The following is a 70184-nucleotide window of genomic DNA, read 5'->3' on the forward strand; positions in this document are numbered from 1 at the left end:
GACCGAGAACGCTTTTCAAACACACTTGTTCCTGTCAGGGGAGGGGGCTGCAGCCAGGCCCAAGTTGAAGGCCCCCTGCTGCTTCTCATCAGTATGCTGCCCCCCAAGGGGCGTAGCAACCCTGATGCTCGGGGGCACTCCTTGGCCATCGGCGTCCCACGGAGCCCAGCTCATTTTAATTTTACTTTGCAGGGAAAGAGGCTTCCAGATGGTACACGGGTACTGGGTCCCACCTGTGGACCACACGCCACAGGAGTCATGGAGAAGGGAGAAGAGCCACATCTCTGCCCAGGGGACAGATGATGGGGCATGCCTGTAATCCCAGTCCTTGGGAGGCTGAGGCAGGAGGATCGCGGGCTTGAGCCCAGCCTCAGCAACTTAGTGAGATACTGTTTCAAAACAGAAAGAATAAAATAGGGCTGGGGGTGTGGCTCCAAGGGACAGTGGCCCTGAGTTCAATCTCTGATATAGCAGAGAGAGAGAGAGAGAGAGAGAGAGAGAGAGAGAGAGAGAGAGAGAGAGGAGAGGGGCGGGGGGGAGCACGCGCTATGTTTCTCACATCATGGCGGCTGAAATCAAGACAGAGCACAGGGAGAGGAGGAGCCCTTTATCTAACCCCCAAGACCGCACCAGGGAACACCTCCTCCAGCCACACCCTGCCAGCCTACCAGGTACCACCCGGGAGAATCCATTAAAACGGATTGAATCCACTTCTGGGATTACAGCCCTTGTTACTCAGCTATATCAACCCTAAATATTAATAAATGAGCTCTTTGGGGCCTTTTATATCTACAACACCAGGAGAGAGGCTGGGCGTAAGAGAGGATATTCTCATAACTAAACTGATGGTGTCGGAGAAAGACCAAAGACAAGATACTCACTCCCTGAGCCCAGTCGATGGCACCCACCTGCGACGGATCTGAGGGGACAGGGAAGACCTGGCCCAGGAGAGGGCTTCGCGTAATGAGGACATTGTATTTTATGACACCCAGGAGTGCCTCTGGTTTCCCCTCATAGCTCTACTTGGCTTTCTCAAAGTATGCAATTCCCAACAGTGTGTGTGTGTGTGTGTGTGTGTGTGTGTGTGTGTGTGTTACTTGGAGGCAACTACTACCCAGTGTGCTGTGTTCAAAAGGTCCGTTTATCTTGGAGTATTTATCTTGCTGTAGATATGCCTATGCTGAAAGTATTTAAAATCAGAGAAGAGCTGGGCACGTGCCAAGCCATCACGTGTGCTGTTTTGCTTGGAAGCAGAGACTATTGAGCAATAAGAGGCTGAACCCTTTTGCCGGTCTCGCTACTTTTTTTTTTTTTTTTTTTTTTTTTTTGGCGAGTCTGGGGATGGAACCCAGGGGCATTACCCCCGAGCTTCACCCCCAGCCCTATTTTTTATTTTGAGAAAGGGTCTTACTGAGTTGAAAAGCACCTCACTAAGTAGCCGAGGCTGTCTGTGAACCACAATCCTCCTGTCTCCGCCTCCCAAATGCTGGGATGACACGTGTGCACGATCACACCCGGCCTCACTACTTCATTTGACCATCCTTGTGGCCTGGTGGTACATGCCTGCAGCGCCAGTACTTAGGAGGCTGAGACAAGGAGGACCACGGGCTTGAGGCCAGCCTCTAAACAAAGAAAGAAAAAGAAAAGTGGTCTTGGTAACAACAGATTCTCTAGCTCAAGAGGGCAGCTTTGTAGGAAATAAGGGAGAAGGCGGGGGCGGCCAAGAGCCTGCCGTGGTCTGCCAGGCCAGCCCGGGCAGCGGGCAGGGAGGCCGAAGGAGCCTGGGCTTCGGCCTTCACGTGCCCCCTGAGCCCCACAGCGACACATTCAGTAACTATTTGGAGCGGGAGCTGTCCACCCGCCCTGGTGCTGAAAGTGCCCGGTCAGGCTGATCCGGAGACCAGCGCCTCCTCGCTGTGAATAAAGACACGGATTTTATTTCTCTGCATTTATTGTATTTGTGATCAGCACAGATTATATTCTAACACGGTCCGTATTCTGCGCCTGGAGGAAAGGCAGCCATTTCAACGACGGGAAAGGAGATACAAGGATCACATTTTGAAAAACGGAGCGCGGAGGAATCATATTTCACTGAGTAAACTGACTAAAGGTCAGAAAGCTTGACCTTGGCCACTGCGGGGCCAGCCCTGAGAGCCGGCCGGCATTTAAATATTTACAGGCGGGCGCCGCGTTGCAGGCCGCAGCCGGCCGCGCTGGGTCCACGTTGGAGGCGCCACTGCTGGTCATTTAGGGGAAACAACCCCAGTGGGGTTCTGGGCCAGGGAGGGCTCTGTGCGGAGCCCGGGGCGTTGGCTCCCGCAACCAAGCCAGCGGCTGCTGGGGACTCGCCGCCCCTTCTCCTGTATGAACGTAAGTTGTAGGAGAGAAGAGGAGAGGAGAGGAAGAGAGAGAAGGAGAAGGAAGAGGAGAAGGAAGAGGAGGAGGAGGAGGAGGAGGAGGAGGAGGAGGAGGAAGAGGAGGAGGAGGAGGAGGAAGAGGAGGAGGAGGAGGAGAAGAGGAGGAGGAGAGGAGGAGGAGGAGGAGAGGAGGAGGAGGAGGAGGAGGAGATGGAGGAGGAGGAGGAGATGGAGGAGGAGGAGGAGATGGAGGAGGAGGAGGAGGAAGAGGAGGAGGAGGAGGAGAGGAGGAGGAGAGGAGGAGGAGAGGAGGAGGAGAGGAGGAGGAGGAGGGGAGGAGGAGGAGGAGGAGAGGAGGAGGAGGAGGAGGAGGAGAGGAGGAGGAGGAGAGGAGGAGGAGGAGGAGGAGGAGGAGGAGAGGAGGAGGAGGAGGAGGAGGAGGAGAGGAGGAGGAGGAGGAGAGGAGGAGGAGGAGAGGAGGAGGAGGAGAGGAGAGGAGGAGGAGGAGGAGGAGGAGGAAGGGAGAGAGGGAGAGGAGGAGGAGGAGGAGGAGGAGGAGAGGAGGAGGAGGAGGAGGAGGAGAAGGAAGGGAGAGAGGGAGAGGAGGAGGAGGAGGAGGAGAGGAGGAGGAGGAGAAGGAGGAGGAGAGGAGGAGGAGGAGAAGGAGGAGGAGGAAGAGGAGGAGGAGGAGGAGAAGGAAGGGAGAGAGGAAGAGAAGGAGGAGGAGGAGTCAGGCTCTGAGCTGGGGACGGGAGCCTGAGCTGTGGGTTGAGAAGAAGCTGGACCAGCTCGGTCCATCACCTAAGTCATCCAGGTGATGATTTAGTCAGTCGCTCCCAAGGACTGAGACTCCAGCAGGGACTCTGAACACGGGGCTCAGGTGTTCCACGCCCAAAGGGCCGAGACATCCTGATATCACAAAAGCTTTGTGTTGGGCCCTCGACCCTGCCCCGAGTGCCTTTGTTCCTCAGATCCTGGTGTGTCTTTTTTCATGATACTGTTAAGTAGAGTGCAGAGCCGAGTCCCTCGCCCAAAGCGCGCCGCTCAGCCGCGAAGGCAGTTTCCACAGATGGAGGCGGAAATAAATATGTGCTCTTGGCCAGGTCTGATTCTCACCCAACGACTCATTAAGTCAGTTAAATCACACGCTTGGCAGGATTATTTATGGAAATAAGGAATCGTTTTCCATCAGCAAATTGAAGCGTGGCTTAAACACATCCCCAGGTCGGAGGGGCCGGTGGAGCTCCTGTCCCCATCGCTTAGCGGAGCCAAGAAGCCTCCTCCATCCCAGGAGGCCTCTTGGGCTTTCTGGAACCTTCCAGGCCAGTGGGGACCTCGCATCTCCCAGACTGAACCACAGCGCCTCCTTGCAGACGGAGGAGGAAGCACGCCACGCTGCCAGCAAAACCCTCCGACACGGCGGGGGCACCGCGGCCGGTGCCCGGCGGAGAAGCCAAAGTGGGCAGGTGCTATCGGAAACTGAAGAGGGCCTCCGCGGCGTCTGCAGTCAGAAGTAGGGTAGGTGTCGCCAGAGACGCTCTCTCTCTTTCTCTATTTCTCTCTCCTCTCTTTCTCTTTTAAAGAAAACTGCCAGTATTTTTTTCTGTGGTACTGGAGATGGAGCCCAGGGGCGTTCTACCTCCAAGCTACACCCCCAGCCCTATTTTTTATTCTTTATTTTGAAACCGGGTCTCACTGAGTTGCAGAGGGCCTCACTAAGTAGCTGAGGCTGTCCTCGAACTACAGTCCTCCTGTCTCAGCCTCCTAAATGCTGGAAGTACAAGTGTGCGTCACCACGCCCGGCTCTAATCCCCAGTATTTAAAAAAAAAAACATTTAAAATTAAAAACTGGCTAGGCATGGCGTCATACACTTATAATTCCAGTACTTGAGAGGCTGAGACAGGAGGATTGCAAGTTCAGGGCCAGCCTCAGCAACTTACTGAGGCCCTGTCTCAAAATTCAAAAAAAAAATTGGAACTGGGAGTGTATCTCAGAGGTAGAACATCCCTGGGTTTAATCCCCAGCACAAAAAAATTAATAATAATAGTCGTAATAATAATAATAATAATAATAATAATAATAATAAATTTACATAAATGCTTTAAGTACAAACTTTACCTTCCCTCAAACCCCTACTTTCTGGAAAAGGGTCATAAATGGTTTCCAAGCACGTGGAAGACAAGCTGGGCTTCTCTAACAATCGAAAAAACCCGAGTGTCCGAAGGACTCCCGGCTGGCCGTAGGAGCGCATGCCCGCAAGCCCAGTACTTGGGAGAGTCACAGGTTTGATTTGAGGTCAGTCTCCGCAACTTAGCAGGACTCTCATTCAAAACTTAAAATAAGGCTGGAGGTGCAGCTTGGAGGTAGAACCGCCCGGGGTTCAACCCCAGTACCGCACGCAAAGAAGAAAAGCTTCGCTCTGCGCCCCACCCGGAGGGCCGGGGCTCCTGGCAGCCCGACCTCTCCAGGGGCGTCTCCCAGGACACCGCGGGGGACATGCACACCCTCCTCTGGAAGTGTCCCTGCAGGATACTCCGTTTATTTATTTACTTACTTATTTGGGCTGTATGAGGAGAGAACAGGGGCCCATACTCGTAGGAATGTTTGGGGCTATGATGGTGGTGAGCGGTCGACATTGGAAGCCTAACAGCAAGCAAGAGCTGCTTGCAAGCTGGGCGCCCGGCCAGCCCGCGGCTCCAGGGAGCGCCCGCGCACGCGCACCCTGGGCTCCTCCGAGTTTGAGCAACACCTTCCGATGAACTCAGGGTCCCGTAAGTTAATTACTGCTGTTCTTATAATTAAGAGATGGAACTCCCGTTCCCCGCATTCCCGCCCGAAGGCCTTAGTGTCCTCCACAGACCCGCGCAGGAGAGAGACAGATCTGGGTCCGCCCTGCCGGGGCTACGCGCAGCCCTCGCTGCCCACCTAAGGGTGCCACGGACAAGGGGCGTCGCTCTACCAGAACCAGGGCGTGCTCCCCCGCCCTCACAGCTCCACGTGGAGGCTCCGGGCCCTGGACTTTGGTAAAACCACAGGACAGGAGAAACCCTGGCCCTGGACGGGGCCGGGAAATCCATTTGGGGGAAGGTGTTTTGTTTTGTTTTTGAAACAGGGTCTCACTAAGTTGTGGAGGGCCTGGCTACGTTGCTGAGACTAGCCTCGAACCTGCGATCCTCCTGTCCGAGCCTCCCAAGTACCGGGATTACAGGCATTGGCCACCACGCCCGGTTGGTTTGCTTTTATCTGCCATTTATCATGCATCTCTGTATCACTTGGCAAGACAAGTTGGCAGCAACATCTCTGCAGCTCCTGGTTCTCACCGGGAGATGAGGACTCAGCCCTCTCCCGTCCACCACCAGCCAGGCGCTGGGGATATTTGCAGAGACCCTCGCACCTCCTCCCACAGGAGAAAGGGATCTGGACCGGGTTTGGAGGAGCGGGGTCCTGTTGCTCTGCTGGGCCTGTCTGCAGAATGTGAGGCTGAGAACAAGTTTAGTTCTAAGTGACCGCTGCCGTCAGAGGCCATCGCGGCACAGGGAGCTGCCGGGGCCGGTGGGGGGGCCACTGGCTGCCCGTACCGGCTCCAGGCTGGCGCCACAGCCTGGGGCGAGGCCACACTTCCCAGACGGCCGCCGGGGGCAGGGTGAACGGAAGCGGCCGCACAGCAGAGTCAGACAGGTGCGCGCAGCCCAGCACGCAGGCTCAGGGCGCAGGGCCCGGCCCGTCGCCCGCACGCTGCCGGCCAGCATCTGTACCTCCTGAGCATCGCAGTGATTGAACACCCGCTTCCAAGTCCCCGGGGGAAAGGAGGTGCGCGTGCTAGCTAATTCTTTCTTTTCCTTGGCTTTGTTTTGTTTTGTTTTGTACCAGGGATTGGGCCCGGAGGGGTTCTGACTCTAAGCTACACTGCCAGCTGTTTTTATGTTTTATATTGAAACAGGGACTAAGATGCTGAGGGCCTCACTAGTGGCTGAGGCTGGCCTTGAACCTGTGATCGATCCTCCTGTCTCAGCCTCCCAAGGACTGAGGTTACAGGACCATGCCACCACACCCGGCTTCTCGCCTTTTGGAAGGGAAATACCACAAAAGCTCTTGGCAAGGTCTTAAAGGACTGCAGACACGCACACAGGAGCTCCAGCCCGGCCTGCTTCTGTGTGTAAAGCTTTTATAAAATAAAGGAAAACTAAAAGCACCAGCAGACATGGGATGAAGTGGACAGGGTGGTTTTGGGGATTTTTTGGGGGAGGAGAGTTGTTTGTTTGTTTTCGGTACTGGGGATGGAACCCAGGGGCGCTCTCCCTCCGAGCTACACCCCGGCCCTATTTTTTTATTCTTTATTTCAAAACAGGGTCTCCCTGAGTTGCAGAGGGCCTCACTAAGCAGCTGAGGCTGTACACCGCCATCCTCCTGACTCAGTCTCCCAGATGCTGGGATGACAAGCGTGCGCCAGCACACTAGGCGCAAGACCCTCTTCTGAAAAAATAAAATAGGGCTAGCTTGGAGGTAAAATCCTTCTGCGTTTAATTCCCAATACCACCGCCGCCCCCCCCCCCGCAAAAAAAAAAAGTTATGTGCTCAACAGGGAAAACTATTTTGTTTCTTTTTCTACCCAGAGGCATTCTACTGCCAAGCTACCCCCAGCCCTATTTTTTATTCCTTATTTTGAAACAGGGTCTCACTAAGTTGCGGAGGGCCTCACTAAGTAGCTGAGGCTGGCCGCGATCCTCCTGCGTCAGCCTCCCAAGGACTGGGATTACAGGTGTGTGCCACCATGCCGGGCTGATTCGAAGAGTACAGCAGGGCAAGAAGGAAAGCCACGGGATGGAGAAACGCCTCTCATGTGACTCTAGGAGCTGGGACCACAGGCTCCAGCTCCTGGGAGAACATGCACGTGCCAGAAGGCCCCTCGGTGCACGTGGTGCCCACATCTCAGGCCAGGTGTGGGGCACAGTTTCCTCCAGGTAGACGGAGCTGGAAAGCAACGGCCTTCCTGTGGAGTGGTCATGCTGTATCCATGGCATGGATACGCAGCCACAGGTGGCCGCGGCTGCATCCGCCACCTCACGGGGCATCACCGGGGAAGAGAAGACCCTGAAGCCAGAGGACCCTGGGGCGTCTGTGGGTGGCCTGGCCCAGAGACCAGCGCTGATGTACAGGACAATAAGGAGACCTGGCAGTGGCCAGGCGCAATAGCGCCCTCCTGTCATCCCAGTCCTTGGGAAGCTGAGACGGGAGGATCACAGCTTCAAGGCCAGCCTCAGCAATTTATCAAGGCTCTTGGCAACTGACTGAGACCCTGTTTCTCAAAATAAAATAGGGCTAGAGGTACAGCTCAAAGGTAGAATACCAGCCAGGCGTGGTGGTACACGCTTGTAATCCCAGCATTCGGGAAGCTGAGACCAGAGGATCGCAGTTCTTGGACAGCCTCAGCTACTTAATGAGGCCCTTTGCAACTCAGTGAGACCCTGTTTCAAAATAAGAAATAAAAAAAAAAATAGCAGGGGTGTAGCTCAGAGGTCGTATGGCCCTGGGTTCCATCCCCAGACTCACACATACACACACAAAAAAAATACCCTGGGTTCAATCCCCAGGACACGGAAGGAAGGAAGGAAGGAAGGAAGGAAGGAAGGAAGGAAGGAAGCAGTGGCTCCGAAGCTGATGGACTCTGGGTTTCCTGGGAGGGCAGCTGCAGGGAGCTGGCCCCCAGGGCTCAAGGGAGGGCTGACCCTGCCCTGAGTGTGCCTTGGGCCCTGGGGTTCCCTGGAATCCATAGCGGAAGCTTCAGGGCAGAGCCTAGACCTACAGGGAGCCGTCCTCCCCGGTCCTCCCCAATCCTCCCCAGACTGCCAGCCGTCCTCCCCTTCCTCTCCGCCGACCTCCCTGCCATCCTCTCCGCCGTCCTCCCCATCCTCCCGCCATCCTCCCCGTCCTCCCCGTCCTCCTGTCATCCTCCCCATCCTCCCCATCCTCCTGTCATCCTCCCCGTCCTCCTGTCGTTCTCCCCATCCTCCCCGCCGTCCTCCCTGCCACCCTCCCCGTCCTCCTCGTCCTCCCCATCCTCCCCGCCCCCATCCCTCCCTCCCGCTGCTTGTTTATTGCTGAGCCTCCTAATTGCCTGATGCTGAGCAACCGAGAATGAAGATGAGCTGCCAGGTCCTTTGTTCTCCTTTTTATTTATGAAATTTTAATTAAAAAACCACCACGGGCACCCTGCCCCGATTCACAGAAATAAATCTCACTGGGACCCCGGGTCCCCTCCACAGAGCGCTTTCCGCTCCCCGCACGGCTCAGACCAGCCCCAGCCCTCGCCTGGGCGATGTCCAGGGTCCTGGGAAGGAGCTGGCATGGAGCAGGCAGGGCCCACGGACAGAGTCGAGGAGGACTGGGCATGGTGCGTCTTAATAAAACCAAAGGATGCCGGGCGTGGAGGCGCACGCTTGTAATCCCTGCGCTTGGGAGGCTGAGACAGGAGGATCACACGGGTTCGAAGCCAGCCTCAGCTACTTAGTGAGGCTCTCAGCAACTTAGTGAGACCCTGTTTCCAAATAAAATGTAAAAAAGGTCTGGGAGTATAGCCCGGAGGTAGAAAGCCTCTGGGTTCCACCCCCAGTACCACCAAAAAAAAAAAAAACAAAAAAATAAAAAATAAAAAATAAAACAAAAGGATGGAAAGGAGTCGGAACTCTCATTAAAACTTTGCTTTTATTTTTAATGTGGTGCTGGGGGTTGAACCCAGGGACATGCTACCTCTGAGCTACAGCCCCATCCCAATTTTATTTTTTTTTAATTTCAAAACAGGGTTTCTCCAGGTGTAGTGGTGCACGCTTGTAATCCCTGCGCTTGGGAGGCGGAGACAGGAGGATCGCACAGGTTCGAAGCCAGCCGCGCATGCTGGCTTAGGAGACCCTGTTTCCAAATAAAAATATAAAAATAGGTCTGGGAGTGTAGCCCAGAAGTAGAAGGGTTTCCAGGAACCCCAGTACCTCCAAAAAAATAAAATAAAATAAGGTCTTCTTAAGTTGCTGAAGCTGGTTCTTTTCTTTCTTTCTTTTTCTTTCTTCCTTCTTTTTTTTTTTTTTTTTTTTTTGTGGTACTAGGGATTGAACCCAGAGGGGCACTCTACCTCTGAGCTACACTCCTAGCCTTATTTTTTTAGTTTAAAATAGGGTCGCATTAAGTTATGCAGGGCCTCACTACATTGAGGCCGAGGCTGACCTCCTGTTTCAGCCTCCTGTGTCCTGGGATCACAGGCATGAGCCACCACACTTGGTCCATTGTACAGACAGGGCAACTGAGGCGGGGGCTGCTCCGTGACCCTGATCCTGCCCGAGCACCTGGCCCACAGCAGTCCCCGAGTGTCACACAGGCAAAGCCTGTCAGACCAGGCTTGCTCTGCGCTTTGCAAAGCTTGGGTGTGAGTCTGCGCCCCTAAAGAAACAGCGGTGAGTGGGAGCCGGGCACGGTGGCGCACGCTTGGAATCCCAGCACTCAGGAGGCTGAGACAGGACATCACGGTTCGCGGACAGCCTCGGCTACTTAGTGAGGCCCTCTGCAACTCAGTGAGACTCTGTTTCAAAATAAGGAATAAAAAACAGGGCTGGGGGTGGAGCTTGAGGTAGAATGCCCCTGGGTTCCATCCTCAGTACTGCAAAAAAGAAGAAATATGGGTAGGAAAAGAGGAGAAGAAGGAGAGGAGCAGGGGCAGGAGGAGAGGAGGAGGAAGGAGGAGGAGAAGAGGAGGAGAGGAGGAAGAAGGAGGAGGAGGAGGAGGAAGAGAGGAGCAGGAGAGGAGGAGGAGGAGAGGAGGAAGGAGGAGGAGAGGAGGAGGAGGAGGAGGAGAGGAGGAGGAGAGGAGGAAGGAGGAGGAGAGGAGGAGGAAGGAGGAGGAGGAGGAGAGGAGGAGAGGAGGAGGAGAGAAGGAGGAGGAGGAGAGGAGGAAGGAGGAGGAGAGGAGGAAGGAGGAGGAGAGGAGGAAGGAGGAGGAGAGGAGGAGGAGGAAGGAAGGGTGGCGCTGATGTTCTGACATGTGTGTCCAATGTGATGGAAGTGACTGGCTGGCTCTCCTCCCTCTCCCCACACCGCCCCTCGGCTCCTCGGGGCCTTCTCCTTCGTCATGGAGCCCCTCTGGTATCCCCATCGCTCCCCAGCTCCCTCGTAGGAGACCCATGGGCCCTCCACTTTCCGCAACCGGCTGGTCCCGCTCCACGCCCCGTGCTCCGGGCCCTCCACTTCCCTGCTCAGGACTCCACTGTGTTCTAGACTGCCGAGCAGAATCCCATCCTGGGCTGTCCATCCTGTCATTCTGCAACCTGCTCACCTGCTGGCACCGAGGCTGGCTCCGCGATTTGACTATTGCGCTGCTTATAGACAGGGTGTGCGTGTGTGACTGCGATTCTGATTTCAGTCCCTTTGGAAAGATGCCCAGGAGTGGTATAACTGTACTGTTCTTGGGTTTTTGATTTGGGGCTTTTTTTTTTCTTCTTTTTCTCAACAAAGCCACTGCCCAGCGGTTGAGACAGAAGGTTCTAGAATGCGGATCTGGGTTCGCCTTGGTCCCCTCCCTCACCCCAATACAATCGTGGGGTTTTATTTTGTTTTGGTTTTGGGTTTTGGTTGTTTTTTTTTTTTGTGGGTCTGGGTATGGAACCCAGGGGCATTTGACTTCCGAGCTATACCCCCAGCCCTATATTTTATTCTTTATTTTGAAACCGGGTCTCACTGAGTTGCAGAGGGCCTCACTAAGTAGCTGAGGCTGTCCACGAACCGCGATCCTCCGGTCTCAGCCTCCTGAATGCTGGGATGACAAGCGTGCGCCACCACGCCCGGCCAATCATGGGGTTTGGGCAACAAACTTGACTCCCTGGAGCCTCTCCATTCTCATGCACAAACCCCAAGTGCAAAACAGGGCCGTGTGGACAGACCAGGAAGCCACACACTCCGGAACGTATACAGGGCGCACTAGGTGTGAACCAGTGTCTTCACAGCCCCCTTCCTGGAAAAAGACAGCAAGACTGTGACTGCCAGACATTGTTCATTGCAGAGACATGCTGCTGCTCTCCTGCGGCACGGAAAAAGTCACCCAGAGTGAGCTTTCCTGTAGTGCCTCCTGGATACAGGATCCTCTTCCTGGAAGTTAGAAATAATAGCTACCATGGACCTTGGTCCCCGTTAGAATCAGGGGTCAGCAATTAGCAGGGAAAAGCCTGCTCCTCATTAGCCAGGTTTCTCTGGGTTCTTGTAGCCCTGCTCAGCTCCAGACGGGCTCCCCTCTCAGCCCAGCATGGCTGCGGGTCCCTGCAAGCTGTCCAAGAAGCCACGATTCACTAATAAGGAAATGAACGCCTAGTGGCGATGCTTGCAGATCACGTGGTTTTAGAGCTCAGGTGACCCTAGGTTCTTAAAGATGACCCCAGTGCTCGGCCCAGCCCCCACCCGAGGCGGCCACGCGGCCCTGGTCAGCTCTGCCGGGTCCGAGGGCCTGGCTCCGGCACGGACACTGCACGCACTGTCAGAGTCTCCTAATCGGATCAGATGGAGGCCTTCAGCCCCCACGTGACTCGGCAGGAGCCAGCCCTGGTTAGCTCCCCGCGCACGCTGCCTGGCCTGCTTGCTCAGGGTTAGAGTAAGAGTCAAGGGCGTGCGCTTGGCTTCCAGCTGATGGCAGAGGGCCCGGAGCAGCCCTCCTCCTCCAGGAATAAACACCCTGAACTAACCCTGTCCATCCGGAGTGACCGAGGAACTGCCCAAGAGCTGGCTTCACCCTCGGGTGAGATCGCCACTTCCTGGCACTGACGGGCAAGCTATGGCTGACCTGTGAGGGGAAGGCACACCTCCAGCCGGCCCACCAGGCCCTGCAGAGACACAGAGACGCACAGGCCGAGCGCCAGTGGCGGCGTCTGAAGGTGCGCTCACCCACAGCTCCCACCCTGTGTGATGCTGGAGGGAGCAGGGAGCCGAGGCCGGCCCTGCCCTGCACCTGGGCTGGAGAGGGAGCCGCCCAGCACAGAACCGCTGGCCAAGAGGGAAGGAGGGAGGGAGGGGCTGCAGACACAGTCCTGGCCCCCTGGCCGGGGCAGAAGAGGTGACTCTGAGCAGAGCCACCAGCCTGGGGAGTGAGCGGCCTGCTCCACCGGTTAATGAATGAAGCATAAGCTTCCAGGGCAGAGCAGGCCCCGACCCGCTGCCCAGGGCCTGTGGACGGGAGGGCGGTGCCATAGCCAAGGCACAGCAGGGGCCCTGGCAAAGACAAATTTGGGGTGCAAATAGAAAGTGAGGAGCCAGGCATGGCGATGCACACCTGTGATCCCCGTAGTCCTCCAAGGCCAAGACAGAAGGGTCACAGGTTCAAGGCCAGCCTCAGCAACTTGGCCAGGCCCTGTTTTAAAAAATAGAAAAGAGCCGGGGGTGTAGCCCAGAGGTCGATGCCCTGGGTTCAATCCCCAGAACCACAGAGGGAAGTGGGGGGACAGTCATGGGCCAAATCTGACTGTCAGCTGGGAAGAAGAGTCAGACAGATGACCTGCCCAGGGGTGGGAGAGGACGGGGAGAAGGACAGAGGCCGTGTGCATCAGACAGGCCTCTGGTCTTCATCGCTGGCTCTGACCTTTTTTTTTTTTTTTTTTTTTTTGTGTGTGTGTGTGGTACTGGGGTTCCTGGAAACCCTTCTTCCTCCAGGCTACACTCCCAGACCTATTTTTATACTTTTTTATTTGGAAACGGTCTCTTCGAGCCTGCGCGATCCTCCTGTCTCTGCCTCCCAAGCATGGGGATTACAAGCGTGCACCACCACGCCCGGCTAGCTCTGACCTTTTAAAAAATACCAGAGCCAGCCGGGTGTGGTGGCGCACGCTTGTAATCCCAGCATTCAGGAGGCTGAGACCGGAGGATCGTGGTTCGCGCCCAGCCTCAGCTACTTAGTGAGGCCCTCAGCAACTCAGTGAGACCCGGTTTCAAATTAAGGAATAAAAAAATAGGACAGGGGGCATAGCTCAGAGGTCGAATGCCCCTGGGTTCCATTCCCAGACCCGCAAAAAAAAAAAAAGAGAGAGAGAGAAAGGGAGGGAGGGAGGGAAGGAGAGAGGGAGGGAAGGAGAGAGGGAGGGAAGGAGAGAGGGAGGGAGATGCCCAGCAAAGGGAGCTTGCCAGAGGCAGGAAGCGGTGCCCAGGTGCCCAGGCTATGCAGGAGTGGGAATGGCTGCTCATGGGGACCGGCTTGTTTGGGCTGGTGGAATGTTCTAGAACTAGGTAGAGCACAGCACTATGGGTTTACTCAGACCCACTGACCTGGACACTTGGAATGGACATGCTGGACAGTAACGCTTCTCTCTCAGCAAAGCTGTTGGCCACTTCTCAGAGCAGCCGCCCTCAGGCCTGGGCTGGGCCCTGGACGCGGCGTCTTCCGCAAGCTCCCGGGACGGCGGTGTGCCCAGCACCCATGCTTCTGCATCGTGCACAGCCGTCAACAAAGATCCCGCTCACCTGCCGCTGAGAACAGCGCTTCTGCGGGGCCTTGCAGATGCTGACGCTGAGACACCCCGGAGCCAGGCGGGTGGCGGCCACGCCTGTCATCCCGGTACCTGGGAGGCTGAGGCGGGAGGATCCCAAGTTCGATGCCAGCCTTAGCAACTTAGTGAGATCCCCTTTCAAAATAAAAAATCAAAAGGGCTGGGGGTGTAGCTCAATGGTAGTGTGCCCCTAGGTTCAAGGCCCAGTACCTCCCCCCAAAAATAGCTCAGAGCTGGGGAAGAGGAGACAAGCAGAGAGTTAGCAGGAAGCCCTGGAGTGGGGGACCCCCCCAACCCACCTGTGGCAGCCCACAGCCTCCCTGCTTCTGGTCTTCATTTTCAAGAGATGCTTAGTAAGCACCAGATATGTGCTTAATGTTAAGTACCAGCCTTCTGCACAGCCACAGACGGATCCAGGTGGGCCAGATCCAGGTGGGCCAGATGCAAAAAACCTGCTGTGGGCTACACAGCGCCTTCCCCTGCTCACGCCCGGCCCTGTGTGAAACGCGGTGCCAGCCGGACCCACCTGCGCATCCCAGGCTCCCAGTCCACCCACACCCAGGACCTTGCAGCAGCTCCTGAGCCCTGAGATGGAGCTCTCCAAAGACCCCGAGCCGGTCAGTCCTCAACACAGGGGCGGACAGAAACCAACCAACCGACCGACCACCCAACCAACCTGCTGGCTCCTCTACATGGCTCCCGACCTGAGCCGCAGGACAGAGTGAGTCCAGCCTTCGAGAGCCTGGTCGGTAAGAGCCCCTGGGCACACGTGATGGGCGCCAGCTCCCTCTACCAATGGCCACAGACACACAGAGACCACACCGGGGGTTAATTTATGAGGAGCAGCCAGACAGCACTGGCCTCTGCAGAAAAAGCCAGAAGCCAGGTTGAGCTGCCCCCACAGCCACAGGGAGTTCGCACAACTTTCTGAACAGGTGCAGTCAAAGGTAGAAGCCGGGAACGGAAGTCATGGACCATCGCCATCTTGTCCAAAGGGGGTGGAGAGACCCAAGACTGGAAGTTAGCAATGGCCGTTCCGATTGAGCAGAAAGGCAAAGCAGACCGGCTGCTTTGCCAGGCTCCTGGATTGGCAAGCATTCCAAACCTTCCAGCGGAGAACCGCCATCGCCTGGGGCTCTTACTGAACGGGGTTCAGGGCAGCGCCATGCGGAGGCTCCTGGGCCCCAAGGAGGTTTGCCGGATACTCACAGCACTGGAGGACCCGAGAGGCCAGCGCTGGCCATGGTCACCCTTCTCGTATGTCCCCAGCCACGGGCTGGCAGGGTGCAGACAGCGGCCCAGAGATGCTTACAGCTCTAAGGTCCTGCTCTCATCGGCATCGGCGGCTCCTGGGAAGCTGTGAAATGCAGGTTCCAGGCCCCTCCCCGGACTTGCTGCCGGGCAGATGGGGCGTACTGTGGCAGCTTCCCCGTCTAAACCCCAGCAGGCGCCATCCCACTACCAGCGAGTAGAAATCACTTCTAAGGTTAAAACTTCAACCCCGGCTGGGCGTGGTGCACACGCTTGTCATCCCAGAGCTTGGGAGGCTGAGACAGGAGGATCGCGGTTCGCGGCCAGCCTCAAGTGCTTAGTGAGGTCCTTTGCAACTCAGTGAGACCCTGTTTCAAAATAAAGCATAAAAACTAGGGCTGGGGGTGCAGCTCGAAGGTAGAATGCCCCTGGGTTTCATGCCCAGCACTGCAAAAAAATAAATAAATAAAAACTTCAACCCCACTTTCCCAAAATACAGCTGTTGGAGAGAACAGAAAGAAACAGCCGCTTTGGAAGGAGCTGGGCTCCGGCACCGGCCTCCCCTCCCCTCCAAGCGTGCACACACAGCGGAGGCGTGCACCGCCTCCCACAACAAGGAAGGAGGAAAACAATCACAGCCACGGAGGAGCCGCTGAACTGCGTCCCGTCCCCGGCTGGCGCGGCTCTGAGCGGCTGGGCTCCCTGGGCTGGCCTGGCGGGCTCATCGGCTGTCTCTGCACACAGGCCAGCCGCCCGGGGCTGCCCTCAGCCCTGCATCTCTGTCTCTGGGCACGTTGTCCAGGCCAGCGCCTCTCAGAAGGGGGCAGAGGGTCAACGTCAGCCCGGCTCCTCCCCACAGTAGCCTGGAAAGGGTTCTCTCTGTGTCCCTGGTACGGGGCAGCCCCACTGCCTGCCGGTCAGGGCCCTGGAGCCGCCACACCTGGAGCCCAGAAGTGCCATCCCCAAGATGAGCCTGACCGTGATCCAAGACCTGAAAGCAACTCACAGGCACAGGGAGCTGCCCAGATGCCAGCTCCAGGGGCTCCGGGAGGCGGGGAGGGGCCGGGCCGCAGCCTTTCAGATGCACAGACACCCCTCCACGGGCTGTGCAGCTTACCAGGCCCCCGACACCAGGCTGCTTCTAGCTCAGACCTGGCCAGAAAAGAGGAAACTATCTGGACCCAGCCACAGAGCCCGGAGCCTGGGAACCACTGGCCTCCGGCCGGCCCTGCAAACAGGACAGCCCGGTACAGGCCCTTCCCCTAACACGGGTGGCGTGCCCCTGTACACTTCCTCAGGGCCTCCATGAAGGGACCATGGCCCTCCACTCCCTCTCTCACCTCCCCTCCCCTCCTTGCTCACCCCAACATCCTGAGGGCGTGTGAGGACCCCGGAGACCACAGCAGCCCTTCTGTGGTCCTCAGGAACCCACAGTAGAGCTGCTTCCGGTGGCCCAGTGACCGCCGCTTGGAAGGAGCAGTCCTCCTTCCTCCGGCTTCCCTCCCCCCTCCTCCCTCCCCCTCCTCCCTCCCGACTCCAACTATGGGGACAGCCTGTGCTCCCTGGGGACAAGGCCAGCCATGGCGCCCAGGCCTCAGCCCGCAGGGGTCACCCCCCTGTGGCCCCTTCCAAGCCAGGCCACCGCGTTTTCAGGTGAAGGCAGGGCTCCCGCGGGAAGCGGTGGGCCTGGCCAGCAGCAGGCGTGCGCGCGCGCACACACACACACACACACACACACAGCCACACGCACGCTCGCGCACGCACGCGCACCCTGCCTGGGGGGTGGGGGGGCACCTGTTTTGACAAACAAATCATTCCCATCCGTCTGCTGGACATGAACAACAAATTCCTGACATGCAACGTGCGTTTCGATCACAGCCAACCTGTGCGCACACAGGCTTATCTCGGGGTCAAGCCCCGCACCCCGCTCCGCCGAGACCGAGACGGGCCGCAGCCCGACTGACCCCGCAGCCCCGGCCCCAAAGCCCCCTGCGCTGTCAAACTTTGCCCGAGGACCTATTCTACAAAGCCAGGGCGACGTCGCCACAGCGCCACCGTGGCCGGCGCCCGGCACTGAGCAAGACCCGGTCAGCCCTCGGCTTCCTGCTGAAATGGGTCCGGGTTCCCAACAGCCAGGAGGCAGCGGCCGGCGGCGACCACAGCATCCTCCCTCCCCAGGCAGGAGGCACCGCAGCCCTCTGCAAACCAACTTCCTCCGCTAGCAGAGTTTCCCCGCCACGGGCGCGGGAAGGTGAGGGGAGACGGGGCTATTTTTAGGGGGAAATAAATACATAAATGAATGAATAAATAAATCTCAGCCTACCTTCGATGCTAGCTCCGGAGGTTCAGCACGGAGACTACTGCAGTGTACTGTGTCAGATTACAAACTGGGGGTGAGAGGGAGGGAGGGAGGCTGGAGAGAGAGGGGGGGGGAGAGAGCGGGAGGCGGGCAGGCAGAGGTGGTACCCGGGCAACATTGCAGGCACGCGGCCGCCTGCACCGCTCGGGTTCTGCTAGAGATGATTCATTAGTTCTCTGCAGACAGGTCCAGAGGAGCGGAGGAGGGGGTGGGGAGGGAGGGGCAGAGGGAAGGAGACGGGGAGGGCTTTGAATCGCTCGTGTGTTAACACACACCCTGCACGCGCACACGCACGCTCACGCACACGCCCAAGATGGCTTGACCCCCTCCCAGCTGCCGCCCCGCGTCTTTTCCACAGAGCTGTGGTCAAAGCCGGGACAGACATGGAGGCGGAGCCGCCGCTGGCCGCCCAGCAGCCTTTGGGGCCGGAGCTGGCCCTGGCCCTGGACAGCGGGCGCCGCGAGGTCTTCCCCGCAGGCCAGGGCCGGCAGCGGGCGGAGGCCCAGGGACTCGGAGGCCAGGACTGCGCGGCCAAGTGGCTGCCCTGGGGTCGGGCTCCCGCCCCTCCCGCCCCTCCCCCAGACTTCAGCCCGAGGTACCAGCTCCCTAGCCACGGAGAGAGGACGGCCCGGGTAGCGCGCCTGGACCACCCGCGGGCACGCGCGGGTGCGCAGCTCCCCGGGGGTGAGACCATCATCTGTGGTTCCCAGATGTAAAGCCGCGGGGCCCCCCGGGAATCGCAAGGAAAGCCTGCCCGGTCGCCTGCGGAGGAGGGCTTCTCCGAGGTGCTCTCTGCCGCCTCTCCAGTTCATAGACCTCCTCCATGGGTTGAAAACAAATGGGCGGTTGGGGAAACCGCGCATCTGCTGTTGGGCTTGAGCAGACCCACCGCACCGCAGAAGGCCGAGGGAAGCCCCTCTCCAGCAGGACCTCCCTCCGCGCCCAGTGACCCTCTGTGCCTCAGGCAGACTCCGTGGCATCTGGAGCAGCAGGCAAAATGTCTGCCGTTCCCCTCCATTCTCTGCCGGTGGAACCCGACTCGGTCCCGGCAGGTGGGGAGGTGAATCGGCGTGAGACCGCAGAAAGAACCAGAACACAAACAAGTTCATGTGTGCTGGTGCTCAGAGCACTGCTATTCACCGTACCAAGTGGGGAAACAGCCCAACGTCCATAAACCAAGGAATGGGTCCACACACTACGGTATATCCATCCGGTGGAATAGTAGTGAGTCATGAAAAGGAGCGGAGGAGCACTGATCTGCGGTTCTGCAGATGAGCCTTGAAGGCGTTCTGCTGAGTGAACGAAGCCACACGCTGTATGCTTGGTTTTTATGAAATTCCCAGAATAAGCAAATCCATAGAGCAGGGCTGCCAGGGGCTGGGGTAGGCGGGAGCCACTGGTGAATGGGTACAAAGTGTATCCTGGGGGTGATGACTAACTCCACGCTCCACGACCGGGGATCACACTGGCCGTGGCCCCACCAGACTCCATCTGTAAGATCTAGGGCGGCTCAGCCTACCCCTTGCTGGGGGTGACGGGTCCGTTCCTCGACTCAGGAACTCAGGGGTTGGTGGAAAAGAATTCCAGCACACGCCAGCCAGAGACATAGAGGTCTACTTAGGAAGGTAGGCAATGCACATTCAGGAGAGAATATGGAGCCGTGTGTGGCGGCACACATCCCAGTACGTGGGAGGCCGAGACAGGAGGAGAGCAGGTTTGACGACCGTCTCAGCAACCTAGGGAGACCATGTTTCCAAATAAATTTTTAAAAATAGGGCTGGGGGTATAACTTGGAGGTACAATGCCCCAGGACTTGATTCCCAGTAACACACACAAATATATATATATCTATAAATATAGCATATAAATATATATAATCTCTGTCTTGTTAACAATGTACAAGGTAATTACAGTTTCTTTCAGTTAACTCTAGAATCTACAGATTTCCCAGAAATTGGGGAGAGAATTGTTTTGGGGAGTAAAGGTTGAGGTCCTTTAGCACCAGGTTATTATATTAAAGTTGTATTTTGGCCAGGTGTGATGGCGCACACTTGTAATCCCTGTACGTGGGAGCCTGAGACAGGAGGATCACAGGTTCATGGCCAGCCTCAGCAAGTAGTGAGACTCTCATCAACCTAGTGAGACCCTGTTTCAAACTAAAACAAGAAAAATAGGGTTAGGGGTGTAGTTTGAAGATAGAATGCCCCTGGGTTCAATCTCCAGTAAAAGAAAGAAAGAGAGAAGGAAAGTAAGGAAAAGAGAAAAGGTTCGTTGTATTTTACTTTTCCTTTCTGTTCTCTTTCCTACCTGTTTATTTCTTGAGTCCTCCATCACCATACACTACACAATTGTCCTCTGTTCACAAGCCTGCGTGAACTTCACAGGCCTTCCGGGGAGAGGAGGGAGCGCCAGGCACAGGAAAATGCAGCTCTCTCTCTGAAAGGACTCGCCGTCAGCCAGCAGAGGGCTCCTCCGCTCTCCTGCGGAGGGAAGCCCTGTGAGGTAGACCAGTGGGTGGCCTAGGCCTGCAGAGGCGTCAGGGGGAAGCCTCATCCTTTAGTGACCCTATTTCAAAATCCGCACGTACTCCTGCCATCCAGTACTTGGGAGGCTGAGACAGGAGGGGTGCAGGTTTGAAGCCAGCTTCAGCAACTTTAAAATAATAAATAAGGGTGAGGTTAGGTCAGGTAGAATGCCATCCCTGGGCTCAGTCCCCAGTACTGCAAAAAATAATCATATCTGATATTATTGGGGGACAAACATGATGTGCAAAGTTTAATAGCTTTTCAGAGGAAGAATGGCCCCGAGTTCGATCCCACGTACTCCCTCGAAAAAAATCGATAGCTTTCCCATGTAGGCAAGTAACGGCTGGAGAATACGTGGGAGGAAAACTCTGTTATATCGGACCAGAAACGTGTACAATACACATAAGGGAAGCCGAGGAACAAGGAGAAGAAAATACCCACACGGTAGACCTGCAGAGGATGCTAACCGTTACAAAAGTCTCCCCAGTCAGCTGTCACATTCACCTCACTCCGACAAAAAGACAGGATATTGAGACAGGAGGATCACGGAGAGGACAGCCTCAGCTACTTAGTGAGGCCCTCTGCAACTCAGCGAGACCCTGTTTCAAAATAAAGAATAAAAAATAGGGCTGAGGGTGTAGTTTGGAGGTAGAATGCCTCTGAGTTCTAATCCCAGTACCGCCAAAAAAAAAAAAAAAAAAACAGGGCCGGAGGGTGTGGCTCGGAGGTAGAATTCACCAGGGTTTCATTTCCAGTACCCCACCCAAATAATAATTAAAGTAATTATTATTTTATAATTAAATAAATAATTAAATAATTAAATAATTAAAGTAAATAAATAAATAAAATAGAGTTAGGGGTGTAGCTCAGAGGTAGACTGCCCCTGGGTTCAATCCCCAGTACCACAAAAAATAAAATTAAAAAAAAATAAGTTTATAGCCAGGCATGGTGGCACACGCCTATAATCCCAGTACTTGGGAGGCTGAGACAGGAGGATCACAGATTCAAGACCAGCCTCAGCACTTTAATGAGCCCCTGTTCCAATATAAAAAATAAAATAGGGCTGGGGATATAGCTCAGAGCTAGAGCCTCCTGGGTCTAATCCCAAGTACTACAAATAAAATAAAATAAAACAATAAATTTAGCCAGGCGTGATGGTGCATGCTTGTAATCCTAGTATTTAGCAAACTGCAATGAGGGGTTCCCAGGTCCGAGGACAGCCTCAGCAAGTTGTGAGGACCTCATCAACCTAGCAAGGCCCTGCTTCAAAATAAAACAAAGCCGGGCGTGGTGGCGCACGCTTGTAATCCCTGCGCCTGGGAGGCGGAGACAGGAGGATCGAGCAGGTTCAAAGCCAGCGCACTGGCTTAAGAGACCCTGTTTCCAAATTAAAAAGTATAAAAATAAGTCTGGGAGTGTAGCCCGGAGGTAGAAGGGTTTCCAGGAACCCCAGTACCACCAAAAAAAATTAAAAAAATTAAAAAATAAAAATGAAATAGGGCTGGAGGTGTAGCTCAGAGGTAGAATGCCCCTGGATTCAACCCCTAGTATCAAATTAATAATAATAATGATGATAATGATGATGATGATTAATAATAATAATAATTTCTCTTTAGGAAAGCAAACCTTAGCGAGGTGGTGAAGAGGGGCCCGTGCCTCCCACGGCCTTCTGGTCAGGGCCCAGGGAGTTCTGAGTCACCCTGGGGCAGCACCGGCAGTACTGAACCTGTCTCTCCCTGTCCGAAATCCCACACCTGCTCCCCCTTGGAGACCAGAAGGAAGAGGCTGTCTCAGCCGACCTGTCCTAAATGGACGGATGACGCTCTCTGCCCAGTCCCACAGTGGAATCTTCCAGCCGCCTCCCGCTGGAGAAAATAAAACAACAGCTTGTCCTAAACACACGACGCCCACCGTCCCAGATGGAGCCCTCCGCGGCTGGCTTCCCGGGGCCCTTCCCAGCGAGTGTGGAACTGGACAGCTGGGGCCACCGGCTCCGGGCCGCGCTCGGTCCAGCGCGGGCCCACCCGATCCAGGTCATCTGCAATACCAGAGGGAGCCGAGTGAATTAATGACGGCAGCTCGCTGGCCGCCGTCAGAGTCCCTGGGGGGCGCTTCGACGATGCCTTTCCTGAAACGTGGCTAACTAGGACACTAAATATAAACATCCTGATTCCCTTAATTTTCCCCCCGGGGATGTGACATCCTATGGCTGCGAGACGGGAATTCTAGAAAGTGCCTCCGGTGTCAGCTCCCCACCCAGGGGAGTGAAGGTGTGTCCGGGAAGTCAAGTCCGGGAAGAGGTGGAGAGAGAAGGGGCCGGGCCCATGGCATGGAGAACGCTGCACCCCAGAGACCCCGGAGAGGAGGTGAGCCTGGTGAGCCCCGAGGGATCCTGCTGCGTCCTTGCAGTTCCTAGAGGGACGCCTCAGACGGGCAAAGGGCACGGCCATCCTAACCCAAGACCGAGCAGCAGGCTGCTGTATTCTTTGATTCCTTCTTTGAAGACACATGAGCCATGAATTAAGATTCCAGAGCCTTGGAGTCAGGATCCTGAAGAGCTGGAACCCTCCCAGGTCTTCAGGAACAGACCAGTGGACGCCAATCTAAGGGAAAGGTCGCAAGCTGTGGCCCGGGGCCAAATCCGACCCACCACTGGCTCTGCTAATAAAGTTTTATTGGAGCCAGGCGTGGTGGCGCACGCTTGTGATCCCAGCATTCGAGAGGCTGAGACCGGAGGATGGTGGTTCGCGGACAGCCTCAGCTACTTAGTGAGGCCCTCTGCAACTAGTGAGACCCGGTTTCAAAATAAAGAATAAAAATTAGGGCAGGGGGTGTAGCTCAGAGGTCAAATGCACGAAGTACGGGGCGTTTACTGATTGGGCGGCTCGTACCCCAGTGAGCGCGTTATCAGGGGCTGGTTGTTGGGCGTCCCGTGGCCCCTTTGACGGGCTATGAGGTGGCCAGCACAATCCAAAGAGAAGCCGGGAAGGCGCCATCTTTGGTGTGACTGGGCTGCTTCTCCTAACAATACCCACAGCCCTATTTCTGGTGTGTGTGTGTGTGTGTTTGGTGGTTGGTGGTACTGGGGTTCCTGGAAGCCCTTCTACCTCCGGGCTACACTCCCAGACCTATTTTTACATTTTTATTTGGAAACAGGGTCTCCTAAGCCAGCGTGCATGGCTGGCTTCGAACCTGCACGATCCTCCTGTCTCTGCCTCCCAAGTGCGGGGATTACAAGCATGCGCCACCACGCCCGGCCTTGTGTGTGTGTGTGTGTGTGTGTGTGTGTGTGTGTGTGTGTGTGTTTCCCAATAGTTTCAAAAATTTACTAGGGACCTCACCAAATTGTGAGGCTGGCCTTGAACCCACAATCCTCCTATCTATGCCTTGGCCCCAAGTACTGGGATTATAGGTATGTGCCACCATACCTGGCCACATGTCCAGTTTTATCTTATATTTTTATTTTATTTTATTTTTTATTTGGTACTGGGGACAGAACGCAGGGGCATTCTACCTCCGAACTACACCCCGGTCCTATTTTTTTATTCCTTATGTTGAGACAGGGTCTCACTAAGTTGCATAGGGCCTAAGTAGCTGAGGCTGTCCCAGAACCTTGATCCTCTTGTCTCAGCCTCCCGAATGCTGGGATTTCAAGCGTGCGCCACCACACCCAGCGCTGTCGTAACCTTTTTGTTGAAAACTGGACATGTAGTGAGCCGGGTGTGGTGGCGCACGCTTGTAATCCCCGCGCTTGGGAGGCTGAGACTGGAGGATCGCGCAGGTTCGAAGCCAGCCTCAGCTACTTAGTGAGGCCCTCCGCAACTCAGTGAGGTCTGGTTTCAAAATAAAGAATAGCCGGGCGTGGTGGCGCACGCTTGTAATCCCCACGCTTGGGAGGCGGAGACAGGAGGATCGCGCAGGTTCGAAGCCAGCCGCGCATGCTGGCTCAGGAGACCCTGTTTCCAAATAAAAATGTAAAAATAGGTCTGGGAGTGGAGCCCGGAGGTAGAAGGGCTTCCAGGAACCCCAGTACCACAAAAAAAAAAAAAAACCCACACAAAATAAAGAATAAAAAATAGAGCAGGGGGTATAGCTTGGAGGTTGAATGCCCCAGGGTTCCAATCCCAGACCCGCAAAAAAAAATGAAAATAAAAAAAATTAAAAAATAAAGAATAAAAAGGGTTGGGAGCATAGCTCGGAGGTAGAAGGCCCCTGGGTTCCATCCACAGTACCACACACACAAAAAAAGAAGTTATTACATGTGCAGAGAAACCCCAAAGTGACAGCCACACCGGGACAGAGTGGAGGTTAACCCCTTCAGGTCCACAGCCTTCCCCGGGGCTGATGTCTGAGACGTGAACCACAGAACCCTGTAATAAACAGGCACAAAAAAACTTACCAAAACACCTAGAATTATCGATTCCAATTATTACGCATAATGATAACCACAGGTGAGAGTAACTGTCTTAGTAAGAACATTTATTAACGGATATGCAATAAAATATCTCCCCCAAAATCTTTCCAGAAATGACAAGACAGAAGGTATTTCTTTTATATTTCTTGGAAAACTTTTTAAATATAAACAAAATATTGGAAGAAAGGATAAAAAAAGTAACAGATTAATCTACAAATATATATTTTTTAAATGTTATTTCAAATAGAAACATGAGGCTTAGACATAGGAATGACATCAAACTTGAACACTCAAACACAACTGAAGGCCATCTCTACGAGTGCCCGGGAGGCCGGCAGGGAGGGCTGCGGCTTCCAGGCTCCCTCGGCAACTTAGACTGTTTAAAAATAAAAAATAAAATCAGGCTGGAGGCATAGCTCAGAGGTAGAATGTCCCTGGGTTTAATCTCCAGAAAAGGAGAGGAGGAGGGGAGGAGGAGCACGAGGAGGAGGAGGGGGGAGGAGGGGGAGAGGAGGAAGAGGAGTCAGAACTGAAGGCTGAGGCGCAGAGCCTGTCGGCACGCAGGTGCTCCACAGCCGACAGCGAGCCCGCGCCCGGAGGGGTCCAGGCCCGCAGACGCACACCGTCCCGTACAGACTGCACCACCTCGAGCCACTCACTGTGGGCCATCTTGAGACCCAATGTCCAGCATGGCCAGGATCCTCGCACCCTGGCCAGAGAATGAGTAGTAAGTGGCCCACACGGGAGCAGAGGTGGGGCTATGCACCGACAGCCAGTGGAGACCAATCAGCGAGACTCATTATTGTTTAAAATAAGGGGCATGGATTTTTTTGGGGGGCAGTACTGGGGATGAAACCCAAGGGTATTTTACCTCCGAGCTACACCCTCAGCCCTATTTTATTTTTGCGGTTCTGGGGATGGAACCCAGGGGTATTTTACCTCCGAGCTACACCCCCTGCCCTATTTCTTTTATTTTTTATTTTGAAACCAGGTCTCACTGAGTTGCAGAGGGGCTCGCTTAGTTGGCTGAGGCTGTCCGCAAACTGCAATCCTCCAGTCTTGGCCTCCCAAATGCTGGGATTACAAGTGCGCGCCAACACGCCTGGCTCCTATTTTATTTCTTATTTTGAAACAGGGTCTCACTACGTTGCTGAAGCTGGCTGTGATCTTGTGGTCTCGGCCTCCCAGGTTCTGGGATTACAGCGTGCGCCACCACGCCCGGCTGGAGCATGGCTTCTGGTCTATTCAGTGTCATCCGCCTTCGTGTTCAGTCGGCAGATGGTGGCGAGAGTCAACCACACCTTGGGTATCGGGCATCCTCATGACTCCCCACCGTCCTAACATGGCCGTTCACTAGTTCACGCATTCCGCAAGCCTGAAAACCAACTATATTTCCTATTAAAATCGTTCACCAGAGTCTTGCCTGCTTTGTAAATTAACCTTTAGAGTCCCGGAGTGTTGGGTACTAAGGCCGATGAGGTGACTTGTGCCACCGCTGAGGTTCCTGAGATCCTCGCGCCGAGGAAGAACTCCCCTGAGCTCAGGGAGCACGGCCTCCGCCGCCCCGCCGCCGCGGGCCAAAGGAAACGCATGCCCTACTTCACGTGAACAGAGAAGAGACCACCGTCTTTACGATGCGGTAACTTTATTTTCTGGAATAATGGGGCAAGCAGAAGGGAGCCAGCTACGGTAACGGGGTCTCGGGCGAGGTGCCTGGCGCACTGACGCTGCCCCCGCGGCACAGGCAGAAGGCACTTGGAAAGCCGGGCACCGCGGCCCTGTGCGCCGGCAGCAGGACGCCTCCTACTGGCTTCGCAAGGGGACGGTTAGCTTATAAAAATGGGGTCAATAAGATGTTAATATATTAAACAATTTGTAAACATTTAAAGTTATAGATATCTTACAAAACAACTCTGTGATAATAAAAATTATTTCTGCAAACAGGACATATACAAAAATTAAACAAAGTACAAAGTCTCTTAATTAGCACACGTTAGCAGGGAGGGGAGGGAAGAGTCTTGGTTCTGAAGTCTAAGACCTTCACAACGCAGAGGACGCCTAATTAAACTCCACATGCATTCTCAACACTGGACATTTTAAAAATGGAAATTTTCAATAATTCCTTATTTCAAGGCCAACGAAGCAAGTGCCGGTTGTCACACGTCCGGTGTGCGGCTTCGAGCCGGCGCCCGTGCGCACGGGGTCCCCAGCGCGCGGCACCAGGCTCTGCGGTCCCTGACTCTGCTCTCACAGAGGCCGGCGCCTGACACTCGTTCTGGAAGCGAGAGGGCGCGGGCTCGCTGCAGATGTGGTCTCCGAGGATAAACAGCTCTTGGGATACAGTTGCTATGACAATGTTGTTGCTAGGATAATTCCAAGGATCACAAGCAAAATAATTACACAAATAATAATGAACATCATTTTCTGCAAGATAAAGAAAAACATTAATTTGCAATGTATCAAAGAAAAATCAACTATGTCATTTCCTTTTTTTTTTTTTTTTTTAGGTACTGGGGATGGAACCCAGGGGCAATCTACCTCTGAGCAACACCCTCAGTCCTATTTTTTATTCTTTATTTTCTGTGTTTCTGGGTCTGAGTTGCAGAGGGCCTCACTAAGTAGCAGCTGAGGCTGGCCACGAACCCAGATATTCCTGTCTCAGCCTCCCAAATGCTGGGATTACAAGCCTGCGCCGCCACGCCCGGCTAACTGCATCATTTGCTAACAAAAGCTCTTCTGAAATTCAGGATAGTTATTCGGAATCCCCTCTGCCTCGACTCCACAGTGGTCAGCCTGGTGCACCCTCTGGAGCGCCCCAGGCATCCTCCGTGCCCCACAGCTCCCGCCCTGGCAGCGCCCTCCGGGCAGGGCTGCAGGTGCCCTCCTTCCCTCCGAGCTGCTCGCCCCCTCGGGCTGTGCAGGTATCTGGTGCCGCGCCTCGTCTGCCCGCCAGATGGTGGCACTGAGGCTGCAGGGACACAGTGTCCTTCCTGCCCCTAAGTCCATGACTGAACCGCCACCCTCGTCCAGTCCCCAGGTGACAGAGCTGGCCAGTGCCCGGCTCCCGCGGCTGCGAGAGACCTGCGCGGGGTCAGTCCAGCCGGCCTGCCTCTTCATGTCTACACTGGACACCCCAGCTGGAGACCAGGAGGCTGGCACCGGGCTCGTCCTGCAGCGCAGGCAGCTGGGCTCCCGCGCCCCCCACAGAAGGGCCTCAGAAACGCTTGTCAAGAGTGGAAGTGTGACCCAAAGACATGGACACCCCCTGGTATGCAGACCCACACCCACACGCCCGTCTGGCTCTAGGAAGCAGGCTGCTCTGTCTCCATTCTTACAGACAGGCTCTGGGGACAAAACGGGCCCTGGCCCCGCCTCCGGATGAGCCTGCTCCCGGGGGAAATGCCTATGTCGGCGCCAGTAGCGTCCATTAAAAGGAGAGCGTTTCACTAGGCCCGAGCTAAACTCTAATGGTCTCTGGTGTAATCACGTTAACCTGACTGTGTTATGGTGCTAGAAAAACAAACAGCGCATATTGAGGAATTCTGAAAACTCTCATGACTTTACTGGAGAGATGCGCCCCGCCCGCCACGCATTAGCAGGGTTAGGAGGAGAGCATTCAGACACCAACGTGGCAGGACAGCCCAGGCTGCGAGAGCGCCCGCCCACAGCTAAGGAGCCGGCGCCGCACTCCCGGAGCGTCCCCCAGCACCGCAGCACGCTTGGGTCAGAGCACGGCCTGCAAAAGCTTCTGCTCTGCTCAGCCTGCAGACCTCCCATTAGGAAGGAAATCTCAGCCGGGCGCGGTGGGCACACCTGCAATCCCAGGATGCAGGAGGCTGAGACAGGAGGGCCACAGGTGCACGGCCAGCCTCAGCACGTAGCAACCTAGTTGTTCCCAAACAAAAATAAACAGGGCTGGGGGTACAGCTTGGGGTAGAATGCCCCTAGGTTCATCTCAAGTACAAAAATAAGAAAAGAAAGAAATGTCAGGGCTGGGTACGTCTCAGTGACAGAGTTTGTCTAGTGTGTGCGAGGCCCAGGCTTCCACCCCAACACCGCAAAAAAAAAAGAAAAAGAAAAAAAGGAAAACCTTAAAGAGTTCTGGGCTAGATGGTACACACTTGTAACCAGCATTTGGGAGGCTGAGACAAGAGGTTGTTCGCGGACAGCCTCAGCTATTTAGTGAGGCTCTTTGCAACTCAGTGAGACCCTGTTTCAAAATTTAAAAACGAACAAAAATAGGGCTGGGGTCTAGCTTGGAGGTAGAGTGCCCCTGGGTTCCATCCCCAGTACTGAAAAAAAAAAAAGAATAAAAAATAGAGCTGGGGTGCAGCTTGGAGATAGAATGTCTCTCTGGGTTCCATCCATAGTACAGCAAAAAACAAAACCAAACCTAAAAGTCTAGAAGGCAGCGCCCTCTGCCAAGCAGGCCACCCCCCAGGTCAGGCTCAGCGGGGTGGGGGGCACTGTGGCGTCCCCGGGCCGTCGGGTGAGGACCACCAAGCCAGGACAGACCCCACCCCAGACGCACCTACAGTCAGGGCTCACACGAGGGACATTCCTGGTGGAGAAGAACGGACAGCAAGCCAGTGGGGTCTGGCAAGGTGCGGCCATGCAGAGGACCAGGGGCTGCCAACAGGCCGGCCCTTAGAGCCAGCACCCCGGAGGGTTAGCCGCACCAACCAGTAAACAGCTTTGGTTTCAAGAAGGATCTCTCCAAAACACAGAGCAGCTGCCGAGCAGGGCACACGGAGGGCTTGGCTTCACCGGGCCACCGTGGGGAGCGGGCGCGAGCGCCACCTGCCGGCCGCCGCGGGGAGCGAGCAAGCCAGCGCCCTGCAGGCCCTGCGTGCGATGGGGACGCGGCCCTGTGTGGCAGGCCTGGGCCCCGGTGGAAAGGCTGTTTGCGTATTTATCTGTATTTATGTATTGTAGTGCTAGGGATGGAACCCAGAAGCATTCTACCTCTGAGCTACATTCCCAGACTTATTTTATTTTTACTTATGCTATTTTTTTACTTGAGGGTCTCGCTACTTGCTGAGGCTGGCCATGTTCCTGCGATCCTCCTGTTTCAGGCCGGCTGAGGACAGGCTCTTTAGTTCCTAAGCATATTAGAATTGGGCAAACGCCGCTATGGGTTAGTTGAGCTAATTAACATAGTTAACTTAGTAGATTAGTTTACTTACTGCCACCCAGAGGCGAGCCTGGCTAGCCCTGCATCACTTGCCAACAGAGAAGCCAATGATTAGAGCAAGCACAGCGGCCGCGGCCACAGACACAGCAGCAATGATCCACTTTTTCTGTCAAAGGAGAGCGAGCTGGTTACAGGGCGGGTGAGGGCTGTTCCCACAGGAGGCCCCTGCGCCAGAGACAACACGGTCCATGAGAACTCATCCCAAAGCCTGAGTTGCCGGGCAGCGCTAAGCTCATGAGCGACCTTATTTGCCAGGTCAGACTCAGGGACAGCACTGCTCAGAAGGTCTGAGGACGCACGGCCCTCACCAGGCGCGCACGACCCTCACCAGTGGCTGAACTGGTCAACTCTCGTCACCCAGGCAGCCAGCGCAGGCCCCGACCAGTGCTGTGACCGGAAGCCCCGCCTCTCCTTCCTCGTCTCTTTGTTGGTGACAGTGACGCCCTTCACGTCTCCCGACTGACCACAGGAGTAACACCAGCCAGGGGACTGTCCAGCCTGAGGGCTGTAGCTCCCTGGGGGCAAGACGCAGGCGACGGCACCGCCGCGGCAGGGCGGGAGGCTAAGAGCTGGGCAGTCTGGTGGTCACGCAGTCAGTCAGAGCCAGTGGTCATTTCTTTCTTACTTTTGTGTGTGTGGTGCTGGGGTTGAGCCCAGAGCCATTCATACTTTTGAGCTGCGCCCCCAACCTCATTACATTTATTTAGAAACAGGTTTCTCTAGGTTAATGTAAGTCTCCCTACTTGCTGAGGCTGTTCTCAAACCTGCGATCCTCCTGTCTCGGCCTCCCCAGTACTGGGATGATGGCCTGTCCCACCACGGCTGGTGACAGTGGCCATTTCTGAAATGGGCCAGTTTCCACTCTGGGTAACACGCTGACCCCGCGTCTGAGGGCCTGGCAAGGACAGGCAGCGACGTAGCCCGCCCAGCATTACCCCGGAGCAGGCCGCACACGACCCCCACAGCACATGTGCACACACGGGGAAAACATCCCTATGACGCCCCGACCAGCACCACGTGACCGGCCCCAAGCGGCACCGAGGACCCCTGGCCTCTTCAGGGCGAGGGCCCGCACTGTGCGGGAAACGCCTCTGGGGCCTCTGGGGCAGAACTAAACTCGGCAGCTCAGGGTTTTCCTGGGAGTTTTCACTCGTGCCCGAGGTGGTAACTCTAGACTGAGCCTGTACGCAGCCAACCGTGGATGCCCGTGGACCTGCGCGCCGTGCCCACCCACGTTCCAGAGGCAGTCTGATAAATGGCCGAGACAGGGTACACTTGGTGGAGGCACAAAGCTCCATCCGGGCTCCTCTAACCCTCGGGCTGGGGCGTGGACACCGGGCAAGAGGCAGTGCCGCCTGTGGGTCAGGGCGCTCACACGGGCGCTGCAGGATGGAGGCCGCAGCCCCCGTGATCCACTTCCTTCCTCCAAAACAAGCGGCAAGTAGCCTAAGTGAAGGATAAATGCCCGATGCGTGAAACGTGCACTCCATTTTCAGTGGACCCCGAGCCCGTTCTGTGACTCCCTCCAAACAACGCCCCGAGAGACAGAACCAGAACCCGGAGCTCAGGCGGCCGGGAGAGGCCGCGCTGGCCGGGCGCGGGCAGTGCCAATCGCTTTCAACACGAGCGACTGCACTTAGCTAATAAGCTCTTAAGATCTTAGCAAAAATCATTTCAGTGTCAAAAGGAGAACTTGTGAAGGGCTCTTTATTGCCTGGGCCACCGTCCTGCGGCTCCGCACCCAGCGCCAGGGCCACTCACCCGCCTCGCTTTGCTCTGGTATCTGACGGCCTTCTTGGTCTCCTCCTTCGCGTGTTCCACATAGTCCACGGCGCTCAGGACGTGCTTCTCGATACTGTTGACCATCTCACCCTGGAAACGGAGGCCCGCCTTAGAAGACGCTGCCAGGTGGCTTACTGTGTATCTTAAGACAAGCGCAGGGCAGGAAGTTTTCATAAAAACAAAACGTGCATGGAATGGACAGAAAATTGTTTTCACATCTATGGAAAGGCGAAAGGTGAAAGGTGAAAGCACTACGAATGCGCCCACACGAAGCAATCGAAATACGACCCAAATTTTAAAATGAACCGACAGGGCGGGCGGGAGCCGATGTCAGCACGTAGGCATGTCGGCGGGTTCTGCGGCCCGCTCTCGGGTGCAGCGGAGGGGAGAGGCGCCGGGGCACGCGAGGCCGTGGCCCCTTCGGCGCGGTCCAGGAGAGCGGGCAGCTCCTCTGGGAGGGAGAAAACCACTGCGACTTCTTCACACGATCAGGAAACGGGCTTTACGTTTGACACCAACTTGACCGAATTAATAGACAAAGACGCACAGCGAGGGCTCCCGTGCCATGAGGGGACACGTTACCTGGGCTCCGTCCACCAGGAGACAAACTGCCGCAGGGGAGACAAAGCATAGGATGACAGCAGCGTCATTCAACATCCAGACTCACTGGGAAGCCGACCGCGCAACGCGACCTAACAGACCTCTACGCACCCTGAGGGCGCCGGGACTGGGGTGGCAGGAGCAAGGTGACCTAGGCCTCAGAGGGATGTCCCCAAACCCCTCGCTCTGAGATCAACCCACCACTCCTACTGCGTGATCGCTTGCCCTGGGCCTCCTGACAAGGCAGAGCAATCGTCAGGCCCCGGGCCTCCCCTTCTTCACTCAGAGTCAAAAGCAGCTGCGAGGCCCATCCCTGCCCGTGGGCACGCCCCCGAGCCAGCGCGCTTCACACTTCATGATCAAGTGCCTCAAAATCAAGGCCAGTGAGCAACCTGGGAATAATTCTCTTTCAGGGGGTGCTGGGGTGCTGGGGACTGAACCCAGGGCATTCTACTTCCAAGCAACACCCCCGGGACTCGCCATTCTTATTTTCACCAGGGCCTCACTAGGTTCCTGAGGTCTCGCTAGGTGGCTGAGACTGGCCTTGGAACCTGCGCTGCTCCCGTCTCAGCCCCCCAGGACTGGAATGACAGGGGCGCCCCTGATACCGGTGCGAATCTGTCCGTGCATCCAGCCGGCCACTGCCTCCCCTGGGTTCTGGAAACCATGCAGGGCCCTTCAGGCTCAAAAGCATGCAAGAGCCAGCAGGGCACTGGCAGGTGGCAGCACAGGCACTGCGCTGGCCCGTGCGTCCTGCACGGCATGCCTCCTCCCGCTCCTCCCGCGGAACATGAGGAGCGAGCACAGCCCCCGGACGCATCGGACGGCGGCCCTCACCTCCCAACGATGCATGAGTGCCAGAGGCTTGGAAATGGCATCTGGAGAGCAAAGCCACACCCGTCCGCCATAGTGGGCTCCGCTCCTCCCTTCCCTCTGGGAACGCTGTCCTGCGTGGCTGGGCTCAGGCCGTATGTGTGTGCTTGTGTTTATATAAAACTTCTATTTCTACAAATGCGGGTGCACAAGATTGCTGCCTCTCTTTCACCTTGAGGCTCTAGTGCAGACATCTGTGGATTTCATTTAAAATTCTCCATGCACAAAAAGCTTATGTTGCCAATTCATGGAGCTGGGTGTGGCGGCACGTGCCTGTCACTGGGAGGCTGAGCCAGGAGGATCACAGGTTCGAGGACAGCCTCAGGAAGTACTGTGATTCTCATCAAGCTAGGGAGACCCCGTTTCCAAATAAAAATAAAATAGGGCTGGGGGTGTAGCTCAGAGGTAGAGTGCCCCTGAGTTCCATCCCCAGCACCAAAAAATAAATAACCAATTACATAAAAGAGGGCTGCCTCTGACTGCACAGTCCGGCTCCGGGCCGCTGCCCGCTGTGGAGGCGCGACCATCCGTTTCCAGGATTCCAGCAGACGCTCGACACGCACTTGACCTCTGGAGCCCGACACGGTAGCGTGGCTGGCGCCCGGGCTACACACGCGTGGCCTCCGGTTACCTGCGTCTCCACGAACATGGCCATGTCCATAAACATCTCGTGCAGCTCGCGGATACTGGTCTCCAGCTTCATGATGTCTTTGTGACGGGACTCGATTTCGTTGAGGGCCTGTCTAGTGATCTGAGAATCCGATATGATCTGTGAGAATGGACCAAGAGTGGCGTGAGCCAGTGCGGGCTGGGAGCCGGCCCGGCCGCTGCCCGCGCACTCACGTCTGCGGTGAAGATGGACGGCCGGCCGCTCTCCAGCAGCTCCTCCAGCTCGTCGTCCGTGGTGGTTCTCCCAGCTGGGGCGACAACACAACCGCGCTCAGGGCCAGCGCCAGACGGCGGGCAGCGGCCGGGCTCGTGCTCCCGGCGGTGTTTCCTGCCTTCGCTGACTCAGGGTGTTTCCTGCCTTCGCTGACTCAGGGCAGGTGTGATGCAGAGAAGCCGGGGCGGCCCCCTTCCTAACTGGGAAGGCGCAGAGCCTCACTTCTGCCGACGGGCGCGGCTGCACGAAGGGCCACGCTCATGCCCTGCACTGGTTCTCCTACGTTCCCCTCTGGCTTCTGGCTAAAAGGTGGAGCTGAACGCAGCATTTGGTAAGTGGACGGGCAGTGAGGCTCCATCTCCCAGCCAGGGCAGACGGGGCTGCAGGACGCAGAAATACGAAAAGGAGCCCGGTGTGGCGGCACACGCCTGTGATCCCAGTACTTGGGAGGCTGAGACGGGAAGCTCACAGGTTCGAGGCCAGCCTCAGCAAACAATGGGACTCTTAGCAACCGAGTTAGACCTCTTTTCCAAATAAAAATAAAATAGGGCTAGAGTTATAGCTCAAAGGTAGAACGTACCTGCATTTAATATAGTGTCACACACACACACACACACACACACACACACACACACACAATACAGCCAGAGGTGGTGGTGGTGGCGCACTCCTGTAATCTCAGCGTTTGGGAGGCTGAGACGCGAGGATCGCGGTTCACAGACAGCCTCAGACACTTAGGCCCTTTGCAACTCAATGAGACTCTGTTTCCAAATAATGAATAAAAAATAAGGCTGGGGGTATAGCTCAGAGGTAGAATGCCCCTGCCTGGGTTCTGTCACCAGTACCACACACAAAAAAAATAGAAATAACCAAAGAAATAATGAGCAGAAGTTTTCTAAACTTGACTAAGACTCTGAGTCATCTGAAAACCCCTTCGAGTCCACTGAGCATTTTCTGAAGGCTGTAAACTAACGGTAGGCTTGGGGGTCAAGGCGCGGGGAGCCAGGCCGGGCTCCGCCTTCCGCAGTGGCTAGAGGCGCCTCGAAGCCGCCGAGCCCCCCGCCCAGGACTCACTGATCTCCAGTTGCCGCTGGATGCGCCCCTTGCTGCGCTCCCGAAACAGGGTCTGCGCCTCGTTGTACTCCGTCATGACTTCCACAAACTTGCGGGACAGCACTGAGTGCTAGCGACAGGAAACACGTCAGCATGAAATGGCCGCGCGCACGTGCAGGTGACACGCGTGAACCCACGGTTCAGAAACCCAACTATGACGCCGCTCTCTGAACACGGAGGCCTCGACTCGCGTGATTTTTCCTATTTCCCCAGGGCCCTACTGCGTTGCCTGCAGCCACCACTCAGACCATGACTTACTAAGCCAGTCACCTTCGGTCACCGGCTTCAGGAGTAAGTCGGAGCAGGCGGCCTGGCGGACCCAGGCAGGCCGGCCAGCGGTCACGCCGGCCTGGAGGTGAAGGGAGGCGGACGCACCTGGGTCCTTCGTATCCGAAGATCCACAGACGTGTGGTTCCCACTCTCATCCTGGTCAAAACTTTGTTCGATGGCTAGAAAGAAAAAGGATAGCGTCACCTTCTAAATCTAAAATCAAAGTAGAATTGTTCTGCTACTCTTCACAAGGATCGTAGGCGTGGGGCGCAGGCCTGTCATCCCAGTGCTTGGGAGGCTGAGACGTGAGGACCGCAGGTTCAAGGACAGCCTCAGCAAGTCGTGAGACTCTCGGGCACCTGGCGAGACCCTGTTCTAAAATAAAGAATAAAAAATAGGGCGCGGGGGGGGGGGGCGGGGTAGCTCGGAGGTCGAATGCCCCTGGGTTCCATCCCCAGTACCACAAAGACAAAAAACAAACAAAAAATAAAAGAATAAAAATAGGGCTGGGGTATACCTCAGGGGTAGAATTCCCCTGGGTTCCATCCCAAGACCCGCAAAAAAAAAAAAAATATATATATATATATATATATAGCTGGGGGTGTGGCTCAGAGGTAGAACAGCCCTGGGTTCAATCCCCAGTGGCACAAAAAAGAGAGATGGTAGGAAGGGCTCAAGGGAGGAGGAATAAGGCTCCAAAGATGGGGAGAGACGTAGCAACCACCTGCTGTGCCCGGGGTGTGCCTGGGGCCAGAGCCACGCCGACTGCTAAGGAAAACTCCAGGCCGAGGGAACTTGGAACTCTGGCACACTGATCAAACGCAGGTGTCTGGGGTCGGCCCAGGACGCTCTGGAGGGAAGGAGTCCAAAGGGGCCCAGAACCACCTCTCTCTGGGGCTACATGCATCTGGAATTTTCCACAATGGGAGTATTTTAAAATCTGCACAGAGAAGCCGGGTGTGGTGGCGCATGTCTGTAATCCCAGAGCTTGGGAGGCTGAGACAGGAGGACCTCACAGGTTCGAAGCCAGCCTCAGCTACTTAGTGAGGCTCTCAGCAACTTAGTGAGACCCTGTTTCCAAATAAAATATGAAATAGGTCTGGGAGTACAGCCCGAAGGTATAAAGCCTCTGGGTTCCACCCCCAGTACCACCAAAAAAAAAAAAAAAAAAATCTGCACAGAGATTGTTCAGAGTACCCGAGCTACTCTGCAAATATCAGTGCGTGTCTCTCCACCAGACCAAGAAAAGGTGGGTGTTTACATCCTGCACACACCAGAGGCCTCTTCGCAGAAGCGGCCATGTCCAAGTCTTTTTTAGCAAGAAAACTTACAGCTTTCACCAGCGGTCCAGGGACCCGCCAGACCTGTGACACCTCGGCCCTGAGCACTGAACCCGGCACCGAGACCAAGCCCGGCTTCACTGCAGCTTAGAGGAACTGGCCACCGGGGGAGGCCGACTAGCGGAACTGGACACCTCATCTCAGGACCATCCTCCTCGGATCTCTGCGACACAGCCCGAATGCCCTAGAGCCACAGCAGAGCCAGCCTCCAGCTCCCCAGCAACACTCGGTACCTCCAAATACATACAAAGAGGTCCTCCAGACGCAGTCACTACTTTTTTTTTATTTTTATTTTATTTACTTACTGAATTGCTTATTTATTTATGTATGGCACTGGGGTGGAACCCAGGGGTGTTCTACCTCCGAGCTCCACCTCCATTCCTATTTTTTACTCTCTCTCTCTCTCTCTTTTTTTTTTTTTTTTGGTGGTACTGGGGTTCCTGGAAACCCTTCTACCTTCAGGCTACACTCTCAGACCTATTTTATACTTTTTTATTATTTGGAAACAGGGTCTCTTAAGCCAGTACGGCTGGCTTCGAACCTGCGCGATCCTCCTGTCTCCGCCTCCCAAGCGCGGGAATTACCAGTGTGCACCACCACGCCCGACTATTACTTTCTATTTTGAAACAGGGTCTGAGTTGCAGAGGGCGTCACTAAGGAGCTGCTGCTGACAGTGAACCCGGATCCTCTTGTCTCAGCCCCCCAAATGCTGGGATTACAAGCATGCGCCACCACACGTGGCTTTTAATTTTTAAAAATGTTATGAGAATAAAAAAGAAGAAAGAAGAATAATAAAAGAATAATAAAAGAAGAAAGTAACGACTGCCCATCTTCCCACCACCAATAACCCCAGAGAAGACTTTATTTAAACTTACACTTTAACTTGGCTCGAATTTTGTTAGCGGTTTTCTTGATTTCTTTGTTCAGGTCTTCAAGCTCTTCTTTTATTTCTTTAAAATTTAAAATAAGGCGTCTGAGCTGCAACACGCAACATACATCCAGCAGCTTCAAGCAGAAGAGCAGTCTTGGCAGTGTCCACATCCTTTTCAGTAAGAGAGCTCACTGCTCCCCCGGGGTTCTCAGCGCGTGTCCAGGCACCAGCCAGGCCCCGTGCCCCTACAGAAGCTGTGAGGCGCACCGCCAGGTCTTTCTTAGGACTGCTGGATGTGCAGGAGGGCACGCGGGGAGCGGAAGCCAGCAGGCAGCCAGGGCACCCCAGGGAGAGGCACTGCTAGAGGGGTGGCCGCGGGGCGCGCCTGTGATCTCAGAGCAGAAGGCCAGCAGGCGCCCATGCACAGAGGAGACCCCTCCAGCGCGGCCTGGCCCGAGGCTGGACACCCAGGGCTCTGGCTGACGTGACCGAGATGTGACCAAACAGTGGCCAAGGGGTGGGGACAGACCTCAAGCCACGCCCCAGAGCCTCCTGAGAGGTCACTTCAGAGTCACTCTGTTGCTGGACAGGAGCAGAGGGACCACACATACAGTGAAGGGGCCCTCTCTGAACATCCTTGCAAAGAGCCCCGGGGCCTCTCTGCGTGCCACTGCCTCCCACATTTCAGAGCCCCTGGGCCTTTCTGGCCATCACAGAGACCGGGGTGGCCACTTTCGGCACCCAGGGATGGCACAAATAAACCACATGACAGAGCCGGCCATGTCCTTCCCGAGGGCAGGGCGTTCACACATGCGACTCCATCTTACAGATAAACAGCGTAAAAATCAGTCTCAGGGCGTGTAGGGTCTCAGGCACGCAGCTACCGTGGGGACGAGGGAAGGCTGTCCTGGGACTGCAGTGGGAGCTACTTTGACTTCATTTTAAAATCCCACGTTAAGATGGCTCCTGGCATTTCGACAGAAGCCCCAGAAGCATCATCCGGATGTCTGGAGACCCGGCTCCCCATGTCCCCGCTCCCAGCTGCTCTGCCTGGTTCCTTGGGGACCGAAGGCCGGGAGGGACAGGAGCCATCGCCAGCACCACCGTGGGCACCCTGGCCGAGGCCCGGGGCCGGGCTAGAGGAGTCGCTGTGGTTTGGTTTTTAGAGACTGAGGAGGCAGGTGGACATCCTCCCTGCCTGGGGAGCGCCGTGACCTCCTGTCATACAATAGGCAGAGACAGAGCGGGGCGGGGCTGAGAGCCCCGGAGGGCTGCTGGGGAACCTTCATCGTGGGACAGCCCCGCGCGCAGGCAGGTGCTTTCTCTAGAGCTTCAAAACCAGCCGTCCTCGTCTCTACACCAACAATAACAAGTACAGTTCCCAAGTCCATCTCTTATCAACCACCCTCCAAACACAAGATTCCGTCCTGCTTGTTGAAGTCTGGACGTAAGGGATCTCTCAGGCCGAGTCATCGCTCAGCCCCAAAGCCCTGCAAGGTCGCCTTGATGGACGCTTCTGCCTCTCCCATCGCTGGTCCTCACCTGGAGCGCGTGGGCCACCAGGGGGCCTGAACCCCGCGCGCAGGCCGGGATGCCGAGGGCTGGCCCAGCCTCGTGTCGGTACCATCGCCTCCCCACCTAGGTGAAGCTAGACCTGGGACCTGTGCTGCGGCAGCAGAGAGGACGCAGACGGACAGGCAGACTTTATCAGAGCCGGCAACTTACTTCCTTCTGGGTTGGGTGCGGAAAGGATGATGCTGTGGTTTTTCTTTACGTCTTCCACACACTGGGCGATTTTGGCTGTGCTGTTCCTAATCTCCTCCACCTAGGAGAAAGACAAAGATCGCCACGGTGCGCCCCGGTGTGCACGACGGCATATACTTTGCACGTGTGCTAGCACTTTCCGTGACCCAACTGGAAGGCCAGGGGCCAGATGGGTAATCACCACGTGGAGAAACCAAGCCTTCCCTGTGCTCTCGGCAATACCACTTTAAAAACAGAAATGCAGGCAGGCACGGTGCTGCGCGCCTGTGATCCCTATATGTGGGAGGCTGAGAGAGGTCAACATGAAAGCCTCCCGTCCTAGGGCCCGCGTGTCATTCACACACAATTTCTGCATGACAGCATATACTTTGCATGCTTAGAAGATTATTTTTTAGTGGTGTTAAAAACAATACTACAATGCCAGGCGTGGTGGCGCACGCTTGTAATCCCCACGCTTGGGAGGTGGAAACAGGAGGTTCGCACAGGTTCGAAGCCAGCCGCGCGCGCTGGCTTAGGAGACCCTGTTTCCAAATAAAAATATAAAAATAGGTCTGTGAGTGTAGCCCGGAGGTAGAAGGGTTTCCAGGAACCCCAGTACCACCAAAAAAAAAAAAAAAAAAAAAACTACAATAAAAACGATTCTTTTGGAGTTCTTGCTAAGCCATTCTGTAGGCAGGCTGACAGAGCATTGGGATCTGATTTGAGTACACAGATTACATTTCACTGCACCCTTTCAGCCAGGCGTGGTGGCACCACTTGTAATCTCAGGAGGCTGAGACAGGACAGGCACAGGTTTGAAGCCTCAGCAACCTGGAATTAGGAGCCAGGCGTGGTGGCGCACACTTGTAATCCCCGCACTTGGGGGGCTGAGACAGGAGGATCGCACAGGTTCGAAGCCAGCCTCAGCTACTGAGCGAGGCTCTCAGCAACTTAGTGAGAACCTGTTTCCAAATAAAATATAAAAGAGGTCTGGGAGTGTAGCCCAGAGATAGAAAGCCCCTGGGTTCCATCCCAGTACCAAAAAAATAAATAAATAGATAAAACAGGGCTAGGGGAGGGTCTATCTCAGAGGTAGAACGCCCCTGGATGCAATCCCCTACACCACAAAAAAACACAAAGTACCATTTATAAAGTGAGTTCAGAGCCGGGCGCGGTGCTGCACGCTTGTAATCCCACACTTGGGAGGCTGAGACAAGAGGATCACGTTTCGCAGCCAGCCTCAGCTACTTAGTGAGGCTCTCAGCAACTCAGTGAGACCCTGCTTCAAAATAAAGAATAAAAAATAGGGCTGGGGGTGTAGCTCAGAGGTAGAAGGCCCCTAGGTTCCATCCCCAATACCACAAAATAAATAAATAAAGTGAGTTCAGGGTACCCAGAGGAACGAGTCCGCTCTGGAGTTCTGTGGCACGCCCCGCCTGCGTCTCTGCAGGAAAAGCCCCAGAGCGGCTCCAGAGGACCGGGCTGCGGCTACACGCTCCGTCCCGGGGGAAGGCGCCGTGGCGACCAGTGCCAGCTCCACCGCCCCAGCTGCACCACACAGGGTCTCTGTGTCTGCTGGGATCTCTCCAGGAGTCTTTAAGCACCGTGAGCAGGAGCCCTACCTCCTGCGTGTCACCAGGACGCAGCTCTGAGCGCCTCTCCTAAAAGTGAGCTCACAACACTGCCAAGAGGTCATCTCACAGAAGTGAACTGCAACGCGGCTGCTTAACAGACCACGGCGTGAGCTCCCTGGAACCCGACTCCTGTGCGAGGAGAGGCGCCCGGCTCCTCCCTCTGCAAGGCCCCGCAGCCAGGACTCCTGCCTCCCAAAGACCAAGGCCCTGGGCTCCGGCAGCCACGGGGCTCGTGGGGGAAAAAAGCAACCCTAATCTCTCGGGGCGCTCGGGTGGAGGGCGGCAGACTGGGCCGCTCCCAGCCACAAGGACACGCGTGGCGCATGGCGCTGGGGGCAGCCCCAGCCCCAGCCTGCCGCGCACCCCGGAGGAGACCGCTGCCCTCGGGTCGCCCCACCACCGAGTCACGCGTGACCCTCACTCCCAGGCATAAGCACGACGACGACTTGGGCTTTTCTCAGTATTAACTAGTGTCTTGGTAGTACTAAAAGACCCAGAGAACCTCCCTAGTTCAAGCAGCAACCTTTTTTATTCCTTAATAGCGCGCGTGTGTGTGTATGTGTGTGTGTTTTGCTAGCGATTGTATCCAGGGGCATTCTTCCAAGCTACACCCCCAGACCTACTTTATTTTTTATTTAAAAACTGCTCACTAAGTTGCTGAGAGGTTTGCTAAGTTCCTGAAGCTAGCTTCGAACCTGCGATGCTCCTGTCTCAGCCTACCAAGTACTAGGAGTCTAGGATTATAGGTGATTTTTTTTCTTTTTTTCTTTTTTCTTTTTTTCAGTACTAGGGATGGAACCCAGGGGAACCTCGCAGCTACACCCCCAGCCCTATTTTTTATTTTTATTTTTTATTTTTTGGTGATACTGGGGTTCCTGGGAACCCTTCTACTTCCGGGATACACTCCCAGACACCTATTTTTTATATTTTTATTTGGGAACAGGATCTCTTAAGCCAGCAAAGATGGCTTCGAACCTGCGTGATCCTCCTGTCTCTGCCTCCCAAGCGCGGAGATTACAAGCGTGCGCCACCACACCCGACTTATTTTTTATTCTTTATTAGAAACAGGGCCTCACTAAGTAGCTGAGGCTGTCTGCGAACCGTGATCCTCCTGTCTCAGCCTCCTGAATGCTGGGATTACAAGCGTGTGCCAACGCCCAGCAATTTTTTTTATTTTGAAACAGGGTCTCACTGTTTCTGAGGCTGGCCTCGCTCCTCACACGTACCGGGATGACCGTGTGCACCCACACGTGGCTCAGTCCCCGCAGTGGGCCGCACTGGGGGCCGCACCCTCAGGCCACGGACCCAAGGAGGGACCGGCTGTGAGCTGCGCTGCACGCCACGCACGCCTGCCTCGGCTCTGGCGCTGTTTCAAGGTGGCAGACACGCTGGGCCACGACCGTAACCGCGTTTAAGGAAGCAAGTCTCCCAGGGCCACTGAGAGCTCTTACCTGGTGGAAGAAATCGTCCATAAAATGGTCCCTTTCAACGACAACAGCCGTGTCTCCGTCATCATTCTTCCTATACTAGAATGAAAAATGTTACATGTAAAAATTCTGCTTTGTGAAAGTCGCAGGTAGGCATGAGGAGCGCGGTGAAAGACGAAAGGACTTTGGTGCCCACCGATCTTGACTTGCAGGGGCCTGGGAGCAGCCCCCCAACCCCAGGCCTTTCCATTCTGCAACTCTATAAACCCAACAGAGGGGCGGTCTCGGCACCGAGACGTGAGAACGGTTCACTGTCATGCCACACACAGCGGAAGTCAAAGTACTGCTTGCAGTGTGTGTGTGTGTGTGTGTGTGTGTGTGTGTGTGTGTGTGTGTTTAATTTGCTACTGGGAATTGAACACAGGAATGTTCTACCTCTGAGCTACACCCCCAGCCCTATCGCTAAGTTGCTGAGAGGGGCCTAGAACCTGTGATCCTCCTGTCTCAGCCTTCCGAGTCCTGGAGTCGTAGGTGTGCACCGCCACGCCTGGCATGAGTGTGTCTGTGTGGGTCGCTGGGTATTGAACCTGGGGGCACTCTACCTCTGAGCCACACCCTAAGCCTATTTTTTTATTTGGAAAGAGGGTCTCACTAGGTTGATGAGAACCTCATTACTTGCTGAGACTGTCCTCAAACCCACGATCCTCCTGTCCAGCCTCCCAAGTCCTAGGATTACAGGCGTGCGTCGCCACACCTGGGTTTTATATTTTTAAAAATGATTAAAGTTGCCGGGCGTGGTGGCGCACGCTTGTAATCCCCGCGCTTGGGAGGCAGAGACAGGAGGATCGCACAGGTTCGAAGCCAGCCGCGCTGGCTTAAGAGACCCTGTTTCCACATAAAAAAAGTATAAACATAGGTCTGGGAGTGTAGCCCATGGGAGTGTAGCCGGAGGTAGAAGGGCTTCCAGGAATCCCCGCACCACCAAAATAAATAAATAAATAAATAAATAAATAAATAAATAAAATATATAAATAAAGTTGCTGACACCACTAAGTTAACGTTCCTCAAGGGCAGAAGAATTTTCAAAGAACTGTCAGCGGCTGCTGCTCCTCATTGTTGAAAGTAGACAGCCCCAGTTGTGTCGTGGCGAATGATGATGAAAACTGTTTTTTGGGGCTTTGGGGGAGGGTACTGAGGATGGAGCCCAGAGGCATTCTACCTCCAACTTATTTTATTTCTTATTTGGAAACGGGGTCTCGCTGAGTTGCTGAGGCTGGCTTGGAACCTGCAATCCTCTGCTCAGACCCAGTACTAGCGTGTGCCACCACGCCCGGCTTGATGAACACTTGAACAAGAGAAGATGGGGTAGAGAGGACCGTAGGAAGTGACAGCGGGGAGGAAGACAGCTGCCTGGCAGGACCGGGGCTCTTGCTGACTCTGGCTGAAGACAGTCCAGGAGCACAGGGTCAGCAGACAGCCCGCCAGCGCCCGCGGCCTCCGCACGTGGGCTGGGTGGTCAGAGCGCACACGCCACCCCACCGGCAGGCCAGCTACAGCGCGGCTCTGAGCAAGCTGCCGGAGACGCTGCTGCCACCCAAGGGCCCGCTGGGAACGACCGTTCCACGGCGCCAAGGGCACCCTGTAGCAGGAAGTCCACGCTGGCAAGAAAGACACTCCATCTGCGGCTCGGGGAGAGGAGACCACTAACACGGCCGGGGAGAGGGGCCCCTTAACAGAACCGGTGAGCCTGAGCATATCAGGCACCGCTCACCAACCTCACGGACCCCGGTCTCTACCCATTCTAAGTCTGAGGCAGAGTACTAGTGACACACCCAGAAGCTTGGAATCAAAAGCCTACGAAAACTTAGCTAAGAAAAGAGCTGTAAAACTTAATAAATGTGTTAGGAAAGTATAACAAACCCTTCCTCTTTCTGTACCACTCAGGACTCTCACTAAGGCAAAATCAATTTGCTCTAAAATTTATAACAGTCTCTTCCCGCCCTGGAAGGCATTTTTAAGCATCCAACTCTGGCACCCAGGGCTGCTGGTGTATAGATAAGACAGTTCAGTTAGTTAAGGGGAAGGGATAAGGTGCCAGCCGCTCTAAGATAAAGAAGAAGTAGACAGGGTGGCCCAGCTCTGTAATCTCGGTGGGAGGCAGGAGGATCACAAGTTCAAGGCCAGCCTGGAGAACCTGGCAAGACCCTGTCTCAAAATAAAAAGAGGCGAGGGTGTATTCATTTCGAGTCACCCCCCCCATGCCATTTTGGCATGGGGCTGTATTTCTATTTTCTGTATTTAAATCTTTCTAATAAACGTCTTTAAATCTTCAAAAAATAATAAATAAATAAAAAATAAAAAGAGGTGAGCAGGGTGGCGTATGCCTGTAATCCTGGTACCTAGAAGGCTGAGACAGGAGAATCGCAGGTTCAAGACCAGCCTCAGAAACTTAGACCCCATCTCAAAATAAGACAAAAAGGGCCGAGAATGTGGCTGAGTGGTAGAGACCCTGGGTTCTATCACCAGCATCCAACAGCCCCCAACCGAGGGAAAGCTGAAATCAGGTGACCTTGGATACCCGGGCTGGGCGGTCCCAGCCGGCACCTCTCCAGCCCTGGGCCTGCACATTCTACTAACCGGTTTCAACTAATCCCTTTTTTTCTTGTTGTGGTACTAGGGATGGAATCCAGGAGCATTCCACCTCCGAACTACACACCCAGCCCTATTTTATTTAATTTGTGTGTGTGTGGTACTAAGGGGGTGGAGCCCAGGGGCTTTTCTACCTCTGGGCTCCACCCACAGGCCTATTTTATAATTTATTTTGAAAAAGGATCTCACTAAGTTGCCGAGAGCCTCACTCAGTAGCTGAGGCTGGCTTCGAACCTGCGCGATCCTCCTGTCTCCGCCTCCCAAGCGCGGGGATGACAAGCGTGCGCCACCACGCCCGGCTATTTTTTATTTTTAAACAAGTTTCTCACTAAGTTGCAGAGGGCCTAAGTAGCTAAGGCAGGCTGCGAACCTGTGATCCTTCTGAGTACTGGAGTCACAGGCGTGCACCTCCACGCCCGGCCTGCGCACATCCCTTCTGGACGGCTTTCCTGGGAGTGCGCCGCGTCCCAGTGGTCACTGCTCGGTTCTCCCGCCATCAGTGTGGAGAGAGATGGAACAAAGGAGCCTGCTGCGGAGCGCACTGTGTGCCCACAGGTCGGCACCGGGGCTGCGTCCCCCATGCGGATGCCAGGCCTCACCTAGGACAGGACTGTGGTGGATGTCATTGGTTACGAGGGGTCTGGAGTGGGCTGAGCCCAGAACCCAGTGTCTCATATCTTTTAAGAGACAGACAGGAGGGGGAAAGATGGCCAAGTAGGAGGGAGACCGGGTCGGTGCGAGGGTGTGCCTGCCGTGGAGTGCCAGGCACCCTGCCGCAGCAGGCTCCAAGACGCAGGGAGGGGTTCCACCCTGGCTTCAGACCGCGAGAGCAGCGCTGGCATTCTAAGCCTCCAGCTGCGGTCGAGGACAGCCTCGGCAAGCAGTGAGACTCGTAAGCACCTAGCGAGACCTAGTTTCCAAATAAAAATCTGGGCTGGGGATGTAGCTCAGAGGTAGAATGGCCCTGGGTTCAATTACCAGTCAGTCAGTCACACACACACACACACACACACACACACACTGACTCCTTAATCACTGTTTGTTTGTTTGTTTGTGTGTGTGTGTGTTGTTTGTTTGTTTTGGTGGTACCTTTCTACCTCCCGGCTACACTCCCAGACCTATTTTATATTTTATTTGGAAACAAGGTCTCTTAAGCCAGAGAGGCTTTTAAAAAAAAAGTTTTTTTATTATTTATTTTTGCAGTACTAGGGATGGAACCCAGGGGCATTTTCTACACTCCCAGCCCTGTATTTTATTCTTTATTTGGAAACAGGGTCTCACTGAGTTGCAGAGGGCCTAAGTAGTAGCTGAGGCTGTCCACAAACCGCGATCCTCCTGTCTCAGCCTCCCAAATGCTGGAATTACAAGTGTACGCCACCACGCCCGCTAATCATTCAGTTTTCTGAATATCATTTATATTTAGCCAGCCTTTCTCCCTCCTTCCTTCCCTCCCTCCCTCCATTTCTCTTCTCCTTCCTGGGCTGGGATTTTTTTTTAATATATTTTTATTGGTGCATTGTAGTCAAACATCACAATAGAATACATGACTTGTGAGGGTACACAAGCACACATCATGCAGTCAGCCCTAAGCCCTCCCCGTCCCATTCCCTCCCCTCCCTCCATCCCCTGCTTGATTTGGTGATTAACATTGATTCATTTGTTTACATATATCCAGGTTTTGAAGAGATTCCATCTTCCCCCATCCCATCCCCTCTGATTGGTCACCTTAATTACTCTTCCATGGGGCCCTTTCTTCAACTAGATCTCCTGCCATTACCCATTTCTTCCTAGTTTTTGCATATTAGGAAAAGCATCTGAATTTCTATTTTCTGTGTGTTTCTCTATGTATGCCACATTGCAAGTTTCGATCCGGCTCCTGAAGGCCCCGGTGTCGGCCTGGCACCCCGGCAGACTCTGATCCCAGCCTCGCTGGTTCAAACACCGGCCTTGCCTCACGGCAGGCCCTGATCCCGGCCTCGCTGGCCCCAGCACTGTCCTAACCCCTCAGCAGGCCCCGATCCTGGCCTCGGAGGCCCCGCACACTGGCCTTGCCTCACGGCAGGCCCTGATCCCGGCCTCGCTGGCCCCAGCACTGTCCTAACCCCTCAGCAGGCCCCGATCCTGGCCTCGGAGGCCCCTGCACCAGCCTTGCCACATGGTAGGCTCCGATCCCGGTCCCGCTATCCCCGGCACCGGCCTAGCCCCTCTCTCGGCAGGCTCTGATCCTGGCTTCGGAGGCCCCTGTGCTGGAATTTGAACCCAGGGCCCAGGGCATGCTAGGCAAATGCTCTACCACTGAGCCACACCCTCACTCTGCTTTGTTTTATGGATCATCAGTGCCACTTCATCGCGTATTAAGTCCTCATAAGTGATGGGAACGGCAGCCGTGTGGGTACCAGGATGGTACAATTTATTTACATATTCATAACAAACTTTAAAATCTACTAAGGCTGGCGTCCTCGTTCCCCTCTCTCTCTCTTGCTGTAAAAAGGGAAAGCCCCGGTTAAACCTTCTTGCTTGTGTTTCCACCTCACCTTTAGAATCAGCTTTCAGGGGCCTAAAATATCCTGTCTTTTTGTTGGAATGAAATAAAATGTGAAAACTAAGGGAGAATTTTATAATAAGGTCAGGCACGGCAAGATCTGCCACGTGGCCTCATTCACAGCGAGGCCAAAACGCTGATCACAGAGGAGCCGGGAACAGGAGAGTGGTTCCCGGAGCTCGGGGAGCGCGTGGGGTACAAGTGTGGAGGAAAGGTGCTAACGGGCCCAGGGGTGCAGCTGCAAGAACAACACCCAAAGTTCTAGAGCACCGTGGACAGCTATCGCCGTCAACAAGTAATCGTACATCTCAAAATACCTGCTCCCGAGGACTCCGAATGTTCCCAGCACAAATCATGTCAGAGGCAACAGATAGGCAGGTTACACACTGCACCCAGGTAAAATGTCACACCGGGCCCCATAGGCAGGAACAGTTACTACTATGTGTCACTTAGAAGTTAAAAAAAGTAGATTTTTAAAAACGTGTTGCACTTTGAAGTGTTTGGCTCTTCTCTTGCGAGTCACTGGGTCATTCACGAGCACCTCTGCCCTCTAACAGAGATGTGTTAAGGGCGAGTAAACACACACAGTCCTGTTCCCTGGACACACTATTTGCTCCAGAAACACCAGGCCCAACAGCTAGCGGCACCAACCCCATCAGCAGCCAGCCCCCAGCCCACCTGGGTCAGCCTGGGGACCAAGTGGGCAGGGGGTCCCCCTCCAGGGTGGGGTGGCCACTTGGACAGTCCTTGCTGTTTGTGATAAGAACTGTGCAAAGAACCAGACAAGGCGGTGCAGTGGTGTGTTCCTAGCAGTAAGCAGCCCAAGCAGGAGGTGAGGTCCCACCCTAGGCTCCCAGGTGGGTCACCCTGAGTCCTAATGGTCTAAATGCACCCAGTCAAGGAGCCACAGAGACCCTGGGGCACTTGAGGTAACATCAGCCCACGAGGAAAGATGCGCTGGGGGGAACACCCTGCCCACCCCCCCAGTCCCTGCCCCAGCCTGCCAGGAGCCCTCTCCCCAGAAGCCTCCACTCCCGCCTAGAAGCCATGCCTCAGGACCCCCACCCTAGCAGTCCCTGTCCTGGTACCCTGCCCTAAAACTCCCCAAGCCCCACCTGGAGCCTCGATCCCAGCAGCCCTGGTGCTGGGACCCTGCCTGGAGCTCCACCCCAGCAACCCCCTCCCTGTCCTGGGACCCCGCCTGGAGCTCCACCCCAGCAGCCCTGTCCTGGGACCCCGCCTGGAGCCCCCACCCCATCAGCTCCCCCTCCTGTCCTGGGACCCCGCCCGGAGCCCCCACCCCATCAGCTCCCCCTCCCGTCCTGGGACCCCGCCCGGAGCCCCCACCCCATCAGCTCCCCTCCAAGTCCTGGGACCCCGCCTGGAGCCCCATCCCAGCTGCCCAAGTCCTGGGACCCCGCCCGGAGCCCCCACCCCATCAGCTCCCCCCCAAGTCCTGGGACCCCGCCCGGAGCGCCCACCCCATCAGCTCCCGCCCCCCACACGTCCTCGGGCCCCGCCCGGAGCCCCCTCCCCATCAGCCCGGGGACCCCGCCCGAGCCCCCGGCCGAGGCCCCGCCCCGGCATCCGACCCGAGCCCCGGAGCCCCGCCCGCCGCCGGCCCGCTACCCGGCGCGGCGCTCACCGCCGTCAGGTCCGGCAGCCGGTCCCGCATCCCCGCCGATCGGGCCGGGCCGCGGGCTCTGGGGGCCGCGTCGCCGCCTCAGCCCGCCGTGGTCCCGGCCAGACGCCGCCGCCCTCCCTCGGGCCGGGGCTGCCACGGCAACCGCGCCCGCGCACTCTGCGCATGCGCGCTGGTCCCGGAGGCGGGGCCCGCGGGGCCGGGGGCGGGGCCGGGGGCGGGGCCTGCGGGGCTGGCGGGCCCTGCTGGGTACCACCCAGGGCATCACGTGCTACTTTTTCCGCAGGATGCACACATTACTCACCCCTGGGAGGCCCCTTTATTTCTTTTTCGTGTGCGTGTGTGTGTGTGTGTGTGTGTGTGTGTGTGTGTGTGTGTGTGTGTGTGTGTGTGTTACTGGGACTGAAACCCAGAGGCCTTTGCTTTTCAGCTACACCCTCAGCCCCCTCCCCTCTTTTTAGCCCTTTATTTTGAAACAGAGGCGCGATAATTTGCTGAGGCTGCCCTCAAACCTGCCTGCGATCCTTCAGTCTCAGCCTCCCAAGTACCGGGATTACAGACACGTGATACCTCTCCCAGTGTTTTTTTGTTTTTGTTTTTTGTACTGGAAATTGGGGTATTTTCTTCCCAGCTACAACCCCCAGCCCTTCTTACTTTTTTTTTTTTTTTTTTTTTGGTGGTACTGGGCCTCCTGGAAGCCCTTCTACCTCCGGGCTACACTCCCAGACCTATTTTATACTTTTTTATATTTGGAAACAGGGTCTCTTAAGCCAGCGCACGCGGCTGGCTTTGAACCTGCGCGATCGTCCTGTCTCCGCCTCCCAAGCGCGGGGACTACAAGCGTGCGCCACCACCCCCGGCCCTTCTTACTCTTTTTGATTGTTTTGTTTTTGGTGCTGGGGATTGAACCCAGGGGCATTCTACCTCAGAGCTACACCCCCAGCCTAATTTTTTATTCTTTATTTTGAAATAGGGCGTAAGTAGCTGGAGACTGTCCTCAAACCCTGATCCTCCTGTCTCACCTCCCAAGTCCTGAGGCTACAAGCGTGCACCACCATGCCCGGCTCTTACTTTTTGTTTTGAAACAGGGTCTCATTAAGTTGCTGAGGGGCTCACTCAATTGCTAAGGTTGGTCTTGAACTTGCGACCCTCATGTCTCAGCTTCCCAAGTACTGGGATTACGGGCCTGTGTCACTGCACCAGCTTGGAAGACCCTGTTGAGATCACTCGCAGGGAGAACTCAGGCTGGTGGTTCACAGCACCTTCTCTACGGGACATTTTGCCCAGCGGCGGGGTTCAGATTTGGATGCAGCTAGGTCCCTACTTACTTAATACCTTCTGATTCTGCGAGCGGAGGGCGAGCGGAGCGCATGCCCCCTGCCCGAGTGCTGCTTCGCATCTTTACGGCCCTGGGCTCAATCTCTACCAACAAAAAGAAAAAGGAAAAGTCTGATGGGAAGTTATTTTTATTGGACTAAGTAAAGGACTGAGAGGAAATGTTTTAGTCCAAATCCACAGCCCTAGAGGATGAGAAGCCTTGTCGGCTGACCACTAGAGTGATCCTTCTGCCCCAAACCAAAGGCTGGGTTAGAATTAATCTTCCTCCTGTTCCTGGGGACACCCTGCAAACTTAGATGAGCGTCGTGCCTGCATTTATTTATTTATTTGTTTGTTTGTTTGTTTGTTTGTTTATTGTGGTACTGGGGAAGGAACCTAAAGGCCTTCTACCTCTGGGCTACACTCACAGACCTATTTTTTATTTTATTTGGAAACAGGGCCTAGGTTGCCGAGGCTGGATTCAAACCTGCGGGATTCTCCTGCCTCAGCCTCCCAAGTACTAGGATTAAAAGCGTGCGCCACCACGTCTGGCCTTTTATGGTTTTTGAAAATGCAATAGCCTTTAGCAACTTGATGAGTTCCTCCCCAACTCAGTGAGAACCTTGTTTCAAAAAGAAAAAAAAAATAGTACTTGTGGTATAGCTTAGAAGTAGACTACCCCTAGGTTCTATCCCCTGTATCACAAAAACAAAAAGACCTGGTGGTGTAGCTCGGAGGCAGAATGCCTCTGAGTTCCATCGCTCTATTACTAGGGGAAGAAGGAAGGAAGAAGGAGGGAATGGAATAGGCGTGTTCAATTTATTATTACCCATAGATTAGAACTGGGCTGTCCTTTAAAGATGGGGCTAGCCAGACATGGTGCCGTGGGGAGACTGAGGCAGGAGGATCACGTTTGAGGACAGCGTCAGCAGTGGCGAGACTCTTGCCAACCTAGTGAGACCCCGTTTCAAAAATAAATTTTTGAAACGGGCTGGGGGGTATAACTTGGAGGTAGAATGCCCCTGAGTTCAGTCCCTAGCACTACAAAAAATAGTGAAAAACTAAAGATGTGGCTGAATGCATTATCTGGAGATGACCTTGCAAAGTGTCACATACTGGAGTGACTCATGGGCTGCTGGCCCAAATGAACACCCCTTAGTGCCTCAGCGCGACAGGAGAGGTCGCCATCACGGGCTCCGCCGGCCAGCGCGGCCCACGGGGCTGAAGTCAGGAGGGCCCCTCTGGGCTCCAGGAGTGACTTCAGGAGTGACTTCTTCACCCCGACCTCCAGGCAGCCCCCGCCTGGCTTGGGCCCCTCCGCCATCCTCAGCCTTCCGTCCGTCTCGGTCCTCACCTCTCCTGACCACAGCCAGCCGTGGTCTATACGCCCAGGATCTGGGTGCTCGGACTAAGTCCACTTGGGTAACAGGAAAATTCCCTTGGGCCCTGGGAGGGTTGGGTTGAAAGGCCCTGGGGAGGGCTGGACACCATTGCCCTCAGCGTCCTGCTGACCACTATGCCTCACCTATCTGGGCTCCTTTCATTCTTTCTTGGGGGAGAGAAGAACTAGCAATCCAGTGCATGGCTGTATGATGGGACGGAAACGGCGTGGCTGTGGTGTGCTGTCACTGGACCTTTGGGGTCAGCCTTTTGATTCATGTGGCGGTACTCGGGACTGAACCCAGGGGCATTCTACCTCTGAGCTACACCTCCAGCCCTACTTTATTTATTTATTTAGTTTTTTGGTGGTACTGGGGTTCCTGGAAACCCTTGTACTTCCAGGCTACACTCCCAGACCTACTTTTTTTTTTTTTTTTGGTGCTACTGGGGTTCCTGGAAGCCCTTCTACCTTCGGGCTACACTCCCAGACCTATTTTATATTTTTGAAACAGGGTCTCTTACGCCAGCGCGGCTGGCTTCGAACCTGCGCGATCCTCCTGTCTCTGCCTCCCAAGCGCGGGGATTACAAGCGTGCGCCACCACGCCCGGCCCAGACCTACTTTTTTTAAAAAGTATTTTTATTTGGAAACAGGGTCTCCTAAGCCAGCGTGATCCTCCTGTCTCCGCTTTCCAAGTGCGGGGATTACAAGCGAGCGCCACCGCGCCTGGCTCCAGCTCTACTTTTTATTCTCTTTTTTTTTTTTTGAGGTACCTGGGATGGAACTCAGGGGCATTCTACCTCTAAGCTCCACCCCCGCCCTATTTTTATTTATTTATTTATTTATTATTTTATTTATTTATTTATTGGTGGTACTGGGGTTCCTGGAATCCCTTCTATTTCCGGGCTACACTCCCAGACCTATTTTATACTTTTTTATATTTGGAAACAGGGTCTCTTAAGGCTGGCTTCGAACCTGCGCTATCCTCCTGTCTCCGCCTCCCAAGGGCGGGGATTACAAGCGTGCGCCACCACACTCAGCTAGTCTTTTTATTTTTAAAACAGGGTCTCACTAAGTTACCCAGTGCCTTGCCAAGTAGCTCAGGATGTCCGTGAGCCTCGATCCTCCACCCTCCGCCTCCTGAGTGCTGGGATTACAAGCGCGCCACCAATCTCAGCCTATTCTTTTTCTTGAAACAGGGTCTCACTAAGCTGTGGAGGGCCTTACTAAGTTGCCGAGGGAGGCTGGCTGTGAACCTGCAATCCTCCTGTCTCAGCCTCGCAATTACTGGGATTGTAAGTGTGCGCCTCCATGCCCCGCTGCCGTCAGCCTTCTTAAGAGAATTATTTGGCGTGGTGGCGCACGCTTGTAATCCCAGCATTCGGGAGGCTGGGATCAGAGGATTGTGGTTCGCAGACAGCCTCAGCTACTTAGTGAGGCCCTCTGCAACTCAGTGAGACCTGGTTTCAAAATAAAGAATAAAAAATAGGGCTGGGGATGTAGCTAGGAGGTCGAATGACGCTGGGTTCCAGCCCCAGACCCGCAAAAAAAAAAAAAAAAAAAAAAAAATCAGCTGGAGTCAGGAGTGCTGGCGCACGCCTGTGATCCCAGTACCGCTTGTGATCCCAGTACCGCCTGTGATCCCAGTACCTGGGACGACGTGCAGACAGGAGACGCGCGGGTTCACAGCCTCAGCAACTGCGCCAGGCTCTCTGTAGCCTAGTGAGATGCTCTTTCCAAATAAATAAAAAATCAGGCTGGAGGTGTAGCTTAGAGGTTGAATGCCTCTGGATTCAATCCCCAACCTCCCCCCCACAAAAAAAATTATTATTAGCATAGTGTTTGCCAAAAGGCTATTTCGCAAATGGCTATTTTATATTTTACACCATTATATAATTATATATACACCAAGAGGCGTTTAGAAAACAAAAATCTCACCTTAGCCGGGCACAGTGGCACACACCTATCGTCCCAGCACTTGAGAGGCGGAGACAGGAGGATCGAGGTTCATGGCCAGCCTCAGTGACTTGGCGAGGTACTTAGTGAGATCTTGTTTCCAAATTAAAAAATAAAAATTGGTCTGGGGGTAGGTGTAGCTCAGAAGTAGAATGCCCATGGTTTCAATCCCCAGCACCACTCGCACACACAAATATTAGTTGGGCGGCCACTATGCTGTCTGGCTCCTCCACAGCAAACCAAACCCCATCGAAACGGTAAGATGAGCTTGCACTCAGCCCAGCAGAAGCCAGGGGCTTCCCAACTCAGCCCCGGATAGCACGTCTGGCTTCCTCAAACACAGAGCCCTTGCGTCAGCCCCCGCCACTTTGGGTCCACTGTTGCCTGGTTTATAAAATGCTGTCTGCCGCTTAAATAAACTTATTTTAGCTTTTTGTTCTTGTAGTGCTGGGGATTGAATTCAGAGTGCTCTACCTCTAAGCTACACCTCCAGCCCTGTATTATTTTTTATTTGGCAACACAGTCTCGCTAAGTTGCTGAGGCTGTCTTCCAACCTGCGATCCTCCAGTCTCAGCCGCCCAAATACTGGGATTACAGGTGTGCGCCACCACACCCGGCTTAAATAAACTTTTTGAAAAAGGGCTACATTAGCCAAGCGTGGTGGCGCACGCTTGTGATCCCAGTACTGGGGAGGCTGACAGGAGGATCTCGGGTTCAAAGCCAGCCTCCACAATGTGGCGAGGCATCAAGAAACCTAGTGAGACCCTGTTTCCAAATAAATAAATCAAATTGGGATGGAGACCTAGCTTGAAGGTAGAATGCTCCTAGGTTCAATCCCCAGTACCAAAAATTTAAAAAGGGCAGTGTGTTTACATCTATCTTCTGGGAGTATTGATGCTACCCAAGAGAAAAGACGCTTGAAATGCTCCGATCAGTTCACTCCCAAAGAGCTGCCTTTTGGCTTACACGCTACTGGAGATGAAGAGAGACACATTACCAGAATATTGAAAAGGCACACCCAATCCACAGTGCGACCAGGTCTGCTTCCAGAGAAAACACAAACGGGAAATGCAGGGCCTTTTCTTTATCTATTTATTTATTTATTTATATATTTATTTTATCTGGAAACAAGGTCTCACTAAGTTGTGGAGGCCTAAGTCATGTAGACCTCACTAAGTAGCTGAGGCTGGCCACAAACCTGCGATCCTCCTGTCTCGGCCTACCAAGAAGGGTGATTACAAGCGTGTGCCACCAGGCCCAACTCTTTATTCCTCATTTTGAGACTATACCATAGAAGGCCTGTTAGGCAAATATGCCTCTTTTAATGCTATACTGCCGCGAGTGTGCGCCACGATGCCCAGCCTTAATTTTTGTTTTGAAACAGGGTCTCACTAGGTTAATGAGTCTCTCTACTTGCTGAGGCTGTCCTTGAGCCTGTGATCCTCCTGTCTCAGCCTCCTAAGTACTGGGATTACTAGTGTGGCGGCACACGCCAGGCTAATTTCTGTATTCTTAATACAACCAATGCTGGGCATGGTGGGGCATGCTTGTAATCCCAGTACTTGGTAGGCTGAAACAAGAGGATCACAGGTTCGCGGCCCGCCTTAGCTACTTAGTGAGGCCTCTGCAACTTGGTGACCCTGTTTCAAAATAAAGAATAAACAATAAAAAATAGGGCTAGGAGTGTAGCTCAAAGGTAGAATGTCCCTGGCTGGGTTCCATCACCAGCACTGCAAAAAACGACACCCAGTTTGTGGTGTCTTGTTAGGGTAGCTCTAAAATGCCAATTACAACCTGTAATTATCTTATAAACAGCACAGTTATGTTACACTCATTGGCCGCGGGTCTCTTAAGAGTCTATTCATTAAAAGCAAGCATTCAAAATAGGCTACAGATTTTGAAGCCCTGAAAAAAAATACATACTGTCATTTTTAAGTATAACACATTTAAATATATCTTTGACGACGGGCGTGGCGGGGCACACCTGTAATCCCAGTATTTGAGAGGCTGAGACGGGAGGATGGCAGGTTCAAGGGCGGCTTCAGCAAGTAGTGAGACTCTCATCAACCTAGCAAGACCCTTTCTCAAAATAAAAATTAAAAAAAAAAAAGGACTGTCGGTAGTTCGGAGAGAGAATGCCCCCGAGTTTAATCCCCAGTACCAAAGTGTAAAAAATAAAAATAAATATATCCTGGGAAGACCCATAACAGAATATTTAGTATGTACACTTCAAGAATTTTACATGTATGTCTATGTGGTGTCTGAAACCTCTTCTCTCAGCCTCTGAGAAGTCTTATATTTGTATGCTTTCTATTTATTTTTTTCAAATCTTTTTTTTTTTTTTTTTTTGCAGTACCCAGGGGCGTTCTACCTCTGAGCTACACCCCCAGCTCTATTTTTTATTATTTATTTTTAAACAGGGTCTCACTGAGTTGCAAGGGCTTCACTCGGTAGCTGAGGCTATGCGCAAACCACGATCCTCCTGTCTCAGCCTCTCAAATGCTGGAATTACAAGCGGCCGCCACCACGCCCACCTCCATATTTTTTTATTTTGAGGCAGGATCTCACTAAACTGCAGAGGGCCTCACAAGGTTGCTGAGGCTGTCCTCAAACCTGTGGTCCTCCTGTCTCAGCCTCCCAAATACTGGGATTACAGGCGTGCACCACGATGCCCGGCTATTCGTACACTTTCTTACAGCACGGTCCTCTCTTCCTTTCTTTTTCTTTTCTGTACTAGGTATTGAACCCAGGGACATTCTACCTCTGAGCTATACCTCCAGCACTTTCTCACGAGGTCTCACTACCTGCTGAAGCTGTCCTCAAACCCGAGATTCCTGTCTCAGCCTCCAAAGGACTGGGGTCATAGGTGTGCACTGCCATGCCTGGCTTCTCATATGCTTTCTCAGAGTATGCTTTCTCTATCCTCTTTTCTTAGACTAGATTCTCCCAAGGTGACTTGGGGCACAGGATGGAAGTTTCAGTTGATCCTGTCTTAGCCTCCCAATTACTGGGAGTACAGGCGAGGGCTACCACGCTGGGCCTGTATTTCTTTTTTCTTTTTCAGTACTGGGCATGGAACACAGGGCCATTCTACCTCTGAGTGACACCCCCAGCCCTAATTTCTACTCTTTATTTTGAAACAGGGTGTCACTGAGTTGCAGAGGGCCTACTGAAGCTGAGGCTGGCCGGGAACCACGATCCTCCTGTCCCAGCCTCTCAAATGCTGGGATGACAAGCGTGCGCCACCACGCCTGGCTCCCGCATTTCTTAAATGATAACGTTTATACATCCTGAGTTTGGGCCAGTTAGAAGCACCTGCTGCCAACAAAGCAGCGGCCTGGGAGCCCCACTAAGCAGGAGGGGCTGTAACTCCTGGCTGGACATTATTTCCTATGACTATTTATTTGTTCATTTTTGTGGCGCTGAGAATGAAATCCAGGGGCAGTCTACCTCTGAGTGATACTATTTCATAATTTTGAAACAGGGTATCACTAAATTGCTGAGGCTAGCCTAGAACTTGTGATCCTCCTGTCTCAGCCTACCAAGTCCTGGGAGACAAGCCTGTGCCACCACGCTGGCTCTCCCTGTGACTGGAGGGGGGGGATGCCACTAATGCCCTTACCACTCAGAAGAGCACGATTATGTAGTTACTGTTACTTCAATTATTTTTTTTTCCTTACCATTTTATGTATTTTGGTACTGGGGGCTGTACTCAGGGGCCTTCCGCCTGGGCTACACTACATCCCCAGCCTTATTACACTGTTTGTTTTGACTCTGGGGCTCTTAGAGCCGCTGAGGCTGGCCTCCAACCTGACTCAGCCTCCCAAGTACTAGATTTCCAGGTGCGGCGGTGCAATGCCCCTGGGTTCAACCTCACCCTCCCCAAATATAAATTATATACCTATACCCAAGAATGAATAGTTTGGGTGATGGGTTATAATAAGTGCGCACGAATGGCATTACCCCATCCGTTTAAAACCTCCCCAGGCCGCCAGGCCACGTGGCACAGGCCTATAACCCCAGGATCGTAGGTTCGGGGCCAGCCTCGGCAGCCTAGCGAGGCCTCTGCAACTGAGACCTTTCGAATGGATCAAATGGGGCTGATCCTAGCGTCTGGGAGGCTCAGAATGAGGATGGCCGACTGGAGGCCAGCCCCACCCGTAAGGGCGTTGGCACCGAGTTACCAACATCACCCCGCAACACCCTTTTGCTCAGCCTACTCCGTCCGGGACCCATCTCAGCCCGAGGACACGGCGGCCTTCCTTGCCAGGGCGGAGGGCGCCTCGGTGCACCGGGGCCTGCTGCCCGCGTGCGGCACGGGCCTCTGCGCGGAGGCGGCCTGCCATGGCGGGCGGAGCGCGCGGCCATTCATTCGTCGGGGGCGGGCGCGGCGCCCGCCACGTGGCCTCCCCGCCCGCCCGCCCGCCCGCCCGCCCGCCCGCCGGGGCCCCGCCGTCCCGGGTCGGCACGGCCGCAGGCGCTGGCTCGAGCCCCGCACACCAGGGCCCTGCGGCGCCCACCCGCCTTTCCCGCGCAGCCGGCCGCCGCCCGCGTGACCAGCGCGCCACGCCCGCCCACGGCGCCTGCGCGGGGCAGCCCGCCCTCGGAGCCGGCGCACGCGGTCCGCGGCCGGCCTGCGTGCCTGCGTGCGTGCGCGCGCGCGCCCGCCTGCGGCGCCACGTGACCGACGCGCGGGCCCCGCCCGCGGAAGCCCCGCGGGCCGGCCCGTGCGCGCCGCCGCCGCCGCCCACGTGACCGCCCCGCCAACGTCCCGCTGGCCGAGCGGGCCGGGCCGCGCGTGCGTCGCGGTGCGTGCGCGCGCCCGCCGGCGCCGGGCCCCGCGTGGTTGGGCGCGGCGCCGTTGCCCCGCCCCGCGAGGCCCCGCCCCCCGGCGTCGGCTGCGTCTCCGGCATTTGAATCGCGCTTCCGCCATCTTCCCAGCCTCAGTCGTTCGGGCGCGGAGACGCTTCTGGAAGGTAGCGGCGGGCCGGGCGGGCCGGCCGGGCGGGCGGCGGGGCGGGCGGGCGGCCGGGGCCGGGGGCGGCGCGGCGGGCGGCCGGGGGCCCGGGCCCCGCGCCCCGCGCCCGCGCCTTTGTAAGCCGCGCTCTCCGCAGATCGCCGCCATGGCCGCGCAGGGGGAGCCGCAGGTGCAGTTCAAGGTGCGTGCGGGCCGGGCGGGCGGCGGGCGGGCGGCGGGCCGGGGCTGACGATGCGCGCTCCGCAGCTCGTGCTGGTGGGCGACGGCGGCACGGGCAAGACCACGTTCGTGAAGCGCCACCTGACCGGCGAGTTCGAGAAGAAGTACGTAGGTAGGTGCGGCGGCGGGCGGCGGGCGGGCGGCGGCGGCGCGCGCTCACCCCGGCCTCCCCGCAGCCACCCTGGGCGTGGAGGTGCACCCGCTGGTCTTCCACACCAACCGCGGCCCCATCAAGTTCAACGTGTGGGACACGGCCGGCCAGGAGAAGTTCGGCGGGCTGCGGGACGGCTACTACATCCAAGGTGGGCACGTGGGCCGGGGGCTGGCTCCGAGGTCGATGGCCCCTCCTCCTCCCCCAGGGGCCATCCCCAGTACGGCAAGAAAGAAAGAAAGAGAGGAGATCGGGCCGGGGGGCTGGCTCTGATGTAGACTACCCCCCCACCCCAGGTCCCATCCCCAGTACTGCAAGAAAGGGAAAGAGGGAATCGGGCTGGGGGGCTAGCTCTGAGGTCAGATACCCCCCCTCCTCCCCCAGGTTCCATCCCCAGTACTGCAAGAAAAGGAAAAGAGGAAATCGGATGGGGGGCTAGCTCTGAGGTCAAATACCTCCACCCCCCAGGTTCCATCCCCAGTACAGAGAGAGAGAATAGGGCTGGGGGTCAATACCCCCGCCCTCCTCCCCCGGGTTCCATCCCCAGTACTGCAAGAAAGAGAGAGGGAGTAAATTGGGCTGGGGGCTAGCTCTGAGGTCGAATACCTCCACCCCCCAGGTTCCATCCCCACGACCGCCCAAGAACAAAAAAAGAAGGCCAGGAGGGTGTGTAGTTCAGAAGTAGGGTGTCTCTGGATTCTCAATCCCCAGTAGTGCCCCCCCCATCTAAGCACCAAATGCTTTGATCAGAGTCCTAGAGCAGGAGTTAGGCCATCCTAGAAACGTAAGATCGGTTGATGTCTTCCCTAATCCCGGTTTCTTTTTTACTATAAGATGCTCTGTGTAGGCCCACGTGGTGGCACATGCTTGTAATTCCAGTAAGTGGGAGGGTGAGGCAGGAGGATCTGGGATCCTGACCAGCCTCAGCTGCTTAGTGAGACCCTGTCTCAGTAAAGAATAGTCAGGCTGGGGGTGTAGCTCAGAGGTAATATGCCCCCTGGGTTCAATCTTCAGTACCGCCAAAAAAAAAAAAAATGTCATTAAGCTGAGTGTGGTGGCCAGCACTTGTAATCCCAGCATTCGGGAGGCTGAGACGAGGAGGAGGATCGTGGTTCATGGACAGCCTCCGCTACTTAGTGAGGACATTTGCAACTCAGTGAAGAATAAAGAATAAAAAATAGGGCAGGGGGTGTAACTGAGGTGGAATGCCCCTGGGTTGCACCCCCAGTACCACAAAAAGGGGGACCTGGGGCGTGTAGCTCAGAAGTAGAATGTCCCTGGCTTCTCAATCCCCAGTAGTACAAATTGTTTTAACCCTAAATGCTTTGACCAGTCTTAGGATTAAGAGTTACGCCATCTTAGAAATGTCAAATCGGATGCTGTCTTCCTAATCCTGGTTTCATATTTACTTTAAAATGCTTGATTTAGGCCCATGTGGTGGTGCACGCTTGTAATCCCAGCACTTGGGAGTGTGGGACAGGAGGATCAGATACTTGGGCCTTCTGCAACTTAGTGAGACCCTGTGTCAGAATACAGAATGAAAAACAGGGCTGGGGCTGTGCCCCTGGTAAAACCCCAGTACCACCAAAAAAAATGCTTGACGTAAAAAAATGGGAATGAGACTTGTTCATTTTATTGTTGGGTCAAACCAAAAGGCAAATGCAGAAGAGCCTCTTTGTTTAGGGTCTCTTTCACGTCTCTTGCTTTTCTCAGGTGTGCAGATAAATACAAGCCCACCCCCCTAAATTTTCCTTGCCAAGTAATTGGTGCTGTACACTCTGAGTGCCATGGCTGCCCCTTCGTGTCTGCTTAGAAGCATAATGCACATTTGTACATTGCTATTCAGAGGTCTTTTCAGAATGTATTTTTAAGCCGTATTCTCAAAACAAGGGAACGAGGTCCTCAGGAATGCCCATTTACTCTTTAATTTGCTTTAAATATTAGCATTAATGGTGTATTTTGGTGGGAAATGGGAAAGATTGGATACAGGGTAAGCTGGTCTTCCAGGTTTCTTAGGAAGGGAGGATGGCAGCCAATGCTGTGCATTACAGTAGTCTTTGTTTTGAGAGGGTATTTTTGGCTTTGGGAATGGAACCCAGGGGCATTTTATTCTTTATTTTGAAACAGGGTCTCACTAAGTAGCTGAGGCTGTCCGCAAACCATGATCCTCCAGTGTCAGCCTCCCGAATGCTGGGATTACAGGCGTGTGCCACCACCCCGGCTTGAGAGGGATTTTTAGATTGAGTGAATGTAGCCGGGCGTGGTGGCGCACACTTGTAATCCCAGCAATGGTGAGGCTGAGACAGGAGGATCGAGGTTCAAAGACAGTCTCAGTTGCTACTTAGCAACTCAGTGAGACTCTGCACGGTTCAGAGGTAGGGTCCCCCTGGGTTCCATCCCAGTACTGCAAAAAAGGAAAAAGAAAAAAGGAGTGGATGCATACGGGCAACCCCGAGTTGGCCTGAGGTGGTCGGGTTGAGCCCTAGCTCCGCGGTTCTGGGTCTCGGGCGGTGCAGGAAGCCCGGGTCGCACTGACCGCTGCGGAACGTTTTTCCAGCCCAGTGTGCCATCATCATGTTCGACGTCACATCGAGGGTCACCTACAAGAACGTGCCTAACTGGCACCGAGACTTGGTGCGCGTGTGCGAGAACATCCCTATTGTGTTGTGTGGCAACAAAGTGGATATTAAGGACAGGAAGGTGAAGGCAAAGTCGATTGTTTTCCACCGAAAGAAGAATCTTCAGGTATGCTATGCTCTGGCTCAGTTGTGGTTCTTGAAGGTTGCAAGCCGGGCGTGGTGGCGCGCACGCTTGTCATCCCAGCATTCGGGAGGCTGAGACCGGAGGATCGCGGTTCGCAGACAGCCTCAGCTACTTAGTGAGGCTCTCAGGGCAAGGGGTGTATCTCGGGGGTTGAATGCCTCTGGGTTCCATCCCTAGCTTCGCGCAAAAAAAAAAAGTTGCGTGCTTCTGTGAAATTGACCTGCATTCTTTAGCTGGGAATGCCCTCAGGATGGGCCATTTTTAGTGATGGGTATTTTGTTTGTTTATTTTTGCAGGTCTGGGGATGGAACCTGGGGGCATTCGACCTCCGAGCTATGCCCCCTGCCCTATTATTTATTTTGAAATCAGGTCTCACTGAGTTGTAGAGGGCTTCGTTAAGTAGCTGAGGCTGTCTGAACTGCGATCCTCCGGTCTCAGCCTCCTGAATGCTGAGATTACAAGCGTGCGCCACCATGCCCAGCTGTGATGAGTTTTTTAGAATTTAATTTCGCTTTTGTTTTAACAGTACTATGACATTTCTGCTAAAAGTAACTACAACTTCGAAAAGCCCTTCCTCTGGCTGGCGAGGAAGCTCATTGGAGACCCTAACCTGGAGTTCGTGGCCATGCCCGCCCTCGCCCCGCCAGAGGTCGTCATGGACCCCGCCTTGGCCGCGCAGTACGAGCACGATCTAGAGGTACGTGGGGTCTCCGCGGGGCCTGGCGGGGCCTGGTGCGCGGCCTAGAATGCCTAGTCTTCCCCTCTCCCCCAGGTTGCCCAGACAACTGCTCTCCCAGACGAGGACGACGACCTGTGAGCGGGAGCGGGAGCCGGCGTCAGAAGTCTAGTTTTATAGGCAACTGTCCTGTGATGTCCGCGGTCAGCGCGTGCCACTCTATTCACATCTAGCTAAGCAGACGTGCTTCATTTGGAATGCTGAAGATGAATGGGCTTCGGAGCGAATGTGGCAGTTAACACACCTTCATTTTTGGACCTGCATATTTAGCTGTTTGAACGCAGTTGTTTGTTGTTGAGTTTCCGATGACTGCTACAGTCACATCACAACACTCAGTGGTGAAATCTCGTTTGTTACCGTCATTCCCGTTCCTTCCGTTTAGAATCAGAATAAAGTTGTATTTCAAATATCTAAGCAAGTGAATCGAGCCCTCGTGTATGAGCACTTGGGGACCCCTTGTTCACACTGCCTCTGCTCTGACGACTTGGGGCCCGTGCCTGCTTCTGTGTCCGTCCGAGTCCGGTCAGTCCAGCGGAGGGTTAGCTAAAGTCGAGTCTGCGTGCCCGCTAGTGGCAGCCAGGGAAGAGCTTGTTCAGAATAGAGACCCATTCATTGCTGGGCGTGGTGGTGATCCAGCATTCAGGAGGCTGAGACTGGAGGGTCGCCGCTCACAACAGCCTTAGCTACTTAGTGAGGCCCTCTACAACTCAGTGAGGCCCATTTTCAAAATAAGGATAAAAAGTAGGGCAGGGGGTGTAGCTTGGAAGTTGAATGGCCCTGGGATCCACCCCCAGACCCTCAAAAAGAATAGAGCCCCATCAGCATGAAACTCCATGCCCAGCTGACTGGGGTTGGGCCCTCACTTCCCTTCCAGCAAAGATGAGCCCACGGGTGGAGGCCTTCACAGGTGGAATGGAGCTAGTCGGTGGTGGCCGCTTGGGGGGGCTCCCTGCTAGAAATGAGTGGAGGGCAAGTCCAAGGCCGCGTTCTGTGGTGACTGCTGGCTGCTATTAAGTACTTAGAGGCTAAAGATGTCTTTAAGTTTTGTTAGGGTGCTAGGGAGTGAACCTATTAACATCCCAGTCCTTTTTATTTCAAAGCAGGGTCTCGCTGAGTTGCCGAGTCTGGCCTCAAAACTTCTGTCTCCCGGGCACTGGCACTGTACGTGTGCACCACCACTCCTGGCGCTGAAGGTGTGTGGGCGAGGCGGGGCATAGCGGCCCGGCCTAGGGAGGACTGTGGGCTGGAGGGCAGCCTTGGCAATTCAGGGAGAGTCTTGCAAAAGTTAAGAAAATTCCATAGCTTTTCATGTTTTTTACCCTCAAAGGTATTTGCAGGCAGTCTGGGCAGAGGACGTGTAGAGTATGTACCACAAGGGACGTGGGATGTGGAAGTTACTCAGCCACCCAGAAAGCCCTGTCTGGAGGGTGGCGGACAGTTGAGGTTTGCCTTGGGTACTGGAGGCCCCGTAGACTGAGATCCAGCTTGGTGCGTCTGCTGTGCTAGGTCCACAGCCAGGCCTCAGCAGCTTGGGAGATGCAGTTTCCCACGGACCTGAGGCGTTTGAGTTTAAGGTGAACGCTGACTGGCCTTACACAACGCAGGATTTTCCCAGTCATCTCTTGGGTTTGCTGTAGGGAGAGCGGTGTGTCCTAGGTCAGCTCTGCTGAGTCAGCGCGAGGGCCGTGGGGGACCGCCCTGCCCTGGACAGTGCTCGCTGCCTAAGGCAAATTGGCAGGCAACAAACTAGAAATGGCTTAAAGCAAAGTCACCAAGGAGGAGCGTAGTGTCCACGTAAAAGTGAAGGTAAATATTTTTGAAAAGCAGCTTCATTTTGTGCCAGAACCAATTTTGTAAATCACGGGCGAGAGGCGGACGTGGCGGGGCTGCAGGTTCCAGGACGGCCTCCTGAGCAGGGCCTCGCCAGCCTAGCGAGGCTTTCCCAACAGGCAGGCGCGCGGCTCGGAGGTAGAGTGGCCCTGGTTCAACCCTAGTACCCTGGCCTGCTGAATGGTGAACGAGTTGGCCTTCGATTTACTGTTTATTTTGGTACTGGGGATGGAATCCAGGACATTCTACCTCTGAGCTGTACCCCCAGCCCTAGTTTTTATTTTTTATTTTGAAACGGTCTCACTGAGTTGTAAACGGCCCCACTAAGTAGCTGAGGCTGGCCGCGAACTGCAGTCCTTTGTCTCAGGCTCCCAAATGCTGGAATTAAAAGGCCTGCACGCCACGCCTGGCTTAGATCCCCTCTTTTAGATGTAATTATTTACTCAGATAAAAAGGTACTTGGGAGGCTGAGGATCCTTGGGAGGAAGCCAACCTCAGCAACTTAGCGAGACCCTGTTTCCAAATAAAGTCTCAGAGGCAGACGCCTCTGTTCAAGCCCTAGTACCATAAAATAAAAAACAATAGAAAAAAAGCTGGGCGTGGTGGCGCATGATTGTAATCCCAGCATTCCAGAGGCTGAGACCTAGACGATGGAGGTTTGCGGACAGCCTCAGCTGCTTAGGGCCTCCGCCACTCGGTGAGACCGGGTTTCAAATAAAGACCAATGGAGGCTGAGACGGGAGGATCGCACGGGTCCAGAGCGGGTGGCGGCAGACCCTTGGGAGGGTGGGTCCCAGTCATGGCGGGATGCCAAAGCTGAAGACGGCTTGGTAGTTTGTCTGGGGTTTCACCTATGACTTGGCAGTCATGTCCCTTGGTATTTGCCCACGTTGAAAGCTCACCTCGCCAAAACTACACAGGAAGGACATGGAGCATTTTGTTTTGTTTTTTGCGGGTCTGGACATGGAACCCAGGGGCATTTGACCGACCTCTGAGCTACATCCCCTGCCCTATTTTTTATTCTTTATTTTGAGACAGGGTCTCAGTTGCTGAGGCTGCTCGCGAACCGCCCCCCTCCAGTCTCAGCCTCCCAAATGCTGGGATCACGAGCGGGCGCCACTTCGCCTGGCTGGAGCTTTTTTTTTTTTTTTTTAATTGCACAAATTGGAAGCCAGCAAGATGTCCTTTAGCAGGGGAATGGATACACTGGTACATCTAGAAAGTGGAATAGTATTCAGCACTAAAAACTGAGCTATCAAATGGTGACTAGACAGGAGGAATCTTAGCTGAGTGAAAGAAGGCCACCTGGAAAGACTGCGACTGCCCTTGAAAAGGCAAAGCTGGGGGCTTTGTAATGGGGGTGAGCAGGGGCGGCAGACCGAGTTTAGGGCAGCGAGACTTGACACGTGGTGCCAGGATACATAATTGTGATTTTGCAGGACGTGGTGGCACACTCCTGTGATTCTGGTACTTGGGAGGCTGAGACGGGACGAGTGCAGGTTGAAGGCCAGCCTCAGCAACTTGGTGAGATCCAATTTCAAAGTTAAAAAAGAAATTAAGTAGGGCTTAGGAGTGTAGCTCAGAGGACAAAAAACGAGCTGGTAGTGTAATTCAGTGGTACGATGCCCCTGGACTCGGTTCCCAGGAAGACACACACACACGTTTGTCAAAACTCGTAAGAAGTATGACAGACACCAAGGTGAACCCTGATTTTTTTTTTTTTTTTTTGCTTGCATATTTGATTTTGGTCCTGGGGATGGATCCCAAGGGCATTCTACCTCTGAGCTATACCTCTAGCCCTTTACTTATTTTCATTTATTTTTTAATTAATTTTTATTTTTTGCCGGTCTGGGGATGGAACCCAGGGGCATTCTACCTCCGAGCTACACCCCCTGCCCTAGTTTTTATTCTTTAATTTGAAACAGGGTTTCACTGAGTTGCAAAGGGCCTCACTATAAGTAACTGAGGCTGTCCGCGAACCGCGATCCTCCAGTCTCAGCCTCCCAAATGCTGGGATTGCAAGCGTACACCACCGTGCCCGGCTCTTTCATTTATTTTTGAAACAAGCTCTGACTAAATTGCTGAGGCTGGCCTCAAACCTGCTATCCTCCTTGTCTCAGCCTCCCAAGTGCCAGAATCACAGGTGTACGCCACCACCCCCAGCTTAACTGTAATGGGATGTGTGGACTTGGGGTGCCGGTGTCTGTGTAGATCCGTCAGTTGGAAGGTAGGTCCCCCCTGCAAGGCATGTTGATGGTAGGGAGGCTGTGTCCATGAGGGTAGAGAGTGTGGGCACTCTACTTGGCAGGCGATTCTGTGAACCTAAGACTCTTCTAAAAACTAAAGTCTGTAGCCGGGCGTGATGGCGCACGCTTGTAATCCCACCATGTGGGAGGCTGAGACCAGAGGTTTGCGGACAGCCTCAGCTACTTAGGCCCTCTGCAACTCAGCGAGACCCTGTTTCAAAAAATAAAGAATAAAAAATTGGGCAGGGGGTGTACCTCGGAGGTCAGATGCCTCTGGGTTCCATCCCCAGACCCGCAAAAAAAAAAACACCAAAAAACTAAAACTAAAGTCTGTTTAACAACATCAGATGCGGTTTGAATATAGACAGTCCTGTTACAAATAGGGAGCATCCATCAAGCCAGTGTGCGCCTGTGATCTCAGTACTTGGGACGTTGAAACAGGAGGGTCACAGGTTCTAGGACAGCCTCAGCAAGTAGTGAGACCCTGTCGAATGCCCCTGGGCTGCACCCCCAGATGGGCAAAAAAAAACCAAAAAAAAAACAGGAAAATATTACTGAGGATGTAGCTAAAAGGTATAATGCCCTGGGTTCAGCCCCACTCCCACAAAACTGAATGAATAACTTGGATGGGTGGGTGGATGGATGGATGGATGGATGGATGGATGGATGGATGGATGGATGGATGAACAGAGCTGGACATGGTGGCGCACGCTTGTAATTCCAGCATTTGGGAGGCTGAGACTGGAGGATATGGGTTCTCAGACAGCCTCAGCTACTTAGTGAGGCCCTATGTAACTCGGTGAGACCCTGTTTCAATAAAGAATAAAAACTAGGGTTGGAAGCCGGGTGTGGTGGCGCACGCTTGTAATCCCAGCATTTGGGAGGCTGAGACTGGAGGATCGCGGTTCACGAACAGCCTCAGCTACTTAGGCCCTCTGCAACTTAGTGAGACCCTGTTTCAAAATAAAGAATAAAAAATTGGGCAGGGGGTGTAGCTCGGAGGTCAAAATCTGGGTTCCAGCCCTAGGTCCCCCCCCCAAAAAAAAATAGGGCTGGGAGCCAGGCGTGGTGGCGCACACTTGTAATCCCCGCACTTGGGAGGCTGAGACAGGATCACACAGGTTTGAAGCCAGCCTCAGCTACTTAGTGAGGCTTGCAGGAACTTAGTGAGACCCTGTTTCCAAATAAAATATAAAATAGGTCTGGGAGTATAGCCCGGAGGTAGAAAGCCCCTGGGTTCTACCCCCAGTACCAGAAGAAAAAAAAAATAGGGCAGGGGGTGTAGCTCGGAGGTCGAATGCCCCTGGGTTCCATTTCAAGAACTGCAAATGAGTGTGTGAATAAATGAAAGCCTGTAGTGCCCGTTTGGGTATAGTTTATCTTAGACGTGTAGGAACCAGACCATATTCTTTTCCCAGGTCCCCGCCTCGTGTCCAGGGCCAGCGTGCATGAGTTGGTCGTGAAAGCCCATTGAATATACATTTTTAAAACCAACCCTTAAGCCGGGCGTGGAGGCACATGCCTGTAAAACCCCAGTACTTGGGAGGCTGAGACAGGAGGTTTGAGGACAGTCTCAGCAAGTAGTGAGACTCATCAAACAAGCGAGACCCAGTTTCCAAATAAAAATAAAATAGGGCTGGGGCTGTAGTTAGGAGGTAGAACACCCCTTGGGTTCAATCCCCAGTGCCACGGAAGAAAAAGCCAGAACGACCTTTAAGCTGCGCGCAGTGGCACGCGCCTGTCCCCCAGCCCTCGGGAGGCTGAGGCAGGAGGATCGTGCGTTCCAGGGCTTCCTCAGCAAGTTGCCAAGCGAGACCTTGCTTCAAAAGCAAAATGAAACAGGGCTGGGATTATAGGTCAGAAGTATAATGCCCTGGGTTCAATCCCCAGTAACACACACACACACACACACGCACGCACGCACACGCGCGCGCGCCGAGTGGGACCACAGCACTCCTGAGACGGGGAGAAAGATGCAAATGTCGCAGGCTAGAGATTTTTGTGTGTGTGGTACTGGGGCTCCTGGAAGCCCTTCTACCTCCGGGCTACACTCCCAGCCTATTTAATACTTTTATATTTGGAAACAGGGTCTCTTACGCCAGCGCGGCTGGCTTCGAACCCGCGCCATCCTCCTGTCTCCGCCTCCCAAGCGCGGGGATGACAAGCGTGCCCACCACGCCCGGCGCAGGCTAGAGATTGTTTAGAGAGGACGAGACAATATTTAGTAATATTCAAACCTAACAAGGTTCGAGTTCAGTGGAGCCCTGTAGTAGATGTTACGGGAAGGCCCCGTTATCCGAGGGTAATTGGTGCTAAGAGCAGTCACTTGACTGCTTAAACGAGGACCGACGTCTCCAACGGAAGACGGAGACAAGCTTCGTACTGATCGCCGCCGAGCTTGTAATTGAAATGATGCGCAGATTCTCGGAACAGACCAAGAGCGAGCTGCATTAATTTGCGAGGAACAGAATCTCTCTGGGGAAAATTATCGTTTGTTCTCCAACTTGCGATTGATTTCCACAGCGTAATCAGAAAAAGGGATTTGAGGAGAAATATTTGAAGGGCCGTCGTTTTCCTGGAGAGCCTTACATGGCCGCAGGCCCTCCAATCTGTCTCTGGTTGCAGATCAGCCGAGACCTGCTCCTCCTCGGTTATCTGGCTGTTTCTGACACACTGGTGTGTGTGTGTGAGTGAGTGAGTGTGTGTTTGTGTGTGTGTGTGTGTTACTGGAGATGGAACCCAGGGCCTCCTACCTCCAACCTCTAACCTCCCAGTCCTATTTTATTCTTATACTTAGAAATAAGGTCTCAAACCGGGCTTGGTTGGTCACGCTTGTCATCCCCGCGCTTGGGAGGCTGAGACAGGAGGATCGCACGGGTTGGAAGCCAGCCTCAGCTACTCAGTGAGGCTCCCAGCAACTTAGCGAGACCCTGTTTCCAAATATAAAATAGGTCTGGGGGCGTAGCCCAGAGGTTGAAAGACCCTGGGTTTCATCCCCAGCACCATAAAAAAAAGGGGGGGGGGAGAAAAGAAGGTCTCACTAAGTTGCTGTGGGTCTTGCTAAGTTGCTGAGGCTGGCCTCAAACCTGCCATCCTCCTGTCTCAGCCTCCTAAGTACAGGGATGACAGGCGTGTGCCACCACACCCAGCCGGAATCAGTCCCGATCCCGCGGGCGGTTCCGGGCAGTTCCCGACATGCCTTTCTGTTTGGTGTGCCCGCTGTGGTTTCTTTTGCAGGATCCCCTTTCACTAGTTTTTGGGGTTTTTTTGAAGATTTTAAAAAGTTTATTAAAAAGATAGAAATACAGAAAATAGAAATGCAGAAAATAGTTACAGCCCCATGCCAAAATGGCATGAGGGGGAAGGGTGGCCCGGGCCAACTCGCCACTCCCCTTGACTAGTTTTTATAACTCCGTCCGTCAGAGATGCCAGGTTAGGAGCGAGACCCCAGACGTCTGTTGAGCGACCGCACAGCTGCAGGTGGAGCACGGAGCGAGGAGGGCGCTGCCAGGGCTTTGCCCACAGCTGCGTGGACCAAGGGGAGGTGGGTGTTTTCCCCTTTTTGTGGCACCAGGGATGGAACCAGTACCCAGGGCCATTCTACCCCCGAGCTCCACCCCCAGCCCTATTTTTCA

General features: G+C 54.6%; 2 protein-coding genes across 3 annotated transcripts; one reads left to right on the forward strand and one right to left on the reverse strand.

Annotated features, from left to right (window-relative positions):
- Window positions 1–26757: 26757 nt before the first annotated feature.
- On the reverse strand, window positions 26758–49007 carry STX2 (syntaxin 2; the record flags this gene model as incomplete). Of its 2 annotated transcripts, none has more annotated exons than XM_080717518.1 (10): window positions 26758–26835; window positions 31367–31477; window positions 33492–33629; window positions 33704–33777; window positions 34818–34926; window positions 35232–35305; window positions 37342–37416; window positions 39063–39162; window positions 42166–42240; window positions 48978–49007. In XM_080717518.1, 10 exons carry the CDS (start codon window positions 49005–49007, stop codon window positions 26758–26760), a joined length of 864 nt encoding a protein of 287 aa, XP_080573644.1. The 2 variants fall into 2 exon arrangements, with proteins under 2 accessions (XP_080573644.1, XP_080573643.1); XM_080717517.1 differs by lacking the exon at window positions 26758–26835 and adding an exon at window positions 29631–29711.
- A 9742-nt stretch (window positions 49008–58749) lies between these two features.
- RAN (RAN, member RAS oncogene family) lies at window positions 58750–62554 on the forward strand (the record flags this gene model as incomplete). Its single annotated transcript, XM_080717679.1, has 6 exons — window positions 58750–58785; window positions 58851–58935; window positions 59000–59125; window positions 61532–61719; window positions 62264–62434; window positions 62510–62554. The coding sequence occupies 6 exons, from the start codon at window positions 58750–58752 to the stop codon at window positions 62552–62554; spliced, it is 651 nt and encodes a 216-aa protein (XP_080573805.1).
- Between the last annotated feature and the right edge of the window lie 7630 nt (window positions 62555–70184).

This window comes from Muscardinus avellanarius (assembly GCF_963383645.1).
Source record: "Muscardinus avellanarius genome assembly, chromosome: 21".
NCBI lineage: Eukaryota > Metazoa > Chordata > Mammalia > Rodentia > Gliridae > Muscardinus > Muscardinus avellanarius.